The following is a 68,059-nucleotide window of genomic DNA, read 5'->3' as shown; positions in this document are numbered from 1 at the left end:
TCTCTTGCTCTCCTCCCCTTCTGGGTGGTGGCCCCTGTGCAGGTGCCCTTGGAAGGTCTCCAGCTGGGAGAAACACCAACCCCCAGGAACCCCTTGCAAACCTGTCAAAGCGCCACACAAATAAAACTCATTGTGTGCTACTGCCACCCTGTGGTCATATCTTTTACATTAATCAACCTTGAAATCTTTCAAACTCACTATAGGCCAGCACCCCTGATTATTAAGTGAACCAGGTCCTACAGAAACCCTACTGTGTTCCCTGGGGTTTGATTGGAGACATTACCAATTGGGTTACAGAGTCTCGCACCTGATTCTCAGGCTCTTGTCCTCTTCATCATAAGATCCTACTCAATGGTTACATTGCCTATTACTATATATTTTGGCACATGGTTATTACCACAACAGAAATAGATGGGGAAGAAAGGCACAAAACTCCTGGCTCAATCTGGGTCCTTGTTCCTTGTCACATCCCTTTCCTGATTCTCACTATTACTGTTCAACGTCCACAGGCCAGTCACATTGATTTATGAACTGTGTGCTCTTACTACTGTCTAGTCAGTCTTAGTGTTTTGGGGCGCCTGGGTGGCTCAGTAGGTTAAGTGTCTGCCCTTAGCTCAGGTCATGATCTCAGGGTCCTGGGACTGAGCCCTGCATCGGGCCCCCTGCTCCACAGAGAGCCTGCTTCTCCGCCTCCCTCTATCCCTCCCCCGGCTTGTGCTCTCTCTCTCTCTGTCAGAAAAATAAATAAAATCTTAAAAAAAAAATCTTAGTGTTTCACTCCTTCCTAGGTCTGTAACAGTAACAAAATGTTGGGCAAAGATATGTCTAACAAGTTCAAAGTAAAAGAGAGTATGGATGGTGAAACAAATCAGAATTAAATGCAAATAGCTTGTGACCTGATTGTGAGGATAATTTTATGTTTTAAGGGTATGCTGTCATTGCAGACATAACCTCTATAAATCTTAAAACTCGGTATAACTTAGCCTCAAACCATATAACACAAGAACTGGTAGAAAAATCTATGTGTGCATATATGGCAAAATAGAAAGCCATAAAACTGTTAAGGGACTTGTTGGAGAATGTGACCCCCTCTCCCATAATGATATTCCATGTAAAGGATGTAGGATGTAGAGGATGTGCAAATTATAACTGAATTACTGCATATCTGTAGAACTTTACATCCCAGAAACAGAGAATCAGTATTTTATCAGGTTGGCAAGCTAAATACAAGTTTCAGCTTCCCTCTGCTCTCCCAAATCATACAAATATTATTATATATATTCCGTAATTAGAGTGGGTAAAAGTATTGGATTAAAATCATGAGAAATTTCTCTAAGACAGAAATGAAATGAGTTAGGATTAAAGATAAAGTCTCACCCCAGGAAAAATTATTGCAGTAAGTGGGAATAGTTTCAGGGTATCTTACGGAGTCTATATACAGGCCTGCCTCATTTTACTGTGTCACTTCATGTGCTTCACAGATACTGCATTTTTTTACAAATTGAAGGTCTGTGGCAACGCTGCATTGAGGAGGTCTATTGGCACCATTTTCCCAACAGCATTTGCTCACTTCATGTCTGTGTCACATTTTGGTAACTCTCATAATATTTAAAACTTTTTCATTATTATTATATTTGTTATGGTGATATGTGATCAGTGATTATGACTTGCTGAAAGCTCAGATAGTGAGTGGTTAGCATTTTTTAACAATGAAGTATTTTTAATTATGCATTTTTAAAGACATAATACTATTGCACACTTAAGAGATTACAGTATAGTCTTTTTAAAAAGATTTATTTATTTATTTATTTATTTATTTATTTGACAGAGAGAGAGAGAGCGAGAGAGAGCACAAGCAGGGGGAGTGGCAGGCAGAGGGAGAGGGAGAAGCAGGACCCTGGGATCATGACCTGAGCCAAAGGCAGACACTTAACCAACTTAGCCACCCAGGAGCCCAAGAGATTACAGAATAGTCTTAAATATAACTTTCATATGAACTGGGAAACAAAAAATTATTTGGCTCAATTTATTGTGAGATTCACTTCATTACAGTGGTCTGGAACTGAACCCGCAATATCTCTGAAGTGTGCCTATATAGGGTAAAATCAGCATAATACCAGCTATACCAGTAAAATCAGAGTAGTTGCAACTACTACTACTAAAAAATTCTAGAGAGCCAATCCCTACCTTGTGCCAAGAAGCAAGTAGTAAAAAATTCAATAAAGATGAACATAGAAATTAATGAAATGAAAAATTACAACAGAGTTAGTCAATAATACAAAAAGATTATTGTTTGGAAAATGCAAGCATTGCATGCATTATTGCATGGAAAATGCAAGATTATTGTTTGGAAAATGCAAGCATTGCATGCATTATTGCATGGAAAATGCAAGTCAACCATGATCAAGAAAAAAAAGGGGGGAGCACCTGGGTGGCTCAGTCGGTTAAGCATTCCACTCTTGATCTCAGTTCAGGTCTTGATCTCAGGGTAGTGAGTGTAAGCCCCATGTTGGGCTCCATGTTGGGCGTGGAGCCTACAAAAAAAAAAAAAGGAAAAAGAAAAAAGAGAGAGAAAAAAACATTAAGAATGAAAGACAAGATATAGCTGCAGGAATAGAAGAGATGAAAAATTGAGAAATATTAGGTTAAATATTGTGCAAATACATTTAACACTACAACACAAGTTTTTAAAGGAATTATTAATTACCAAAACTGAATCATGAAGAAGTATGAAGATATTTGTGTGGTACCAGATATTTGAATGGAAGAGATGCACCAACCAAAACACTAAGCCTTTTAAAAATCAGTTTTATGCTTTTTTTTTCCTAAAACACATTTTATTAAATTTTTCCAAGTAAATGTGCTAGAAAATTTTGTAAAGAAATACCTTAAAATAATAATTCATAATAAAAATGGTTGAAAAGAAAATTAGTGAGCTAATCTAAAATAATAGCTCTTAGGAAATTACCCAAAATGCATCAAAGAAAGTCAAGGGGATGGAAATTGTGAAAGAGATAAAGAGTTAGGGAGAGAGAGTGAGACCATCTGACATATCTAATCAGATTTTCTGAGGGAGTGACTAGAAAGAACGGGATATTGCAGGTTTGGTTCCCTGGGAAGCTGCCTCTTAGACCAACTTTAGCATTCAGGATGTTTATTAAGGCGTGCCATTGGAGTCAATTTCCATAAAAGGGAGAGTGAGAGGAAGCAGGAATAGAGAGAGGAAGAAGATGAGCTGTGATTCAGGGCCAACAAGAACTACAGATGACGGCACAGGAGCTCTGTTAGCCTTCAGAATTGTTCTGATTTGGGCTGAGACATGTAGGCTTTTATAATCCTATGTTGATCAGTCATTGGATGTGGGCTGCCCTGGAAGGGACATGACCTTGAGGCAATCTCTGAAGGTGCTGACAGCTGAAGGCTACCTGCCCACAGCACTCCTAGCAACTATTACAACAGATTCTTCACCAAAGGGGAGGGAAGAAGGCCTGAACAGCACATCATACCACATAGGAGAAAGACACTAATTAAGAAAACAATGACTGAGGATTCTCTAGAATTGAAGAAAAATATAAATATGGTGATTTAGGAAGCACAAGAAATTTCAAGCAATTTAAAGAAAAAGAATTATACACTTAAACACATTTTGAAAATGAAGATTATAGAGAAAAAAGAGAAAAAATCTTAAATGCAGCCATAAAGAAAACCCAGTTACCTGAAGAGAAATCACAAGCTGACTGCTAATTGACTTCTCATAAGCAAAAATGGAAACCAAAGGATGGGGAAATCATATCTTCAAAATGTTGAGAGAAAATAACTGTACACGCACTAAGCTATCATTCAAGAAATGGGCCAAAATACAAAATTTCCAGATAAGCATAGCAAAGTTTACCACCAACAGACTCCTCACTAAAGGAAATTCTAAAGCAATAGTTTTTAAACTTGTTTGCAAGGACACTGCAATCAACAGGGCAGCTGTGAAACACTACGCCTATGTACCACCCCAGCAATTCTGATTCAATTAGTCTAGCCTATGGCTGTAAGAAGGTACCCCTTCTCCTCCTACCACCAAGGTGGTGTCAGAGGAGGTCAAATGGGGAGGTAAGGACTTTCATCTCCACCCAACATAACAAGCTCCTCTTCTCTGGGTTCAGTGAAGGCCACCTGGGACTCATCCCCCTCCTTGCTGGAATAGTGTCTAAAGGGCCTAGTTGGAAGTTCCTACCTCCAACCAGTAGTAATAAGACCCCTTTTCCTCCCATTCAGGGTGGTTTCAGCAGAGACCTAGTAGGAAACCTGCACTTAAACCCCCACCTGTCAGTAACAAGACTGTGTTTTTCAACTAGTGTAGGGTCAAAGGAGACCTGCTAAAAAAGAAATCGTAAATATTCAGTTTCATAAAAAAAAAAATACCCCGTCTCATAATAGGAATCAACACTGAGATGAAATAGATATTGGAATTAACTGCCAAAGATTTAAAACAGCCATCATAAAATGCTTCAAGAAGCAATTACAAACACACTTGAAACAAATTTAAAAAAAAATAGAAAGTCTCAGCAAAGAAGTAGAAGATATTAATAAGAACCACATGGAAAATTGAGAACTGAAAAAATACCACAACCAAAATGAATAACTCACGAGATGGGCTCAACATCAGAATGTAGATAATAGAGGAAAGAATCAGTGAACTTGAAGACAGAATAGACCTTACCCAATCTGAACAACAGAGGGAAAATAGGCTTAAAAAATTTAACAGAGCCTCAAGGACCTATGGGATTATAACAAAAGATCTAACATTCCTGTCATCATAATCCTGGAGAAAAAGGGGAAAGAGGAAGGGGCTGTAAAAGTACTTAAAGAAATAATGGCTAAAAATGATAAAAATTTAGCAAAAGGCAAAAATCTATAGATTAAAGAATCAGAGCAAAGCCAAAACAGGATAAAGCTAAAGAAATCTGCATCAAGACACATCACAGTCGGCGGTGCCTGGATGGCTCAGTCAGTTAAGTGTCCAACTCTTGGTTTCAGCTCAGGTCATGATCTCAGGGTCGTGAGGTCAAGGCCTGCATTGGGCTCTGGACTGGGCATGGGACCTGCTTGAGATTCTCTCTCTCCCTCTGCCCCTCACCCTCTCTCTCTCTAAAAAAAAAAAAAAAAGACACATCATGGTCAAACTTCTGAAAACTAAAGACAAAGGTAACAATTGTGAAAGCAGAAAAAAAAAAAAAAAAGAGATGACACCTTACCAATTGGGAAACAATTTGAATGATAAAAGATTTCTCATCAGAAACTATGGATGCCATTTTTAAAAAGTGGCACAACATTTTTTAGGTGCTGAAAGAAAAGAACTGTCAAACTAGAACTTTATATCTGCAAAAATTTCCTTCAGGAAAGAAGAAGAAATCAAAACATTTTCAGATGAAGGAAAACTTAGAGAATTCATCACCAGTACAACTACCTTAAAAGAATGGCTAAAGAACTTTTTTACATGTAAATGAAATGATAAAAGAAGGAATCTTGGATTATCTGGAAGGAGGAAGGAACAATGGAAAGAACAAAAGTATGGGTGTATACAAGAAGCTTTACTGCTCCTTTTGAGTTTTCCAAATTTTTCTTGAATAACATTGTCTTATGTGGTTATCAAAATATGGAGAGAACAGGGGCGCCTGGGTGGCTCAGTTGTTAAGTGTCTGCCTTTGGCTCAGGTCATGATCCCAGGGTCCTGGGTTTGAGCCCCGCATCAGGCTCCCTGCTCTGCGGGAAGTCTGCTTCTTCCTCTCCCCCTCTGCCTGCTTGTGTTCCCTCTCTTGCTGTGTCTCTCTCTGTCAAATAAATAAAATCTTTAAAAGAAAAAAAATATGGAGAGAACATATTTAAGACCCTTATATTATAAATGAGGGAATATAAAAGGACTTAAAAGTAGGTAAGTTTTCTGTACTTCACTTGAACTGGTAAAATTTTAACACCGGTAAACTGTGATATTTCTGTATGATATACATAGAATAAGGAACAAATAACCCTTAGGAAGGCAAAAGACAAAAGAAAATAAAGAAACTGGGGCCCTTGGGTGGCTCAGTTGGTTAAGTGTCTGCCTTCGGCTCAGGTCATGATCCCAGGGTCCTGGGATCAAGCCCCATGTTGGGCTCTCTGCTCAGTGGAGATCCTGCTTCTTCCTCTCCCTCTGCCCCTCCCCCCACTCATGCTCTCTCTCTCTCTCTCTCTCTCTCTCTCTCTCTTGCTCACTCTCGCTCTATCTCGAATAAATAAATAAAATCTTAAAAAAACAAAACGAAACAAAACAAAAAAACTAAGTGGTGATTTAAGCCCTAACATATGGATAATTACATTAAATGTAAATGGTCCAAATACAGCAATTAAAAGATGAAGATTGGCAGCTTGGATTTTTTTAATGACCCAATTATATGCTGTCTACAAGAAATTCTCTTCAAATATAACAGTATAGGTAGGTTGAAAATAAAACGGTGGGAAAAGATATGCAAACACTAACCAGAATAAATCAGGGGTGGTTATATTAATATCAGATAAAAGTAGATCTCAGAGCAAGAAATTTATCTGGAACAGAGAATGACATTACATAATGATCAAAGAGTCAATTCACCAACAAGACATAGCAATTCCAAATTTGTATGAACCAATCAACAGAACTACAAGACATGTGAAGCAAAAACTAATAGAACTGAAAGGAGAAATAGTTAAATTCACAAGTAACAGTTGATAAAACAAGTGCCCATAAAGTCAGCAAGAATATAAAAGAACTCAACAACATCATCAAGCAACAGGTTCTAATGATCATTTATAGAACACTCCACCCAACTACAGCAGAATATACATTCTTTTCAAGCACCAACAAATCATTTACTGAGTTTGATCATGCTCTGAGGGTAACAAAACCTCAACAAATATAAAAGAATTGAAATCGTACAGATTATTTCTGACCAAAATGAACTCAAACTAGAAAACAATTACAGAAAGATAACAGTAAAGTCTCCAAACACTTGGAAACTAAACAATACAGTTATAAATAATCCATGGGTCAAAGAGCAAGTTTCAAGGAAGTTAAAAAATACATCAAACTGGGGGCGCCTGGGTGGCTCAGTTGGTTAAGCAACTGCCTTCGGCTCAGGTCATGATCCTGGAGTCCCGGGATCGAGTCCCACATCGGGCTCCCTGCTCGGCGGGGAGTCTGCTTCTCCCTCTGACCCTCCTCCCTCTCATGCTCTCTGTCTCTCATTCTCTCTCTCTCAAATAAATAAATGAAATCTTAAAAAAAAAAAAAAAATACATCAAACTGAACGAAAGTGAAATATTCTGGTAACACACTTTATAATTAGGTAATTAAAAGGGGTAGCTTTTATTAAAAGTTAAAAAAATAAAAAAATCACAATTTATTTCTGAATTTGAATGTTTCCGTAAGAATATTTTGTTAATTCCGATTACTACCGCTGCTCTTTAATGGTTTTTTGGAGTGGTCAATCAGCAGAGGTTAGCAATTTTGTTGAAAGAAAGCAAGAAAAAAAAATTTATGAAATAATTATAGAATTTATAAATTGTTTATCTCTATTGGATTCTTCTGTTCAAACATCACTAGCCTATCAAGAGAACAGTCAAACATAAACAAGAGTAGTAAGATTCCATCAGCTCTGATATTTTGCCAACTTTCAGCTGTATAAAAAACCGCTCTACACATACTTTTTATTTTAATTATAGACGTATATTTGTGAAAATAAGAGGCAAACATATTTAACAAATTGTAACTTGATTTGTATCTTTTAAATATTTAGATACACGGTATGTCTATCTCCCCTTTCTTCTCTTACCCTGGGCCCAGCGGATGTCAGGGGCGGGCCTGTCCTGACCTCCTTAACTCTCAGACCCGCAGCTCCTTTTCCGGAGAAGGAGGATAACACTTCTGAGCTCACGGAATTGGGATGAACGAGACAACTGAGAAAATGTGGCTAATATAAGTTCCCTCACTCTCCTGCGGAGGAATCCGTGTCCAAGGAATGTTTTGGAGTTTTGTTTTGTTTTATTCTTTTTTTCTCTCATTAAGAATTTATTTTTTACTTTTATTTTGGGGGGGATGCAGGGGAGACGAACGTGTTTGAGGCTCATGGTTAAGGAAGAGAAGACACCGAAGAGAGAAGTGTGATGGGGCGGGGTGGGATCGGCTCTGAGGAACTGGCTTTGGTAGTGGTAATGAAGAAGAGGAATCCCCATCCACCCCCGCAGGAAACGCTCCAGTGATTGGAGGTGTGTGTGGCTGCGTGTGTGTCTGTGTGTGAGGAGGGGGCTAGCTCCAACTCCCGCAGACATCACCACGCATGACGAAGCTACTTCCCCTCACGCGGTCCAAGGCGCACACGCGCGATCCACAGCCACGCCCGCACACACTCGACACACACAGGGCGTCCGAGGGTCCAGTTGCCATGGCGAACAGGAGCGCGTGAGCCCAGCCGCCCCTCCCGCCCCCAGCCGAGCCCGGTCAACTCCAGCTCTGATTGGTCGCTGCCTCCTCATTATGCAAATCATTTGCGTAGACTCGGCGGCCGGCTGCCTGACGTCACCAAGCACGGGGGCTGGGGCTCGGGGCTCGGCTCCGGGAGAGCTCGGGCGGGAGCACGGATAGCGCCGCGCGGGGACCTCAACCCAGACCCCAGCGTCCCGCCGCCTCGGCCCGGTCCTGCCCCGCCCCCGGCCCCGCCCCTTTCCAGCCCGCCCCCCCCCCTCTCCGCCCCTCCACCCGGACCCCGCCCCCTGTGCAGCCCCCCCGCCCCCGCAGCCCGGACCCCGCCCCCTCCCCCCTGGCCCTCGCCATCGGTCCAGGGAGGGGACGGCGGGACAGGCGGGACTGGTGGGACCGGCGGGAGGGCGGACCGGGCGGGGATATGGCCGCGGCGCCCGGAGGGTCTGCGCCGCCCGCCGGCCCCGGCCCGCGCCTGGGTTTCAGCACCGCGGACAGCGGCGTCGGCATGAGCGGGCTAAACCCCGGTCCTGCCGTGCCCATGAAGGACCACGACGCCATCAAGCTCTTCGTGGGGCAGATCCCGCGGGGCTTGGACGAGCAGGACCTCAAGCCGCTGTTCGAGGAATTCGGCCGCATCTACGAGCTGACGGTGCTGAAGGACCGGCTCACCGGCCTCCACAAAGGTGCGCGGGGTCAGCCCAGCCCAGCCCAGCCCAGCCCTGCCCCAATCCGATTAGAGTGGGCCCGGCCCAAACCCCAGCCTCAACCGCAGCCCCAACCTTAGCTCTGCCTAGAGTCAGTCCAACACCAGTCCAATACCAGTCCCACTTCAGCCCAGTCTCCTCCCCAGATCACAAAACCCCCAACCCAGAATTTTCTCTCTGACATCCTCCCACTGATCATCACTCTGATCCCCTGACATGTTCTCCACTCTAACCTCTAACTCCCTACCGTTCACCTCTCACATCCCAACAGTCCCGACCTTTCAGTTGGACCTCCCTCCATCGCTCTCATCAGACACCCCAAATCCTGGAATTAGGAAACTTATTTGACCTTTTGGTCTCTAATACCCTCAATCTCCCAAACCCTGGACCCAATCATTTCTGACCTCCTCCCCCAATCTGGTGCCACCCCCCACTCAGGCCTAACCACCCGCACACACATCTTGGACTTGTACCCCTCATTCTGGCCTCCAAGCTCAGTCAACCCCCACAGAGCCTTCCTTTAATGCAGACTGCTAACCACCCCTCCCCAACCCAAAGTCCTCCCTTCTTCAGAATCCAGGCCTGGCTAACTCACCAAATCCAGTTCTCCTCGAGGAGGCCCTCGGCTCCAAATTCCACCCTTACGTGTGACAATAACCCAATCTCTCCAACCCCCTGACAGAATGCCAACACTCTGCCTCTTCTGACTTGAGTCCAGAACCCTGACCTCAGCTGGGAAAATCTGTCACCTTGTGCCCCCTCATTTCAGGTTTCCTGTCAGCTGAACCCACATTTCTTTTATCCTTTAATCTCCCCACTCTGGTGCCTCATCTTTACCCCTCCCCAATCCTCTTTATGGCCTCCTGCTTTCCCTCCTTCACAGGCTGGTCCCGGAGCAGAGCCTGTGAACCAGAGCCTCAGGGTGGGTCAGGTTGAAGAGGCAGAAGAGATTTTCTCCCTGCCCTTGCTAGAGAGACAGGCACCACAATCCTGTCCAGCCACACCCCTTTCTTCCTGTAGAGAGAGGGAGGAGGCTTGTTTACATGCAGAAAAGTCTGTCCAGGCTGGGCTAGAGTAAGAAAGCCAGAGTCACATGTCATACATGGGCTGGGGAAGGAAATTATTTGAGGAGAGACACCTCTACCTCTCCCCACCTTCACCATGCTTCAGTTTCAGGATTTGAGGGGGAAGGGTCACCAACTATTCTCCATGATTTTCCTAGGAGAAAAGTGGTGGGCCCTGGGTAATAGCTAAAGGTACTTTCCTAAGGGCTGAGAGTTGGAATCAGGCTACCACCTCTTTTCAACTGGGAGGCCTTGGAAAGTTCCTAGGCACACTTACACAGGGGCTTCACAGAAATGCCCACAGAAGATCTGGGACCAGCGAGGTAGCAATGTGTCTTTGATACTTTGGGGTAGGGTTACTTTAAAAGGGGCATGAAAGAATAAGACTATACCATCCAGATTCCTTCTAATGCAGTCCAACTGCCTGGCTGTCCATCCATCCATAGCAACTCGCTTTCTTATTTTCTAGACATTTATTTCAGTATGTAAGCACAAGATAATCTTTCTGGGCCATCTGTACAATAAGAGAAGTGTATAAGATACCTTTAATTCTCACTCTTCTCATTCAAATACCACCAGAGTCTCTGAATTGTTCCCTCATCCTTTTTCTCCCTCTCCATTTAGCTCTAATTCTTCCTGTTTTTTATTTTCATGTGTCTCTCCCTCAATCCATGCTTCTCTGTCTTTCCATCCCTCCTTCTTCCACCACCTACCCCAGGTAGTCCACATGGGGCTCCTTTGGGCAGCAGTTGGGCCCCTGAACCTTTCAGACAGGGCCCTGGCCCTGCCCAGTTCTGACGTCAGCTGATATGGCTGAGTGGCAGAAGATGGAGCAGAGATGTAAGCAAAATCAGGTGTTTGGTGATTTATCCCCAAACCAAACTGAAGTTCTCCAAGGCAGGGTTGCCTTGCAAGATAATTGGGGAGGGTCTCCAAGTCAACATCTTCCCCACTTTCTCCACAGCAACAGCGATATCCAAAAGCCAGAGTGACTCATTTTCCTTTTGATGACTGGGAACTGAGGGAGGCAGCCACGGTGCTTTGAAAACAACGTCAGCCTAGGAGTTAGGAGATTCCAAACCCTATTCTGCCACTGACACACTCTCTGGGTTCAGTTTCCCTATTGATACAATAGGAGTTTGTCTCAGGTGTTCTCTAAGGTCCCTTTAATTTAATGAATAACAGATAGCCACCCACCCTAAGGGGGCAGCCACAAAGAAGACATCAGAAAAAATGTTCCATTTGCCTTCCTAGTCTGCTGAGGTCTAAGTAGAAAACTTCATGAAGCTCTCACATCCACTTTCTCTTCCTTCAGTCTTTCTCCTTCCTACACTCAGAAGGCTCTTTTTGAAAACATAGATCTTATCATGTCAGATCCCAGCTTAAAATCCTTTAGTGGCTCTTCATTGCTCTTAGGTAAAAGTTCAAAATCCAGACTGAGGCATACAAAGTTATAGATGACCTGATCCCTGCACACCTCACCGTCCACTCTGCCTCCTTTCACCAATCTCCAATCATACTAGTTTTCCATCCATTTCCCCAAGACATCAAATTCTTGCCTCAGTCTTCATATGTGCTATTCCCTCAGCCTGAAATAATCACCACTCTTCTTGTCACCTGGTTAAGCCCTATTTGCTATCGAGGATTCAATGTGTTCTTTGAAGCATTCCTCAACCTTTGGACTCAAATTACATTCCCCTCATGATTCTTTACATAATCCCCATGGGAGTAGGGAACGTGTCTGTCTTGTTACCACTTCATCCCCAAGCCCGTTATAATGCCCCACTGTAATAAGTAAGTATTCAACAAATATTTTCTGAATGAGTGAGTGCTCAATGACTGTTGGAAAAGAGGAGAACCCTGCCTCAGTGCGTCCTAGCAGGCTACAGTTTCTGAGGCTGAACCTAAAGAAGAGTAGGACTGATCCTTTGGCTCAACCTAGTCTCCTTCTCTGTCCCATAACTACTGGCTCTTTTAGAGAAGTAAGATTTTGGGCACAATAACCCTTTAACAGGCCCTATCTTGAAGTACTGGGAGAGCTGACAGATCAAGCTCCTTGGATAGGATTGGAGGTCCCTGAAAGCTCCTCTCTACAGAAAGTCCTTAAATCAGCCCCATCTTGCAAGCCTCAAATTAACCCATTCCTCAGCTTCAAACTTGGAGGAGGGAGGCATTAAGAAGAAGTTGTGGGGTCCTGGGTTTGGCTCCCAACCCTCTTCCTCTTTTTTGCCTCCTCCCATCTGAAACTGAGTTGGGAAGGAATTGAGGTTGATTCTGGGAGACTCTGTGAGTATGAATCCGAAAAGGAAGGGAGAGGCTGGGGTTAAAGCTGAAGGCAAAGCTGCTTAGGGAGGTTTAACCCCAACCGGACTTACGGCTGGAGTGGGGAGGGAAGATGTGGGATTGTATGAGCATGTGGCTGGATGTGGGTACACATATTCCCTAGGCAAGAAGCCAGGAGCAAATGAGAGGGAGCCAGAGTCTGGGACTCAGACACATGAAGCCCCTCCCTTCAGAGAAGGTGGGAGGCAGAGAAGGCTTCTCAGAGCAGTGCCCTTGTTAAAGGAGAGTGGCCTTGAGTTTGTCACTTAATGGGGTCTTTCCAGGAAGAGTATTTGGGGGTTTCAGGAAACCCCCTGAGCCAGCCTCTTCCTCCCCAGGCTGTGCCTTCCTCACCTACTGCGCCCGGGACTCTGCTCTCAAGGCCCAGAGTGCACTGCACGAGCAGAAGACCCTGCCAGGGGTAAGTCCACCAGGGTTGGGGGGTGGGGATCACCTCAGGCTGGGGACATGCCCTATGTGCATGCCAAAGTAGCATGTAGGGGCTGGGTTGGGACCAGGAACTAGAAGCAGAGTCACCTTTCTAAGAGTTGGCTTACCTGTGCCCTGAACAGCTATAGGTTCTTTGTTATATTTAGTCTTCTGGCTCAAAGAAATGGGCTTAACACTTGGGCCAAGTGTTCCACCGTATCTTTTCAGAGAGGTGTCAGTGTTGTGGGCTATGCTAGAATTTGTCAGCCTTGGCTAAAATCATGGCTTAATGTATCATTTGTCCCTGGTGTGAGAATATATGCAGATACATGGGGTAGAGACTCTGCTGGGCTGGTATCCTATTTTTTCCAGTTCTAGGGTCCTTTATAGCACTTCTCTCTGTCCTCTTCCTGTAATTTTTTTTTTTTTTTTTTTTTTTTTGGTGCCTTGACTCACCAAGATTGCTTTCCCCCAAACACTTGGTTAAAGCTAGGAGGACCTGATTATATGTGTGCAGTTAGGCCATTATATATCAATGGCACCTGGTATGGCCTTAGCTAATGGCTAATCACTGGACAAAAAGCAAAGTGGGACCTATGGACCATGTGACAGGAAGAGAATGGTGACTGTTAGGAACTAGTGTGGGTTCACCAAGAGCAAATCGTACAACAGAGCCTCATTTTCTCTTGTCAAAGGAGTGATGTGTCTACAACAAAAGCACTATTCAAATGCCCTGAGCAGGCCAAGCCTGGGACTATATCCAGTTTTAAACTTCAGACTTAAGAGGATCATTAGCCTATCAGAAAGTGAAAAGGATGGGATAGGGACATAAAATATGTCATGGATGATGGTTTGAAGAAATTGGAGATATTTGGCTGGAGAAGATAGGGTTTAATGGGAGCTTTAATAGGGAGGCATCACAATGTGATGATTAAAAATACTACTTTTTGATTCTCACAAATCTAGATTTGAATCCCAGTTTTGTCATTTAAGTTTTGTGTCTCCAGATACATTACTTAGACTCTTGAGCTTCAATTTCCTCATCTATAAGGAGTGGGTTATACTAAGAGCTCATTGGGCTATCATGAGGATTAACTGAGGCTTAGCAAGTACCTGGCACAGAGTAAGATCTCAATAAATATTACTGTTGGGGTGGGGGCAACCACCTTCAGATTCTGAAGAGGGATTTGGTTTTCCATGGGTGGCTCTAGAGGGCAGGATCAGGATCAGTGGGTATAAAGAACAGACACTCTAATTTCAGCTCAGTATAAAGATATCACTTTTCTGAATTGAAGCTGTCCAGCAATGGCACAAGCTTTGCCTAGAGCTGATCAAGCTGTTAGTAGACCATCAGCTCGTAGGACCAATCCCAGTAATTGAAGCATCTTGAGCCTCACGCTTGAAGACTCAGCGTCAAGTAACACCAATGTATTAACCCTCACCAAGTCTCTGTGTATAGGCTCTGGAGTCAGACAGACCTGGGTGTGGATCCAGGCCCTACCACTCACTAACTCTGTGTATGGCCTATGGCAAGTCTTTACTTCTAAGCCTAAGCATCCTCCTATGTAAAACCGAATTCATAGAATTGTTATAATAATTAAATGAACTAACTTACATAAAGTACTTGGCACAGTTCTTGGTAGAAAACAAGCACTCAATATGGGTTAGCTTGTGGTGGTAGTAGTAGTAATAGTAACAGCAGCATTCGTAGGGGTAGTAGTAGAAGTTATTACTCATCCAGCCATGGGAGTAAATGACTTCTGCTGCTAAAACTGAAAGGCACTGAGACAAACTGTAACATTCCATGTGGGAAACAGCATGGTAAAGGTGCAGAGACAGAAGGAACAAGATGGGTGTGAAATGGGGTTGGGAGTGTGGAGGAGGGCCCGTGTGAGCATGGGCCAGGCCAGAGAGAAGATCCACCAGAGGGCAGTGGTGGAAGAGGAAACTTTGGATGCCAGGCTGTGGGATTTGGACTTCATCCTGATAGCAAATAGAAGCCCTGAAAAAATTAAAATGAACTTTCGAATTAAAAAAAAGGGGGGGGGCGCCTGGGTGGCTCAGTCGGTTGAGTGGCTGCCTTCGGCTCAGGTCATGATCCCAGGGTCCTGAGATCGAGCCCCGCGTCAGGCTCCCTGCTCGGTGGCGAGTCTGCTTCTCCCTCTCCCTCTGCCTGCCTCTCTGCCTACTTGTGCTTTCTCTCTGTCAAATAAATAAATAAAATCTTTTTAAAAAAAAAAAGCAAAACCCTCTTCAACCAGCCACAGGGCTCCACAAAGGGAGGACTGTATGAGGCTGAAGGCACCTGAGATAAGAGTTGTGAAGCTCTAGACCAGTGGAATAATTTCTGAAGGAGAAAAGAGAATAATAACTAGCATTTGTTGATTCCAGACAGTGTTCCTAGTATTTTGCATGTTCAAAGTCATTTATTCCTCTATGAAGAAGGTATTATTGGCCTTCCCATTTTACAGATGAGGAAATTCAGTCAAAGGAAACAAGTGACTTGCCCAAGATTATGTAGCTACTAGTAGGAAGATCTGGGAAGATCCAGGTAGTCTGGCTCCAGAACTTATTCACTTAACCACTACACTATTACCTGTGCCAAGCTGGTGGCAGACAGGGGTCTAAGGTTCTGGAGGGGATCATGACTGGGTACATCTGCCCTCTCCCACCCTTTCATCCGCAGGCTTCCAACATGGCCTGGCTTTGTACTACCAGGATGGCTTTATTCACCCTTTCCAGCTTAACAAAGTGAAAATTAATATTTAATTATTCTCCTAAATGAAAATCAATGGCTCTGTTGGCCAGCCAAGCAATGTCCGTGCCATCAGTCTTTCCTCTGGGCCTGCCAGGGGCAGCAGCAGCTTTAGTCACCTGGCCTCAGGCCCACCAGCATGAAGGGAGGAGGGTGTCCAGCTCCCTGTAGGCACTGGGTCCTGGGCACAGCTGCCATCTGCTGGAGAAGCAGGGAAAGACTTGAATCTGGGCTCCTACTAGAGACAGGCAGGACTGTCACTCTGAGAGCAGGAAAGGTTGAGTCTCCCCCAAGAGAAAGCCTGAACCCCCTAGGGACAATTTCATAGTATCTACTGGGCTGGGACCTCCCTTTGACTTCCCTCCACAAGTACCTGCTAATTTCTGTTACCTATCAAAACTTGGCTCCCTACTCAGGACTTCCTTAAACCTCAATGGTCTGTCCCATCTTCTGTAGCTTCTTCTCCATAAAGCTGAAGCTACTTCTTACAGCCTCATTTTAGGCTCCAGAATCTACCTAAAGAAGGTGGGCCCAACCTTAGCCCAGAGAGTGCCCCCCTACTTGTCTCTCTCCCTGCTCATGACCTCCTTTCCCTTGGGCATTCATCCCTTCAAACACTGTGAAGGAGACAGACGATTCAGTGCATTTGCTTTTGCAGGTTGTGCCCTGCACAAAACAGCTGTGTGGAAAGGGCAAGTGGGAGCTAAAATTCAGCCATGCTCTATTGGCCAAGCCATGAACATTATCACAGGGCTGTGTCAGCCCAAAGGAAGAGGCACATTTTTTTCTAATTCATCCACAGAGTTGGGGGAGTGCCTTTTTGTAACTCACACAAAGGCACTGTATGTGCTAGCAGCTGCCTAGTGAGTAAATCAGAACCTTTGCCCTCAAGGAGCTTTTTCCAGGCCAAAAATAACTCATTGCATCTCAGTGCAGTTTACACCTGGACACATAAAAGAAGCATCAAGAGTAGAGAGAGAGGAGATGCTTTGCAGAGGAAATGCTACCTGAGCCCAATTATGACCGTATTTCATCACATTTGAGGGTCTAGAAAGCTAAAAGACAAGGCAGTTTCTGGAATTCTGGGTACAGTGTGAGAACTGGCAGGAAAGGTGTCCAATGAAGACAGCCAAGGCTCCATGTGAATGGAGAGTATTATGTATTTGGGGCAGCAAGGGAGGCAGGACTCACACGTTTGGACTGCCAGTCTTAGGATCTTGGGCTTTATTGGGAGCCTTGCAATGGGGAACCATGGGTGGATTTTAATCAGGGAAGAGTGAGGGACTGGTTTTAAAAGTTCATTCCAGCTATAGTATGATGGTTGGGTTAGAGAGAAAGGAACACTGGAGGCAGATGATCCTTTAGGACACTGTTGCTTGAGTGCAGCTGAATGATGATGCTGGCCTAGAGCTGGGGATAGGGCAGGAATGGGGAGGAGAGGATAGACTTAAGAGCTATTTAGGATATCCATATACATGCTAGAACTAGTGGGACTTGGCAGTGGATTGGATTAGAAGAGAGGGTGAGGTAGAACAGAGAGCTGAAAATTGTGAAGTTTGCTTTTTCTCTGCCTCTCTCTTCCCTGCATCCATGACACCTCTCTTAGACCCACCAGTAATCCTGATAAGTATTCTTTCCATAAGGGGGGTAAGAGGTTGAGGGCACAAGTGCTAAGTGTAAGGAATAGTTGACATCAAATCAGAATTGTCTGAAGAGGGCAAGGCTGAGCCCAAAGCAGGAATTTTAGGCAAGTCAAGCAGGGAAAAGGGGTAGGGCCTTGCCTTCCCTTCTGCTCACGGGAGCCAAAGTACCAGGGCCTCATACATGTCTGTGCTGCCTCCAAACTGCCCCATTCCACCGCCTGGAATAGGTTCTCTCCTCTTTCTGACATTCTCTCCCTTGATTTCCCTGGCAGGTCTGGGCCCTGAAGCAGACGTGGGCCTGGACGCTACCTGGGAAACTCTCAAGGGAATAGGTACTCAGCCAAGGGCAGGAGCTCACCTGAGGTCCCATGACAAATTCTTGGCCAAGGATGCAATGCCCTCTTTTCCTCAAGGCGGAACTGTGATTACCTCACCCTACTTCCACATCCTTCCCCTGGCTGTGGCAAGAACGAGGCAGGGTAGTGTCGCTTAGGCAGTTCATGCAGCCAGCTCTCTTTCTCCTCCAGTCACACAGAGTATACCTAAATCCCAGGTGTCCTCCCTAACCACTTTCCAGTGGGGACCAAAGAAGAACCACTCTCCCCAACTCTGTCCTCATCCTCTTGGGCTCCTCCCCTGGGACCTTCCCTGCATCTCCAAACTCCCAAACTGCCAACTTCCTCAACACCTAAGCCATAAACCTAGAAGTCAGCCAATATTTCCTTCTCTCCCTCAGTTCCCACATCCAATAGAACTTTAGTCCAGTTAATTCATCCTAAACATCTCTTGAATCTGTCCATTTCCTTCTGCCCTGGTCCAGGTCACCCTCACCACTTACCTGTATCATTGATCTTCCCACCTCTAACCTTTCCCTTTCCAATCTTTTTTTCTGCATAGTGACAGCTCATGGGATCTTTCCCCACTTAATATCCTTCCCTGGATCCCTATTGCCTTTGAAATGTAACAAAGCCAAAATTTCTTGTTGTGGTTTTCACAATCTGCCCCAATCTGGTCATTGGCTACCTTTTAGTTTTACACCCTTCCATTAAAAAGAAACAAACAAACAAACACCACACAACACTGCAGGTTGGATCATGATTCCCTCTTTTACTAATGTGGATACTGAGGCTCAAAGACCTTAGAGAAGTTGCCAGTGATGGAGCCACAATTTAAATCCACATCTATATGACTCAGAAGCAATTTGCTCTACCCTGGCTACCTCCGCGCCAGGTACTTACCAGAATCCTTGCTCCTGCAGACTTGCAGCTCCCTTTCCACCCCCCAGCCATCTGGAGTGTTCAGCCTCCAGCTCTATCACTCCCATTATCTCCACATGGCCCAATGACCCCAGTCCTGCAAGGCCTAGGTCAAACTTTGCCTCCTCTGTGAAGCTTTCCCTGTGTCAACCTCTCCAGTGGAGTCAGCCTCTCCTACAGCACTCTACTTTGCACTCCTCCTAAGGCCCTGGTCACGCTATGCCTCATTGCTTGTGTTTATGTCTTAAGAATGGAGTTGAGCAGCACAATGCAAAAACATGGTCTTCAGCATCAGACAGACCTGGGGACAAATCCCAGCTCAACCACTTACCCATCCTGTGATCTCAGACAAGTGATTTAACCTCCCTCAGCCTCAGCTTTCCCATCTATACTACAGGGACAATGGTATTACCTTGCAGAGCAGTTGGAAGGAATTTAGAGACAATGTATGTAAAGTGTCCCAGAAAGGGCCTGGTGCATAATGGCTCTTAGGAAATGGTGGCATTATCTTCCACTCTATAAGTCATCGAGGACAGGATCTCAAGGGTCATTGCTGTCTCCAATGAAGGGCCCAGCCTGGGGCTCTTCACAGAGTTCAGGAAATGCAGGCAGCATGTCCGAGTGGTGGAAAGCTTAGGTGCCCAGACTCTGAGGCTTGGACTCTGCCAGATCTATGGAACATGTATATACCACCTAATACCCACTCTCCATTCAAGAGTGAGAGAGCGGGGGAGGGGGAAAGGGGCGTCCCCCAGAGCACTGATGAGCTCCATCTCTCCAGAAACCCAGCCGGGGAGGCAGCTGCCATGGAAACCACTGCTGTCACATGTGCTTGTCACTCTAGGTTCCAGGGAGAAATTCTCAGGATCTATTTAAGAACTAATAAAATAATGATGGTCTTGCTCACCCTCACTGCACCCCACCCCAGGCTTCTACCCCTCTCTCCTTCTCCCCTGTCATACTCCTCCCTGCCTTTCCTTCCTGACCCCTTATCCCTTCGTTTCCTTCCCATATCCACCAGTATTTCTCTCTTTTCTTGCCCCTTTCTGAGTCTGTCTCTTTCTCTCATCATTTCTGTCTTCTTGTGTCTCTTCATCTCTACTTGTTTCTCTTCTCTCCATGGCTCTGTCTCTTGGTCTCTCCTCCACAATCACAGGTGGCCATGCCCAGGGACGGTTCCCGTTCCTCCTGGTCCCTGGTCCCCGCCAATCCAGACCTGTCCAGCTCGCCCTGATCTGCTTGGATTGATCTGTCATCCCCTCTAGACTGCAGCCTGAGTCCTGTCGGTGTCTCGGCCCCCACCCAAAACCTGGTACACGGCAGGGGCTCCACCACCAGCGGGTGGGTGTGTCAGAGCGTATAAGATCCTGAGCCCTGGGTGGGAGGGGGATTGTGCTGGTTCAGGCTTGGCCTCTTTTCCTTTCCTTTCCTTTCCTTTCCTTTCCTTCTTTTCCTTTCCTTTTTTTTTTTTTTAATAAGCCCTCCCCACTCCTCCACCCCCAAATTTGATCCAAAGGAAATTGCTCAACTGTGACTGCCAGGGCGTTACCATGGTTACTGGGTAGCACTTGTGGCTATGGTAACAGGAAGCTGCCTGTTGTCTCGGCAACGAGCACATTGGTAGAGGATGGAGTGGCCCTGATTGGTGCAGAAACAGTGCATTTCCTGAAGGGAGGGGGTCAGATCATCACCTTCTCAGGCCAGATGGGCATCAGTACCCCTTCCTCCATGAACGGGAAGGCCGCTGTTCTTTCCTCCCGGCACTCAGCTGTCTGCCCCCAACAATAATTCCTCACATCCTACGCACCCAGCTCTTGGCAGTTTACAAAGATCTTTTGCGTCCCCAATATCTCATGTGATCCCCACAACACCCATGAGAGGAAGGTGAGATGGGGATTCAATCATGAATTCTCTCAGGGTGGTTGGGGGATGGGAATGTGTGGGGGTGTATGTCGAAATCACCTAGGAGCTTTTGCAAATTATACAATCCCCCAACTTGAGAGTCTGGTATGGTTCCCAGGTGATTCTTATCCACCCCTGATCAGGGAACCCATGAATTAGAAGGTGAAATCGGTTGGTGGGGGAGGGGATAAAGGGAAGAGTCAAGCTGTTTTCCAGGTTTCTAGCTTGGATGACTGGAAGGATCAGGTCCGGGCAAAAAGATAAGCTCTGGTGTGGGTGTGTTGAGTGGAAGGTGCCAGTGGGACTTTCTAGTCACGATGTCCAGCAAGTAGCTGGGTACATGGGTCTGAAGCTCAAGAGGGAGGTGTGGGCTGGGGATGCAGAGCTCTGAGTCAGCCCTGTGGGGATGGTAGCTGAGGCTGTGGGTGTGGGCGAGACTATCCAGGAAGAATGGGAACAGCGGGATGAGCAGGGCCAAGGTTAGTGCACTGGAGAATGCCAGCATCCTCAAGGGAAGAGGGGCTCAGGGAGGGAACTGAGGGGGTGAGTGTAGAAACTGTGGCGACACAGAAGCTGGGGAAGGTTTTCCCCCATTTAACAAGCTGACTCTGAGAGAGGGTGGCTTACTTGAAGTCATACAACCATGAAAAGGCAGAGTTGGGCTAGACAGCGCTAAGTCTGATTCCCAGATTGTTTAATCTAAATGACATATAGAATTATATTCTCAGTTTTAGAACAAAACACAAATCTTCAGTATCCATTCCACCCTCCCACCCAACTCCTTACCCAAAGCCTTTAAGGAGGTCCAGGAGCCAGAGGGACAGGCCTCACGTAGTCCCAGGCCAGAGCCCAAAGCAGAATCTCTTTAGCCATCACGGTCCATCCTGGCTTGCCACCAAGCTTCCTATCACCCCACCCTTTGGGTTTCAGCACCTTCTGAATTCCCTAGTTTAAGGAAGAATCTTGGAGAAAATCTATAGTCCATCATGAGAGAGGTGGAGTACAGAGTTCGAAGGGGCCAGGGCTTAGATCCTGATGCATCCAGGGGAAGAGAAGCAGGGTGCCAGGACCAGGCAGTCATGCTGACTGGGTGTGTTGGTCCAATGTCTTTCAGATGAATCGTCCGATCCAAGTGAAGCCGGCTGCCAGTGAGGGCCGAGGAGGTAACTTCCCTATGTGACAAACCTCAGGGTATCACCCATGTAGGGGATGGTGGGCCTACTCCTTGAGTCAGTCCTACCCATGGTTTATTAGTAGAGCTTCCTTGGGTTGGGGGAAAGTGGGTCCCAGAGTTGCTCAGCACCAGAAACAGCTCAGTCTTCCCAGCTCAGACTGAGGAGGGATGGGGTCCCAAGGTCCCTAGACTCAAAAGAAGCAGGAACAGCCTAAGAAGATGCTGGAGATAAAGAAGGGGGCTCTTGTCACCTTGCCCTGGAGAGAGTTCATTCCTGTTTTTTCAAGTGGAACTTCCAGATTTGTTTGAAAAACCAGGCTGGAATTATTCTCTTTTTTCATATTCTTCTGATCAGAGAGGACCCAGTCCACTCTGCACTGGGGCCACTCATTTCTTCACTGCAATTGCCTGTTTACTTGCGGTAAAAGATGAGTCTGGTAAGACAGAATTTGCAGGCCATGTGAAGGAATTTGACTCTATACTGAGGACCATGGCAAGTCTTTGAAGGTTTTTTTTTTAGCAGCACTCTTTCCTGGTGCAGAAAGACCAATGCTTCTTAACAACAGGAGGGGTAGAAAGTCTGTGCTTTTTGACAACCAGCTACATTCCAGCCAGCTTCCATACTGGAAAAGTGATGCTAGCTTCTGGTGTCAGTTCTTTGGTGTCTTTCTCACCCTTGGGTCTTATATCATTCCAGGATATCTGCCTATAGCCCTGATGTCTGCTGACTCTCTCCCTTGGATAAGATTCTCTCCCTGCCTTACCCAAGATCAGTCATGGTGTTGTTAGGTGGAAGAAGCTGCCCACGGATCAGGGAGAGAATGGAACCCTGTTGACAGGCCTTTATTAACTCCTACTAATTCTGCACATCCTCTCAGACTTCATGCTCCCTGTCTGCACTTACAAGGGGCTCTGGTAGCTTCATGGGTCCATTGTGGAGTTCTTCCCTCCATGAAATCCTTCCTTTATCCTTTTAGATTATCTGACCTCTGGTCTCTGATTCTCAATTTGAGGTCAAGATATTATCAGTTCTACTTTGCCTTGAAGAGATATTTCCAAGGAGGTATCTCCTTCCCTTCACATATGTATCCTCCTTTCCAACTTCATTCTTTCCAGACAGGTTTTTTTTTTTTTAAGATTTTATTTATTTATTTGACAGAGAGAGAGAGAGCGAGAGAGGGAACACAAACAAGGGGAGTGTGAGAGGGAGAAGCAGGCTTCCCGCTGAGCAGGGAGCCCGATGCGGGGCTCAATCCCAGGACCCTGGGATCATGACCTGAGCCGAAGGCAGACACTTAATGACTGAGACACCCAGGCGCCCCTCCAGACAGGTTTTTGAGAAGTTCCAGCCTCCATATGGAACCTCTGGTTCACTCGTCCCAAGAATTTCTGCCTTTTGGGAAGCTCTGTTAGGCATCAAGGCCATTGTTGGCCATTGTTGGTCATCTTCTAAGCCTTGTCCACAAACATTAACTACTCCCACAGCTCAGAGGCCAGTTTAGAGTATGTGAGTGAGCCAAGAAGCAGACGGGTTGAGCTGTAGTTTATTCCACCATCCAACCAGCATCTTCTGAGTAAATTATTCCACATTAGGAATAGAGATGTGAGCAAGGCAGGCCTGGCATCTGGCCTCATTGAGCTCTGGAGCTATAAGGGGATAGTAAACAAGGGGTTACTATTCAGTGTGATCAGTGCTTTTCAAGTCCTGGAGGGACTGTGGGCACAATAACAAGGGGGCATCTATCTTAGTCGGGGAGGTCAAGGTGGATTCCCAGAGGTAGTAATATTCAAGCTGAGATCTCAAGGATGAACAAGAACTAGTCAAATAGAGAAAGTAGGGGAGAGGGAGCAAGTTCTTAGGCACAAGGAATAGCATGCACAGAGTTCAGAACATGATGCAACTCGGATCTGGTTCAGGAACTAAGTCCACAGTGCTGGGGGCACTCTTACCGTTTGGAGTCCAATACATCTTGCTGGGGTGAGGGCAGCTCTCCAAAGGATGCTTCTGATGATGCTTCTGCTTGGTCTGGTCCATATGTCCTCATCATCTGGGCCCCATACAGTGGCATCAGCCTAAGTTTTATCATTTTCCTCCCCTTTTTGCACAGAGTTTTCAGTTGTCACGTCACTGCCAAATTCTGTACCTGTGGCAGCCCACCTATACACACCTGTTCAGATTCAGAGCAGCTCAAGAGAGCAGGAAAAGCAAATCTAGTTGAAAAGAGGTCTGCCTGGCAGTACGATTCATAATTCTAGTAGTTATGTGGTGCACAGGTATTTCTTGACAAGTGATGGCTCTTAATGAGTATATACTCCAAAGGCATCCATAAATAATCCTTCTTGCAGATTTAGATGACCAGATCTCTCAATTCTTCCCTGCTCCCACTCAGAGTCACCAAATGTTCCCTGCTACATTTTCAGGAGAGAGGAGGCATATGTAATAAGTCTTGCAAAAACAGTTGGGACTTTACAATTTCTAAGTATTTAAGTACCAACTGATCTGTGTTAGATAATCTTGTTACTAATCAAAATGTGTTCCTTTTCTTCAATGTTTCTTCTAAAGTGAGTTCAGCTTTCTACTGAATTTTAACACAAACTAATGCTTTGGAAACTCAGCTTTTAAAATGGTATTGAATTTTGCTTTTGAAATGTAACATTTAACACCAGTGTAGAACAGCTTGCCCTATTCAAATCTTATCTCTGTGATCCCAAACATTCAATAAACCTTCAGAGTTAATGGTCACACCTGTCCTAATATATTTAAGCCTATATGCTTGCATATGTTTTTATTATTCCTGAAATTAAATCCCTTAGTTTACAGTTGATTAATAATGATTTCTATATCTTTTAAGAATACTGGTATCAATACAGACATAATCCAAACAGTGTCAAGGCAAACAGTATAATCTTCCAAGATTCCACCATTTTCTTCTGGAAGGGATTATTAGACTCCCACCCCACCCCCCCACCCCCCGCCCCACAAAACAGGGATCTCCAACTCAAATGCTACAGGAGCCAGGTAGGTAAATTTAAATGGATGAGACTGTCATGATTTAATTACAATTTACATTTTAATTATATTAACTGTTGGCAACTGATTCCACTTTTAAAAGTTCACCAGCACCGCGAGAACTTAACCTAACTTACCAGTTTTGCTTCTTTGGCCCAAAGACTTCCATTTCTTCCCATCTGCATATAGGAAGAATCTATTGTGCACACATGAGCTTTTTAACGAAAATAGTTACTTTACATTCTCTCCCTTGAATTTTGATGCCAATGCAACAGAGTAGTATTTCTCTTACCTTTAATCAATAGACATGAGGTTTATGGTTGAAATAGCCTATGTTTTAAACACACTGTATGTTGTATTACTTTTAGAAATTATTGGTAACACTTGTACATTCAATGCTTACGATGTAATAATAGTAGCAACACAACAGGATCTGCCTGATAGAAGGTTCTGGGGTCCTCTTCTTCCATGACCATCCTCTGTAACCTTGATGATACTCAGAGTGTTAGTTGTGCGTCCACGTCTTCATGGACTATGTTGTAGCAGCCTTTTCATGATCTCAGCCTGTTCCCATAAATTCTCCATGCTGTTCCTGTACTTTGTACTCTGCCTGTATTTTACATCCTGTGGCATTGAGCGGTATTCTTAAAGGAAAATGCACCCTAATTTTCCAAAACAAAATGATATCATAATTATAGTAAAGGCACATAGTGCCAGAAACATTTCTCCTCAGCATTTGGATTTATTTGAATGTAAACATTAAAATGTCTGCCCCGGATAAAAATTCAAGGGTTGTGTATTTCAAAATGTTAACATCAAATTGTATGAGGTCAGAGCTAGGGATCCCTAAATCCTTCAGACAGTGGTCACTAAATAAGTCTATTTTACTTGCTGTTCAGCATGGAGGCTGTGGTTGGTTTTCCCTAAGTTACATGATCTCTACTATGGAAGCACAAAAAATAAGTTTATTTGTGGGTACCAATCTTATAGGAAAAGTATTTTTTAGTCCTAAGGCAAAATCTTCAAAATCATTGAAACTCCTGTATATTTTTTCCTCTCTTTCAAATTTCATAACATAAAATCAATAAATTCATAAATCATAATAGTGATTGCTCCGCTTGTTCTACTCTCCAACTTTGGCGGTATTTTTTTACCAAGCACATATTTATGTTTCCAGGATGCCTGAGGTACAGATATAGGTTAAGTAATCAACCTATGCACTCTTTCCACATTAGTTTTTTTAAACTTTAAAAATATTCTCTGAAGTGAGGCATCTCTTTTTTAATCTTGAAGTTTGGCTTAACTGAAGAGACCAATTATCTGTTATCACATCAACCCTCCTATCACCGTCCTTTAATTAATTGTTTAGGTAATTTCTAACTGAATTTACATGGTTTTGTTTAAATATCAGATTGGATTTTGAATAATAATAAATATATGTAATTATCGAACTAGGTGAGCCATGGTTTCCAAATTTTTTTTTTTAAGATTTTATTTATTTATTTGACAGAGAGAGACACAGCGAGAGAAGGAACACAAGCAGGGGGAGTGAGAGACGTAGAAGCAGGCTTCCCGCAGAGCAGGGAGCCCAATGCGGGGCTCGATCCCAGGACCCTGGGACCCCAGACGCTTAACAACTGAGCCACCCAGGTGCCCTGGTTTCCAAATTTTATCCAGGATTCTACTTCATTCAGTGTTTAACAACTAAACTTTGAGTTAAAGTTAAATTTTGAGCTAGAATTTTCAGAATTTCATAATCCTGGGGCATATTCTCTGACCTAAATCAGATATGGATCTTAGCTACAACTGTTCTGCTGGTCCGTCAACACTCATATCTGTCTTTGATCCTTATACTTACTTAATTCTAAAAAGTATTCTTCCAGTGAAGACCTGACTGGATAAGTTTCACAGTACTGCTTAAAGACTACTCAAGTTAAGGTTTCACTTCCTGAAATTAATTCTACCTCTGAAGGTAAAGGGAGGTACTTTCCTTCAGCCTGACTCAGAGCAGATCACCCAAAGCTGATTGTTAACACTTTTAGGTGACGGCATCGGCTAATCCTCTGACAAGCCCTTCCGGTACAGGTATGCAGCCTGCAAAGGGAAAATGAAATCTGGAGGCTGAGATTCTTTTTTCTCGGGGGGACCTGGAATCTCAGGCGTGGTCTACCATTCTTCCTTACTTCCTGGTTCTCCTGGATCAGGATGAAGGGAAAATAGAGCCTCTGTTCTTCCTTGGTCTATGTACCTATTTTTCAGCCCTCCTTAAAGTCATTCTTCATTTTTAAAAATTATGTAAGATAGGAATAACATAAATTTTATCACCTGTACCATTTTTAAGTGTACAGTTCAGTAGCGTTAAGTATATTTACATTGTTGAGCAACCTATCTCCAGAATTTCTTCCTCTTACAAAACTCAAAATCTGTACCCATTAAATAATTCCCTTCCCCGCCCCCAGCCCCGGTAACCCTCATTCTGCTCTGTTTTTATGAATTTGACTTCTCTAAATACCTCATATAAGTGAAATCATACAGTGTTTGTCTTTTTGTCACTGGCTGATTTCACTTAGCATGATATCCTCAAGGTTCACCCATGTTGTAGCTTGCGTCAGATTTTCCTGCCTTTTAAAGGCTGAATAATATCCCATTGTATGTATGTACCACATTTTGTTTATCCATTCACTGGTTGAAAGACATTTGGGTTGCACCCACCTTTTAACTGTTGTGGATAATGCTACTGTGAACATGAGTGTACAAATACCTCTTTGAGACTCTGCTTTCAATTCTTTTGGTTATAATACCCAGAACTGGTATTGCTGGATCATATGATAATCCTATTTTTAATTTTGGAGGGAATTGCTATCCTGTTTTCCATAGTGGCTATACATTCCCACCAGCAGTGCACAAAGGTTTCAATTTCTCCATATTCTTTCCAACACTTGCTTTTTCTTCTCCTCCTTCAACTTCTCCTACTCCTCCTTCTACTTCTTCTTCTCCTTCTCTTTCTTCCCCTTCTTTTTCTTCCCCTCCTCTTCCATTTTCTCCTTCTCCTCCTCCTTCTTTTCCTCCTCCTTCTACTTTTTCTTCTCCTTCTTCTTTCTTCTCCTTCTTCTTCTTCCCCTCCTGCTCCATCTCCTTTTCTCCATATTCTCCTCCTCTTCCTCCTTTTCCTTCCTCTCCTTCTCTTCCTTCTTTTTCTCTTTCTTCAACAGTCATCCTAATAGGTGTAAGGTGATATTACATTGTGGTTTTAATTTGTACTTCCTTAATGATTAGTAATGTTGAGCATCTTTGCATATGCTTACTGGCCATTTGTATATCTTCTTTGGATAAATGCTTATTTAAGCCCCTTGCTCACTTTTTAATAGGATTATTTCTGGGGGTTTTTGTTTGTTTGTTTGTTTGAGTCATAGGAGCTCTTTATTCTGGATATTACCCCCTTATCACATATATGATTTGCAAATATTTTCTCCCATTCTGTAGGTTGTCTTTTCACTCTGTGTCCTTCGATGCACAGAAGTTTTAAATTTTTATGTAGTTCAGTTTATCTATTTTTACACAACCGATTTTGTTTGTTGATTTTGTATTCTGCAACTTTGCTGGATTTGTTTATTAGTTCTCACAAGGTTGTTTTTGTTTGTTTGGTTGGTTGGTTGGTTGGGGGGTTTTTTGGAATTTAAGCTCTTCTTGATGCTTATCAGATCAGGCCAGAAGACTCTGTTTGCCCTCACTGAATTTCCCAGGCTTTCTTGGCTCCTTATGCTGGAGTCATTACTAAGAATATCAGGGGAAAGATTATTTGCTCCATATGCTGCCACCAGCAGGATCTCCTGGGTTGGTATTTGGACTGAAAGGTAGATGAGTATTTTTAGGATGTATTTGGTGGTAGGTACCCCAATGCTGAAACCTTGTTCCTACACAGTCCCTACAATAATGACATCCCACCTACAGGAAGGTGAATGAGTATGAGAGGCCTAGAAGCTAGAAACTTGGGGTCCTTAGGAATTCCTCTGAGCCAACTTGAGGCAGAGCCTCCTTTCTTGAACAGCATCTTGGTGCCTTTCCTGAGGAAGAGGGAATGGACTAACTCTGACTCAGCTCTGAATCCCATCATTTGCTGCATTAGAATTCCTGACCTATATGACCAGTTGCACAAGGCAGCTTTATGGAGCTGGGCCTCTGGGGCTCAAACAACTTGGTTTGGGTTCAAAAAAGCATTTGGTAAAAGAGCAAGGAGTATACATTAGTTGACAACAGGAGAATGCAGTTATACCATTCAACTGTGTTTCTATCCAACTATGTCTCAACTCCATACTAATGCTATCTTCCAATTCCTTCCACTCCAGGAAGACTGAGCCTCCTTATTTGATATTTCCATCTTTCTGGGGACCCACCGACCACCCAGGGGATGATTTTATTCAGAAATTTCTGACCCACCTCTTACAGAATCCTCTCTTTACCAAACTGGTAGAGTTTGAACTAGAGGAAATTGAATTACCTGGGCTAAATCCCATCATCATCTCTCTCTGGGGGCACTGATCAGCCCTCAGAACCTTCAGGGCTGTATATTTGGGAGCTACTCTTAGGAGGTCTAGTCTGTACTTCTCTTAGACATGTCTCCTGAGAAACTTATCCCACCATTTCAGGATCATCTGAAACTCATGGTCATTGTGACCTTGATCATCCTGTTGTCAAACATCATCAAGCTCCCTTTAAAGTGGCAAAGAGAATACCAGCATTCAAGGTGATACCTGTGAAACAGGCAGTATAGAGCCCAGCCTCTACCCTAGCCTCATTTCAGTTTCAAATCCTGTATAGCCCAGTAGTCCAGGACCACAGGGTCAGTGACTTCTCATGGAGATTAAAATTCTTGACTTGGCACTGGAAAAGAAGGATCAGAGAATTTCATGGTCTGTGGCATGAGCTTGAACTAACGACCATCAACAGGAAAGACCAACAAGAGGAAGGGCAGATAAAGGATCAGACCACTGTCCACACAATCCTATTTCCTGTCTTGGGGTCTCCATCTCAGTCTTGATATTTCTCTTCCTACCTAGGGCTACCTGGATGCTGGTCCCTGTGGCATGGATATCTTACCTAGGTGCCATCACCATCTTGCAGACCCTATCCAATGACACAGCTGCACTATAAATTAGGGTATTATGAAGCCCTCTTTAAGCCTTGGGACTCTGGAGGCCACAGGATCTTCTCTAGCCCCTCCTGGGCCTCTGACAGACACATGGGCATGCTTTAGTGTCATAGCTCAGAACAATGACACAGTCTTCTGACGTTTGATTCCTTGACCAAATGGGGCCTGTCTTCCAATGTCAAGGCAAAGCCACTAGCAGACTGATCAAGCAATTTTTTCTTTATCTTCTTGGTTTCCTGAAGAGGGTGATCTAAGATCCCTCTTCCTATACCATGTGGAACTCTATTCACTATCTTTTAGGTCAGTGGTTTTTAAAGGACTTTCCTTGCAACCCCCTTTAGGGGATACTAGGAGAAGATGAAGCAAAAGGAACTTCAGCCCCACCCCCACTCCCCACCTTTCTGGTTTCAGTCAGAGCAGTTCTACTCGTCTCTCATTTTTGAGCTTCATCCTAATATTTTTGTTAGAACAGCAGATTCCACAGCTTTTTAAAACAGTTGGGAAACCTGTGATCTGTTCCAAAAGCACTCTTCTGTGGCTAACGCTCCCAGAAGTGAAGCACACTCACCGATTATACTCTCGCCACATCAGGTTGGCACTTCCTCTAGGATTCCAGCCACAAGTACATTACACATCCCTTCCCCCTTGGGATCACTGGGCAGTAATCCTCTGGAGAGGGGGCAGGATTCTGCTGAAACATATTCTGCCTGTCCCATTTAACCACAGCCCCCATCCTCCACACAGACACAGCATTGACAGACACTTTAGGGTCCCTAAGCAGCCTAAGCTGAACCCCACACCATCCAGGTAAAATATGGACATACACATAACCCTACTGGAAAGTCCCTCCACTGCTAACTCCAGGCAGTCTATTCTTTCTTCTCTTTGACACCCAGGCTTCAGTCTATGACCCTCACCAGCCTTGTCTCCCTTGCACTCAGGATCCAAGGATCCCCACTGGCCTAGCCAAACTTGTCAAGGAGTAAAGGAGTTTGGGATGGGTTTTCTTGGGCTCCAGGATCTGAAGGTGAAACCTGAAGCCAGATTCTCACCCGCTCCTTATCTCCCCACTTAATGTTGCCTGCGTGAAGCCACATCCTATTTCAGAGATTTATGTTGGTGCAGAAAGGAACAGGGCTTTGACAGCAGGCCCTGTGACCTGAGCCCTCTACCCTGGGTTCCTGGATGGTGCTCCTGAGGCCTGACTTGCTAGATGTGCAGCTAAGCCCTGGTTTACAGCCCCAACTCTCTAGCTTTCTCCAAGGAACACATTCCCAGAGGAAGAGGGAACACAGGGAGGGATCAGACTTGTTCTCAGGTGGCCATCCAAGTCTACAGGCAGAACTTGTCCTTCTGTAGTGTGGACACCTGGGGAAGGATCAGGGCAGGAGCACAAGGGAAGGCAGAAAGGAGGCAGTAGGCCTGTGAGGGCCGTGGAAGCTCAGTGAGGAAATGAGGTGGTGGAGGTGGGAGTTAAGGAAAGGGGTCAAGGGCTTAGCAAGTGTAGGGAGGAAAATGCTAATGTTGGAGGCTCAGGAATCCAAGCTTCCTGCCCTCTTTAGGCCTTTGGGAGGGGCACCCAAGTTGAGTTTGGTGCTAGGCTTAGAGATTCATCATTCCAGTGCTCAACATGTGGGAATGAGGCAGTACGATGAGACAACTGTTTTCTGTGCTGTTTTTTGGCCCAGAGCCCTCCTTGATTTGAGCAGGAAGGGGCATTGATGTCACTGCCATTAACCTGACTAGCAAGGGTGTGCTTCTTTTCTCCTAATCCAATCTGAATACAAAGGTCTTCTCTGAGAACCCCCTCCCTGAATAGGGCTAAAATGGTCCACAATTGCCTTTCCCAAACTTTCAGAACAGAAAGCTCAAACATAAAAGATGCATACAGGACTGTACCCAACCAAAGGTATCACCCGAATCACTTTCCACAAGAGCAGCAATCAGTCTTTCTTGTTTTTCCCTAGGACCCAGGTTTTCATGGTGTATCTGGGTTGAGTTCTTTTCCTCCAGATCTGTCTGTAGATCATCCTGCTCCTCAAAGAAACCCAACCTTGTAGTCCCAGGGCCTTCTCACTCCCTATACCTCTTCCCAGAGCTGGACTGGGGCGAGCTACCTTCTTAAGCTCCTCTGGCTACTCTGGGGAGTCCAAGAGGACTTAGGGTCTCCAGATCACTCCTGGATTTGTCCCCAGAGGACCGAAAGCTGTTTGTGGGGATGCTGGGGAAGCAGCAGGGTGAGGAGGACGTCAGGCGCCTGTTCCAGCCCTTTGGCCATATCGAGGAGTGCACCGTCTTGCGGAGCCCTGATGGCACCAGTAAAGGTGACTTGAGCTGACCCTGGGATTTCCTGCCTCATTCTGGGCCTCATGACCCTTTGGCCCCTGTGGCCTGAGCCACCCAATCCTTCTATTCTGCCCCAGGCTGTGCCTTTGTGAAGTTCGGGAGTCAGGGGGAAGCTCAGGCAGCTATCCAGAGTCTGCATGGCAGCCGGACCATGGCGGTGAGGGCGGGCACCCGGGGCCCAGGGTGAGGCCAGTGGGGTGGGGACGGGCTTCTCCTCCCCATGTGCGATCGGTGCCCCAGCAAAGGGCCTGATGGGCAAAGCGCTTGGCCTAGGGCCAGGGCTGGGGTCTGGACTGGTCACGGCGGCCTCCCCTGCCCTACTCAGGGCGCCTCATCCAGCCTCGTGGTCAAGCTGGCGGACACGGACCGGGAGCGCGCGCTGCGGCGGATGCAGCAGATGGCCGGCCAGCTGGGCGCCTTCCACCCGGCACCGCTGCCGCTGGGGGCGTGCGGAGCCTACACCACCGCGGTAGGTGCCCGGCCCCAGGGGACAGGGACGCGCGGGCCCGAGGTCGGGAGCCGGGACAGCTGCCCGCCTCTGGGTCCTACATACCCGCCCTTCTTCCCTCCCAAAGATCCTGCAGCACCAGGCGGCCCTGCTGGCCGCGGCACAGGGCCCGGGCCTAGGCCCGGTGGCCGCAGTGGCGGCCCAGATGCAGCACGTGGCGGCCTTCAGCCTGGTAGCCGCGCCGCTATTGCCCGCCGCAGGTACTGCGCTCTGGGGCGGGGCGGCGGCTGGGACCCCGCGGGGCAGGGCTGCGGCCTGACTCTCCGACCTCCTCCGCCCCCAGCAGCCAGCTCCCCGCCGGGCGGCGGCCCCGGCTCGCTTCCGGGTCTGCCAGCGCCCATCGGGGTCAATGGATTCGGCCCCCTGACGCCCCAGACCAACGGGCAACCGGGCTCTGACACTCTCTACAATAACGGGCTCTCCCCTTACCCAGGTGGGCCCTCCGCTCCGCCCAAATCTCCCCGAAATGGAGTGGGGAGCGGGGGGGGGGGGCGGGGAGGAGGCGGCCACGGCCTTGGGAAGGGACTCCTCTTTCCCTGCTGCCTCTCACAACATCGCTCCACCTCCCTGCCCGCCCGCCTTCACCGTGGGCCTCGCGCCCCTCTCTCCCCAGCCCAGAGCCCTGGCGTGGCTGACCCCCTGCAGCAGGCCTACGCTGGGATGCACCACTACGCAGGTTTCACTTGGCGCTACGCGGCCTGGGGGGTTTGAAGGGCCCCAGAAAGGAATAGGGAGATTTGCGGGGGGGCGGGGGGGGGCGGGGGTTAGGCTCTCTTCTGAGGAGTCGACCCTCCTATCCCCCGACCCCTGGGCCCAGAACGACCTCTCTAAGGGGTGAGGGTTACTTGGACTGGGCCGAATTGGTCAAAGGTGGCCAGGCAGATGGGGCAATGCTTGGGGGATGGCTTCTGGGGGTCACTGCGCACTCCTACCTCTGTCTCCAGCAGCCTACCCGTCGGCCTATGCCCCAGTGAGCACAGCTTTTCCCCAGCAGTCTTCAGCTCTGCCCCAGCAGCAAAGAGAAGGTGAGGGACAGGGGGCTGGAGATGAGGGCCTGGTGGGGCTGGACTCAGGGTCCCTCCCCTGAGCCAGCCTGCTGCTGTTCCTGCAGGCCCCGAAGGCTGTAACCTCTTCATCTATCACCTGCCTCAGGAGTTTGGTGATGCAGAACTCATACAGACATTCCTGCCCTTTGGAGCTGTTGTCTCTGCCAAAGTCTTTGTGGACCGAGCCACCAACCAGAGCAAATGTTTCGGTGAGCTGAGCCCCGTCCATGGACCCCTCCCACTCCTAACTTTGAGATTCACTGCAGACCCTAAGCTTGTCTATCCATAAGTCAATGGCTCCCAGAAACTGAGTGTATGGCACAAAGCAGGCGCACAAACCAGTGACTTGGCTAAGCCCAGCCCAGGAACAAGTCTATTTCAGGTTCACCTGGGAAAGTCAGGTGTCTGGAAGATGCTCAGCCAGGTCAGGCTTAAGAGTCTAGAAGGACAGGAAGATGGATCGGAGGCCAGAGATCCCCTCCAACCCCCAGCTGCAGTTTAGAGGACCAGAATGGGAGCTGTAGAGGGAGAGAATCAACCCCTGCCAGGGAAAAACAGGCAACCCCCCCAAGCAGCACACTCCCCACCCCCAACACACACTTTCAGAATTGCCTCCTGTCCTTCCAAGAAACTTAGGCCATCTGCCTACGTAAGTATGGGTGTGTGTTTGTGTGTGTGTGTGCACGTGCAAACAATGGAGGTTGGAGGGGCGTATGTTTGGCACTGGCCTGAGGGGACAGGGACAGAGGGGGCTGGTCAGAGAGAACGGAGGCCCTGCCAGGCAGAATTCCCAGCTGATCTCTCTGTCCACACCCCCTAGGGTTTGTTAGCTTTGACAATCCAACCAGTGCCCAGACAGCTATTCAGGCCATGAATGGCTTTCAAATTGGCATGAAGAGGCTCAAGGTCCAGCTAAAGAGGCCCAAGGATGCCAATCGGCCTTACTGATCTTCTCTCACTGACCAGCCACAGAAAGGTAAGTCCATGGTGGATCCCAGGCAGATGGGGCCTGAGTGACGGAGGCCCTGTCAGCTTTGATGTCCCTTTTGAAATGTTAGGAGCACCCACCTCTGAAAAAGTCTGGGAGAGAAGAGCCAGAAGTTAAGGAGGAATCCCCAGTTGGAGACTTTGTGTTTCTCCTTCGGTCCTAGGATAGGGATAAATTTGACAACGTCCTGCCCCCACAGTCTGGGAGAGACAGTTACGGCAAGATCTAACCAGTTAGTTCTCCTTCTGAGATGGCCTCAGGGGGCCGTGGGGGTAGAGAACCCGCGTGTGGGGAAGGGCAGGGGGGTGGAGAATGAGGCTAGAAAACTTGGGAAGGCTTGTGAGTTTGGACTTTATCCTGAAGATGGTAGGGAACCATTGGGGAGTTGAGGCAAAGAGGGGAGAAGACGCAGGGGCTGGGCCGATGGCAGAGAACCTGGAGATGAGGAGACAAGCAAATAAGCTAAAGAAGCAGGATCTGCAGGTTCCTGGTGGGTGATGGGGAGAGAGATGACAAGCTCCCTTAAGTTTCTGGCAGGGCCAGCTGCCTGCACCTTCTAGAGATTTGCTGTCTCCGGAGGTCCACGTGGTCCGGCCTCACTGGTGCTACCCCAGGGAGCCCTTTGGGGAGGGTGTGGGGTCGGGGTCATCTTCCCAAGAGGCCCCAAGGTCACTTCAGTGGATCAGGCTGCTGCCTTGCCCCTGCTCCTCAGGAAGAGGTCAAGCCACTCACCTGCTATGTCACTGCTGGGGCAGGCCGCTCTTCTTGTCTTGCCCTCCAGGATGAGTTTTGCCTTTAATTTTCTCTTTCCTCTCTCCTTATCAACAAATACCCAACAACAGAAACTGAAGAGTGAGAAGAAAGGAAAGGAAAAGCACAGAAATGCTTGAGCAGCCCTTCCTGAACGAGCAGCCACAGAGGGAGGTGGAGCGGACCCAAGGCCGGCGCCACATTAGGGATTGTTTTCATCAAGTGTGTTGTCCTGTGCCTGTGGCTTAGATCACAGGCCGGCAAGGCAGCTGGGGCTGGCTGAGGATTGACTGTCTAGGGGAACCAGCAGAGGGCCTTGGGGGTGCCAAGGGCTTCTCCACAAGGGAAGCCCAGATTTACTTCTTTCAAAATCATATCATTCCTTAGAGTTTAGGGACCAAAGGACTATTGCTTTTTTAAGAATATAAATATATCTATATAAATTAAAAGAAAGAAACAGAAAAACAAAAGAAAAAAACCACAAGAGAAACAAAAAGACAGTCTAGAGTCTCATACAAGCTGCCTTTAAATATCCCTAGGAGACAGGGTGAAGGAGACCCGTAAAAGCCCCAGCCTAGGCAGAGGGAGGCTGTGGAAAGAGTGTTCTGTGTCTCATTCCCTCTTAAATTGCCACCCCCCTCCGCCTTTTTAAAATAATTAAGGACTCAAGGTCTAGGCTCCCATGCAGGCAACAAAGAGAGTTATGGAAGCAGGGAACCCACAATCCCCAAACTCAGAGAAGATCCCTGAAGCCAGGAGGAGCTCTGGCCTGCCCTGGCCTTTGCTGTCCTGAGGGGCTCACTAGCCAGTGGGAGTGTCCTTGACAGTCTTTCCCGTGGAAACACTGCTTCCCCAGACAGGAAGAAAGAGGGAGTTTTAACCACCCCAGCCTTTCCCTTCCCAACCTGGATAGACAGAGGCCCTACCTTTGGCTGAGCCGAGACACCTCCTGTTTCCCCTCACCTTGAGCCGGCCCCAGTGTCCCCTTGCTCCAGGCCACCTTCTGTCTCCAAGTCTGTGTTTGCCCACCTGTAAAGTAGATTCAGGATATACGTAGAGGGCTGTGACAACAGACTTGGAAGGTTTGCTATTGTATATACTGCCATTGAGAAGGGGATCATTTCCAATATGTAGAAGCTTCAGAATTTAGAGGTCCCTCTTTACCCAAGACCTGGGAGGGAAGTAGATGTTTTGCCAAAATACTTCTTCATTCCTTTAAAAAGTACATCTTTCCTATGCAAGAGTGTCTCACATGTGCTTATCCAAGGTGCTTCTAGATGGTGAGCAGTGTTCCGCTTAGAAGTGGTGTGTGCTCTGTCTGTCTTTGTCTATCTGTTGTATTCAGTGGGTGCCATATAAAGCTGATCAATGGTGGTGCTTCCTGCCTGCTTCTGTGAGATGGGCAAAAGATTCAGCTTAGAACACCATGAGGTCAGCCTGTCCTGGGCCTGCAGGGCCTTGCACATATTTTTCCCAGGAGGTGAATTTGCCCTCCACCTCGCGGACATGGATCAAAGTAGTATGGGGCCCCAGCTGTGTGGTGAGCGGTCTGATCCCCAGATGTCGCTGAGGCTGGAGGCCTCTGATCTGCGATCACATCAGACAGTAAAGGAAAGGATGTGGGGGAGGGGGCTGGAGGGTTCCTCCTTCATAACAGTTTCTAAGAAAACTTGTTCCCACCTGTTCCTCTGTCTTTGACTCATTTTTGGAGGGAATGGGATGAAAAGTAGATACGGTAATGGCCTTACCAGGTAAGGTGTAATGCGTATCAACAAATTACTTCCAACCGAGAGAGGAAACAGTGTTGAGGGCATCATTGCAGCGGCACAACGCTGACACATAGACTCATCACCCTGGACACAGGTGGACATGTGGAGCACCTGCGCCTTCAAACAGATATTCCCATGGTTGCAGAGAGGCCCTTCACTGCTAGGTGCTAAGCACTGAGCTAGAAACTAGGGCTCCGGCACGTTATACATGCTCAGAGTTAGCGGGAAGGACAGACCAATTCAGGAGTTATGACGGAAGGCCACACAGGGTCTACGATCACAAGCAGAAGAGTATCTCATTCAGACTCGATTGGGAACGGAGGTCAGAGAAAGATTTTGGTAAAGGAGCTGAAGGAGAGAAGGGTCTTCAAGGATGCACTGGGACTTTGAACAAAGCTGTCTGGACAGCTGCACCATTTTGATAAGTTATCTTTATTACCAAGAAGTAATAATGATTACCATGTATTCAGTGCCAATTATGTGGGAGACAGTGGGCACGAAGACATCTCTACCCTGAACCTTGACTCATTACCAAGTCATTTCAAGACACTTGAACCAAAATGGCACTTAAAGTATTTTGCTTCATGGTTAGGGACTGACAGACTGTGTCAATGCTGCAGAGGGTGGCGGGGTCTAGATCAGGCATTGGCAAACTGTGGTCTGTGGGCAGATCTGGCCTGCAACCTGTTTTTGTATGGCCTACAAACTAAGAATGGTTTTACATTTTTTAAAGGGTTGTGAAAATAAAACAAAGAAACAATGAGTATGAGATAGAGACCATATGTGCCCCCACAAAACTAAAATATTTATCTGGTCCTTTAGACAAAAATTTGCTGACCCCAATAAGACCATGCAAGACTTGTACAATATCCAATGAGTTTGAACAACATTGTGTTTGTGTCTCTGTTGTGTGTGCATGTATCAGTCTGGACTCTCAGTTGCAAGTATCAAAACCCCAACTCAAACATGTTTAATCCAATAGGAAATTAATTGGCTTACACAATTGATAAACCAAAGGATGGGTCAAAAAGCAAAACAAAACAACAAAAAACCAAAGGATGGGTCTGCCCTCGTGCATGGCGGGATCTAGGGGTTCAGTTGATGATGTCTCCCATTTCTTGGCTCTGCATCCTTCTATATGTCGGCCTCACTAGTTCTAGCTCTAAAGTCCTATGGAGGACTTTGGCCACAATGGACATGTGCCTATGTCTAGGGTGGAAGAGTAGGCCACCATAATTGACAACTTCACCAGGATTGTGTGGAGGGGAGAAATGGGTCCCCAAAGGAAGGGATGGTGGGTAAATAAGCAATATGCATCCACTGTATTCCACCCCTTTATTGCCCAGCAGCTACCTATATTTTTCTTGACAAACATACATTTCAAAAATGTGCTTGCCCAACAGTGAAATGATCCTAGGCGCAACAAAAATGGGAGACAAAATGGAATCCTGTCCAATTGCTTTACTGAACTCTCAGTCCAGGGTCCTTTTGTGATGTGCAATTCTTCATCAGGTCTGGATGTAACTTATGATTCTACAATCTATGGCTAAAAGATCAATTTAGCTACCCCTGCATAACCAATATGAAATGGGAGGGGGAAATAGGATAAGTATTTTTTTAAAAGAAAGAAACCTTCCATTTGGAATAGGGGAGAAGAAAAAACAATGGTCACTAACCTATAGCATATAGTACATCTTTCTGGGTTGTGGAATGAGTTTCTTGGTTAACAAAACTGATTGCTCTTAGTCCTTTCCACTGGGAAGCATCTCCTATTATCCATTGTCCTTTATGGAAATCCCTCAGAGGATGCTCCTTCTGGAACTGAAGGATTCCTCTTCCCTTTGGACATGGTTTTGGACCGCACCTTAAAGACTGCCTTAGAGATTATGCGTTCCCAGAGCCATGTATACCAGGGGTGAGGATTCTCTGGTGATACAATTCCTTTCAAACCAATTGCTTTTATTCCTGGGCCCTCTGTGAGCTAGGAACCATCTTCAAGAATCTTGCTGAGTCCTTGTCCTTGAACCTGGATCAGGCCCTTGTGGTTTCTGTTTCTTAGCAATAGGTCACACTTTGCCCGTTCCCCTCCCCCTCAGCTTCATGGCTTCCACAATGGTCTGTCTATGGTGATAAGTCAATCTTAATCTGCTCAGTGCCCCCCCCCCCCAAAAAAACCTATTATCTATTCAACACTTGGCCGGCTCATGCTCCAGTAGCCCTGACCAGATAGTCAAAATCCCTGGGTGGTACTTGCTCCTACATCTCAGCCCCAAGGAGATGCTTAGGATAGGAGTGAGACAGCCACACAAGCACTCCTTTTGGCCAACCTGCAGCTTGCTCTGTTCCCCGCCCCCTGGCCATGGTCCATTATTACACTGAGGCCACATCACCAAAGCAGTTCTAAGAGGAGTCTGTCCATGGACATCGAATTTGCGGGCCCTCTGAGAACTGGTATCACTTGGGGACTGCGAGCAGGCTCTTCAACCTTTGTCAGGGCGTCTGGAATTTCTTTCTCCCTGGATGCAGCCTGGGTGTCTTAGATATAGGAAGAAAAGACCTCTAGTCTGAGATAGGATGGATGACCTCTGACATCGGAAGCAGCTCTGGATCTGGTATGTATTCTGACCAGATCTGCAGTCTTGCCTCTGCCTCAGTGGAGCATAACATGCATGGAATACCCTCCCAAAGGAGGTGCTAAGAACATGGAGATCACAGGATCTCCTTGGATAATTTCCAGCTTCAGTTGTGATCTTTGGACATCCACTGTTTTGACCGCACCTGCCTGCCTCGCGACACGGCCAAATCCAGCAGGGACTCAGAGGCTGCTTTTGGCCTCCGGGCCTCCCCTCATGGCCCGTACGTGTATACAATGATGTCACACAACCTTATGTTTTTGGGAGAACCAGTGAAGGAAGAAACCTCATAGGCTCAGGGAGTTCAGAGCCAATGCAGTCTAAGTGGCTGCCTTTCCAGGCTGAGCCATGTGGGGTCCACAAAGAGGTGACCAAATCTGTGCCAAGCGCAAACTCGGAAAGGGCAGAGAGCCACCCTTTCTCTCCCTAGTCCCAGTTTTACACACTGCTATCCGTGTTCTCCACCCTCCAGCAGCCTGGGTTGATCAGAGCCTTTGACTGCCCGGCTATCTGTAGAGGAGACTTTGAACTTCCAGGCTCTGGCCTCCTGCCTTCGAGATGCCTAAGAGCAGAGACCCAGAAATCAGAGCAGGCTGCAAGCCTGGGTCTGACTTTTCCCAAGGGAAGTATTAGGTGCCCAGGAGAAAATGCAGGGAAGCACGAAGACAGCCTGTGAAATGAGCCTCAGCTTCCCCTATGGAGTAGGCTAGAAATGGCCCGATCTCCATCACCCCCACCCACCCAACCCCCAACCTTGGCCCTGGACTCCTGATAGGAAGCCAGCAGTCTCGGCTAGATTCTCTGCATTTGGGCAGGAAATCTGCTGTGTCCACAGGACCTTCTAGCTATCTCACTGTTGGGACTTAACGTTGGGACGGGGGCTTTGATTGTGGCTCTATGTCTTAACAAAAGTACTCTAGAAACAGACTCTGAGACAAGGGTTACAGTGCTCACACTATTTGGGGAGATGGAAGGATGATGAGAGGGGAAGAGAGACATGAGTCAGGAAAGATGTGAAGCAATGCAAGACAAGGTATTACTGTGTTGGCGACGTCTTCACATGAGCCATAAGGAGAGAAGAGGTCACATGACAGTGTTGTTTGCTAAGGACATGGTGTTTGCAAGGAGAAACCACCTTGGAACAGTTCACCAAGAGGAGAATTGGGAGGGAGTTTATCCATCTGTTCCTCCCCTCACTTCCTGTTTCCCACCGACCAAGGTGCATCCCCCAGAGAGCTACCTCCACCGTACTTCCGAGTTGCATCATTTGCTCCCAGGTGGCTGCTTCGGAAGTCAGATCCCATGACCTGCCATGTGGCATTTCTACCACAGATGTGGAAGGGCAGGGGCTATTTGGCATAGGTGGGGATTTAAGTTTAAGAAGGCACATGAGGTTTGTGACCAATATATCCTACATTTTCCCACAGGATTCAAAGCCAATATCCCCAGGCACACAGAATCCCCAGCACTGTCTGAATTCTAAGTGAAATAAATATTTATTTTTTTGGGGAAAAAAAAAGATGCATTCAGGTGTGGCGTGGAGGATCAGACTTTTTCTTTGGAATTTCTCAGGCCGTAAGCTCCAGTATCTCCTGTTGGATGTCCCATGTCTCTGCTTTTGTTTTCACTCACTTAAACTTGAGGAAGAAGATCTGGCTTTTATAATCTATAAGACGTGTGATGACCCTTGGCAGTCTAGCTTGCTGGCCACAGGCAGAAAGGGCAACTCTGAACAAAGCTGGGTATAATTCTGGTTCTGCCAGCATGGAAGCAAGCGGAACTGCAGGACCTTAATGAAAATCTTAAGAGGCCAGCACACTTCAACATCCAGACATTTTTCCAGTTTGTTCCCAAGATCTCCATCTAGGATGGATGCATGACCCAAATCTAAAGATAAGACAGAGGATCATTTAACCAGCTAATTTGATATCACATAACAGGGATTTCCAACTTCCCAGCCAAGGACTGTCAGATCCCCACTGCCCCCATTTCACTTCGGTTCCACCATTCTAGAGTCTGCACACCCCATTCCATTTTTGTATTAGAACTGGTTGGGTGACAGGTGATAGAACCCAACACAAACCAGCTTAAGCAAGAAGGAACTGAGAGGTGTAGTGGTATTACTGATTTAGGCGGGGCTGAATTCAAGGGCTCAATTAAATGTCATCAGCTAACCCTCACTCCATCTCTCAGGGCTCTGCTTCTCTTTGTGCCGTGGTCCCATTCTCTTTCCTGTCACAGACACACTTTCTCCATGGGGCAGAGAGAGCTGGATGCCAGCAGCTTCAATCTCATATGCTCCTAGCACCATGGCCTTAAAAGCAAGAGAGCTTTGAAGAGAAAACTGTCTCTACTAAGGTCACAAACTCATGCCTAAACTAATCACTTTGAGCAGGGTGATGGGTCATGTATCCATCTCTGTGGGGTGAAAAGGGGAGGGGGCATTGTGACTCTCAGCCCCATTGAGGACTTATGGAGTGTAAAGACATGTCCTGCAGGGTCTGTAAGAATGTGTGATTTGACCTGGCTGGAGTTTAGGATGCAGATGAAGGAGTAGTGAGAGTCAGGTGGGAGCCAGGTCCATAGAAAGGGTATCAGATTTATCATGGGGACAGGAAGGAGCCACTGAAGGGCTTTAATAGAGGAGTGACATGATCAGATTTGTGTTTTAAAAAGATTCCGCTGGACAGCCAAGTGGAGAATAGACCAGAGGAGTAGATACTGGGATTGAGGGTCTAGTTAGGAGGATAGTGCAATGGTTCTGGTGAGGAAGAATAGGACTATAAAAGAGAGATTGATTTAAGATGTATTCAGAGGTAAAATGTAAGATGTTTAAGATAAAATTGGTTTTGTTTAAATGAAGGTGGGAGAACTCTAAGATGCTTCTCTCTCAGGGTTCAGGCCGAACAAGTCGTAGATGCTATTTACGAATCTAGGAACATGGAAGAGATGCAGACTGACAAGAAGATGTGTTTGTCTATGAGACGTACAAATGGAGTTGTCTAAAAGGCAACTTATCCAAAAGGCAACTTGGAGTTCAAGAAGGAAAAGAGGGAGGTAGACATTTGGGAGTCCTAGTCACCTGCAGTCAGGGTGCCACACAGGATGATTTAAACAGAAAAGCCATTTGTTGAAAGGGCACTGGGTGGGTCATAGTATTGCCAAGCAGGGCATGCAAGCTTGGGAAATGAGTGGGAACAATGGGAGGCCAGTCTACCAGAGCAAAAGCCAAAGTCATATGTCATAACCAGACAGTGAGAATACTGTGGATTTCATCATGAGTGGGTGCTTGATATTACCACCACCAGTACCCATACCACTATAGCCCCCATGCATGGGAGAGAGCTGACCTTGCTGTGTCCACTGCCAGGATGAATTCTCCACGGTTCTATTTCTCTGAATCATTTACCCCAGAATCTAAACTTCTGGGGGCTACTTTGCTAGGCCTAGGTCACATGCCTCTGTCTTAGCTGCCAACCTTTTCAATGTCTGTCATGGAATGTAGGCTCTGCTTATCTCCAAGACTTGTAAGAAGAAGGGGAATCAGATTCTGAGAAGCCCCAAATTACCAAGATCCGCTTCGGGTCGGTGCTGTGGAGGTCACTAGGAAGAGTGAGGAGATGAGAAATTGGTGTGGACTAAACTGTTTTCTCATTTTGGGGGAAGATTTTTATTTTTAAGTAATCTCTACACCCAATGTGGGGCTTGAACTCACAACCCCAAGATCAAGAGGCGCATGCTCTACTGCCTGAGCCAGCCAGGTGCCCTGTTTTCTTATTTAAATAGTGAACGACACAAAAGGAGTCCATGAAAGATGCTGAGGAGTGTAGTGAGTGTAGGAAAAACTGGAATTGTGTAGCCCATAGGAGCTAACAGAGAAAAGTGGTACAGGGTCAGGGTGATCAACAAAGCTAAATGACATCAAGTGGTCAAATAAGTTAAGCCTGAACATTTCCAATGGATTTTTCAGTTCAGAAGCCATTTGCAACTTCAGTGAAAGTATTTTCAGTAGAGATTTTGGGAAGAGGTCACTAGATTTAAGCACTAGATTTAAAGAGTGCATGGGAGGTGAGGAAGTGGAGATGGAGAGTCACACTACTCCCTAGAAGCTTGTTGAAGGCAAGAAAATGTGCAACAGTCAGTAGCGTGTGGGATTCAAAGTGGATTTTTTTTTTTTTTTTAGGTTGGGCCATTTGATCAAGTTTATGTGCTGAGATCAAAAAGTAGGGGGAAATGAAAAGTTGAATATCCATGAAGGAGAGGCATAAGTGAAGGAGCAAAGTTCCTGAAGAGACAAAAGGGAATGAAATACACATCACAGTGAGAGGATTAACCTTGGATTTGAAGGGAGACCTCTCTTCTCGAGAAAGAAAGGGTGGGAGAGATTCAGATGCTTGGAGGGGACTAGAAACTAAGACAGTTTCTTCCCACTTGCCTTCATTTTCTCTGTGAAGCAGAATGGGGGATGGTGGCAGAAGCTGCCATGTATAAGGATTGCTGAGTACAGTATGGGCCCAACTGAAGAGACTGAATTTGCAGTAGCTCTGCACTGGGTACAAGTTAAGTTAGCTTAAAAGATTTATTCTAGATAAATGTGACTCAGAGACCCCAAGGTCAGAGGGCCTCACAAAGGGCCTGGGAAGCTTTTATTTTATTATTTTATTATTTTTTATTAAATATTGTATTTATTTATTAGAGAGAGAGAAAGCCTGACTGAGCCACCCAAGTGCCCCTCTGGGAATCTTTTAGGAACCAGAGACCAATCCCGCCATTTCTGGTCTCTGCCTCTAGATGGTTCATTCTCTCCCTGCAGGTAGTCTTTCTCCATCTCTCATTCCTCATAGTAGCTGGGAGGTAGATGCACCATAGCTCCTGGGTTTTTTTCTCTTCTGTTCAGGAAACCAGTTCAGTCCCAGAATCATATTCTCTCATCCCTAATCCAAAATTCCCAGGAGAGAACATTTACTTAGCACAGCTTGGATTAGGAATCCACTCACAGTTCAAAAAACTGCAGCCACAGTGCCAGGGGTCACACAAAACAAACATGGCCCTGGGGCCCACAGATCTGGAGGGCGAGTATAGAAAATATAATTTCCAAAGAATAGGGTTTATGGGGTGGACTAGCTCAAACAGTGTCCATTCACAAGCGCAGTTCTGCAGGATTGGGTGATTTCCCTTATCCTGGTTTAGGATGGGAGAGGAAAGGAGGTAAATGGCTGAAATGACCCAAGATTGCGATTTTAAGGGCAAGCATATTAACAAAAATGTGATAAAAGTAACTGACCATAGGATCTGGACTGGATAGGAAAAGAAGTGAAGCCAGGAAGATAATGATAAACCATGAGGCAGTCAAGATTCATGGGATTCATAATGAGTAGAAGAGCTGGTGGCATGAGATGGGAGGCGGTGAAGAGGGGAAATCCTGGAAGGTTGTGAAATACTGGATTTCGACATTTTACTCATGGGGACAGACTCCCTTTGCTTACCCAAAGTGCTTGTGTTCAAACACTGCCAGGCATGTATGGCTTTTAAAAGCTGTTATGGGGCCCTTGCTAGGGAATTGTTTTAGGGAACAGAGTCAACTCCTTCCCCAACTACTCTGAACTTCTACACTCTGAGACTAAGGCCGTAAGTCCTGTTATTTTATATCACTCGCTTTTTTCAATTATGAGCAATGGGTGTAACAAACTGATACTAAGACAGTGTTGTGGTCCAGGCTGAGAGCAAGGTGAAAAGACTGGGGCAGGGGGCATCAAAAGGAGGGAATCAGAAAGGAGATGCTGAGGATATCCAAATGTAAAAACCATCACCAGGAAAATCCTGACTGCAAGGCTGCTCAGGAGGGATAGATATGACATGCCTATATTACTCAGGGCAAAGCCTTTCTTGAGCGTGCTGTATCCAGCTAACAAGAGGGAGCGAGGAAAGAGAGTAGATCTAAGATAAGCCTTTCCCCATTAGTGCTGATGGAAAAGAGGGGCATATGGGAGCCCTGACACCGAATTCTAAGGATGAAAGGAGATCTGGCCATGTCTGAGATTAATAATCATAATAGCCACAATTATAGCTTCCATTTATGGACTACTTTCTAGTCGCAGATTCTTATATGTATTATGTTGAACCGTATGATATTGCAGGTATTTGACTCTTTATAGCCTACAAAACGGCAATTTCATAAGGTTCAAGCTATTATTTTATTTCACCCTCACCACAACAACCCCATTAAAAGGTATTATTGCCCCCACTTTACAGATGACAAAACTAAGACTCAGAAAGTGAAAGTCCCATGCTTTGAGGCTGAAGTAAGTGCTGAAACCAAGCTCTGAACCCAGATTGTTTGAATAGAAAGAGTGCTTTCCGGCACGCCACAGCTACCAGGGGAGCAAGACCCCGAGGTCTTTGACTCCCCCATTGCAAACCAGAGATTTTTGGAGTCCGCGGGGTCTCAGGAAGCCCCTCTCAATCTCTACCTGTGGCCCGTCCTCCAACGTGGAAAGGCAGCGGGGACGGTCTTCCCTGCTCATTCCTCCCAACCACACGGGGCGCCAAGTGCCGACAGTCTTTTTCAGAAGGCTCTCCGAGCACCCCCAGAGCCCCTCGTTTTTCCACTCACCCGCCCCAACCCACGGCGCAGGCGCCACCTTCCTCCGCTCCGCACCCCTCCCAACCAGCGCGCACCGCGCAAGCGTCGGAAGCCTGGCGTACCGGGCGGTGGCGCGCCCAGAAACAGGCCGCATGGCGATTGGTCAGAAGCCGGTCACGTGACTACGGTGTTGCCGCGCGAGCGTGCGCAGAGTGGCTCTGCGCGCCCGTGACGGAACGACGAGGCGTGGGGGAGCGCGACCTCGCCCGCCCGGCCCGGCCCCCGCCCCTTGGCCTGCCGCTCCGCCCCCGCGGGGCGTCCCGGGCCGCTCGTCCCCTCAGCGGCGGCCGCACGCGGCCCGGGGTCGCCGTGAGTACTCGCGAGGGCGGCCTGTGGGGCGGCCGCCACGGGAACGGGGCGGGGCGGCCGGGCCACGGGAAGGGTGCGGGGCCCGCCCCGCCTCGGCTGGGGTGGATGAAGTGAGGGGCTCGGACCGGGTGGCTCTGAGGGGCGCTCCTAGGTTTGACAGGCTTCGCTCAAGGCCGGGCGGCTGGCAACACCGATCGGGCACAGAGCTTCTTCCCCGGGAGGCAGGTGTTGGGTGTCTTTGGGGTCTCCGGAGGAAACCGGAGAAGAGCTATGACTGCTCCCCCCCAGGGAGGCCTCAGGGCCTGCCCTGGAAGCGCGGATGGCAGCCAGTGTTTTGGGGGCTAACTTCGTCCTCTCCCTCCACCGGGTGTACCGGAGATAGCGCCAGCCTTTGAGAATCTCCCCTCCGTGGGTTCTCCCCCGCACTCTTTGTTCAGTGGCTTAGTCTTTCTGAGAAAGGAGCACTCGGTGTAGAGCGGAATAACCCCCTTTCCCGGGACTACAAAGCTGGGAGTCAAACCCAGAGTTAAACGTTGGGATCGGAGGCTTTTTTGGCTAGATGAAAAGTTGTCAGACCGAGAAGTGCCGGTGGACCTAGGGAAGGACTTTTGTGGTCCGGACTTGAGGCTTATTTACATCTGGCCTGTTCCCATACAAATTCGTAAAGCCTTCTGTCTTAGCTGCCATCATCAGACTTAACACTGAGGTGAACACCCTTGTTTGGGTACTCTTCACACAGTGTATACTTGGCCCAGCTTCTCTTGAAAGGTTCCCTCCTTCGCCTCATTTAGATAAATCAGATAGGTCTTTCTTGCTTAATTCATTAAACAACTCCTTTAATTGGTTATAACCACATTACAAGAAAATTGGATGTAATTAGGACCTGTCAAATGTTGCTTAAGTCCCAATTCCACTATACTGATGCTAAGCAACTTGCTTGGCCTTCCTACACCTGGGTGTTCTATGTATAACGTGAAAGCACTGAGATGATCTTTTAGGCTTACTCCTCTTTCAGATGTCTGTGATTCTGTGAATTTCATGACCCACCACTTCTCTTTTCCCACTCTTTAAACCCATTCTCTACCTCCAGGGGAATGGGCATTGAGAGTAGAAGATGGGAGTCCCTTTCACTGAAACAGCCTGGTTTGGGAAGGATGGTAGTCTCTGAATTGTTTCTTCCCTGGACAAGAAAAATTCCCTCTGAACTGCCTTTTTCTCCTTGTGGTAACAGCAGAAACCAAGCAGCAACAGCCCTTGGAGAGAGGCTAAGTTTTTCTTGACTTCTACGGTGACAAAGACCTTGAGAAAGTTGGTACTTCTGGCCTACGCTGCCAACGTCTTACCACCCAGCCCGAGAGCCCAAGCTGGACATTAGTGCCTCCCTCTTTATTCCTCTGTGATCATCCAGATCAGCACCTGACTGTTCATTTTCAAATCTCACAAACCCAGCTCAGCCCTCAGATCTTCATAATTTTGGTTCTCAGCTGCTCTTTAAGGTGAATGGAGTCTTGCTTTTTAAAATCATTTTTGTATGATTTTGTCCATGTGTAGACACATTTAGGTTCTTCTGTGTATCTCCCTTTTGGTTTAGGTGTCTAGCAGACAGTTCATTCATTCATCTATTCATTCAGTAAGTATGAGTTGAGGTACTGACAACAGACAGTAAAGAGTCAAAGCCTCTGCCACCACAAAGCTTATATTCTGCTGGAAGATAAATAAAACAAACATTTTGTATGTCAGAGCATGGTGCTGTGGAAAACTGTAAAGCAGGTAAGGGGGATAGAAAGTGCTAGTGTGAGTGTGTTGAGGTTTTGCTGTTTTATAGAGGATGGTCAAGATGACCTTTGAGCAGAAATCTGAAAGTAAGGAGCACGCCATATGGATATCTGAAAAGCATTCCAAGAAGAGGCAACAGCAGGGACAAAGGCTTTGTGGTGGGAGTATACTTGGTATGTTTGAAGAACAGCAAGTAGGCAGTTGTGGAGTTTCAGGGATAATTTTCCTGTTCACACTTAGAGTTGACTTTTTAGGGCCCCTGAAAAAGTGAAGGAGTAGCCTATGATTTTTTTTTAACTTGTTAGGGAATTTTCCAACTATACACAAGAGTATGAGAAACTCTCATGAACCCATCACTCAGATTGATCATTGATATTTGCCATATTTATTTCATTCCCCCCACCCCCCTTTGGGGTGGAGTAGTATTTACAAGTAAATCTCAGATATCAGGCCATTTCATCTCTAAGAACTTCAATTGCAGTTTCCCTTTGCATATTGTTTTTGATGAGTCAGGCACTGCTATCAGCTCGAGGACAGCTATGGTGTTTGCCTTGGCATTGTGCCATATGTCCCCATCCTGGGTCAGTTACCAGGCTTAAGTTGGTTATCTGGAGAATAGACCACAGGTCCTTGGAGCACACGAGGATTTAGAACAGTGGTTCTCAAATTTTATCATGCATCAGCATAACTTGGAGGGCTTATTAAAACACAGATTACTGGACCCCCATCTCTGGAGTTTCTAATTCAGTAGGTCTTAGTAGGGGTCTGATAATTTACATTTTAAATAAGTTCCCAGGTGATGCTGATGTTGAGATCCATAGACCCCACTCTGATCTATAAACCTAAGGTTCAGTAGAACCATATTAGAGACCAAGAACACTTCTGTTTAGGTTGGAGTGGGTGAGACAGATATGTGCAGAGCCAGGAAGGCCTAGATAGTTGTTCTTAATTTTGTGAAATGGCTAGGGGTTAGTGTTTTTCTGACTATTTATTGGGATCATTATTGCATTTTTATTTGGGGAGTAGGTTCCGAGATTAGTCCAGGGTATTATTTTGGCCATGACAGCTCAGACCATGTATACCAGGGGATGTTCAGTGTTGTTGAGGACTTTTTAAGTTAGCTATGATTGTCATATAAAGGCTTCAAGTGATACTGATATTTAGTAAGACATGATGATTCAATTTGAGTAAATAACTAGGAGTAAAGATTCCCAAAAGAATCTGATTCTGTTGAGGGTTGGTACTGTGAAGAATGTTCCTAAATGAACTGACTAGACAAAGTAGCATATCATCTGGTCCTGCTACCATCACTTTTGCCTTCAGGGGTTGATACAGCATTATGATCTAAAGCAGGGACTTGCTCTAATCCAACTCCTGAGCTCAAATGGAACAGTAGTGTCTTATGTTTGTATAGTGCTTTCACAGTTCATTATCTTTAAAGAACTATGTGTACAAGTGTGTGTACATGCATGCAAGTATGTCTCTATGTGCAAGTGTCTGTAATATGTCTAATAAAAGTGTATCCATAAACGTGTGCTTGTGTAAATACCATCTAGCTGTTAAGTGGTGATGAAACCAATTGTTGTCTACTTTCCACAGGACAGTGACTTGTTACCACCACCACAGCAGAGCCTGACATCCCCACCAGATCTCCAGTCAGCCCCTGACCTCACCCCTTCCCTTGTCTCCCTCTGTGGCCTCCTAAATGCCCATCCCGTTGGCCTGTGTTCAGCTGGTGGTATGGAGGGGTGCTGCCTAGCACTGACCTGGGAGTGTGTGTGACCCACTGACCCAATGGTGAGAACTGACTACCCATCTCTCCAACTGATCATCCAGGGGATAGATGGGACAAAGTGCAAACCTCACCTTTTCCTGGTATTTTCCCTTCCACCCTTTTGAAAGGTAGAGTTGGTTATCTGAAGTTAAAGGAAGAAGGAGCATGGAGACTGTATTACTTGGGTGTGTACAGGTAGATTTTTTTGGGAAGGAAGGAGAGAGTTAAATAAGGGACAGAAAGGGAGTGATAAGAGAGCTTAGCTATGTGTGTAGCTGCTTTGCAGTAATGATCCTAGAAGAGGCCAGCCTGCACTAGGATCTAGATATGCCTAGGAATCAACATTGATGTTGAAGTCTGCATCCCTCCCCCACTGGCCGCCAGAGCCTCAATCATCATACCTACACTCAAGAAGGCCAAAATTCCCTATCTTCCATCTCTCAGAAGTCAGAGGTAGGCCATGGATATGACCAGATCCAGGAAGAGACAGGTGTTCCCAAATGGTGAGATGAAGGGAGTAAAGGGAATAGGGCCTCAGTTATTCTGTCCCAAGGAGCCTCCCGTTCTTTGTGGGAATCTGTTTCCTATCACCCCACTCCATTCCATGGGATGATAGGGATCCAACAAAGGTTGTATCCTTATTTCTCATCACTAGGACATCAAAGGCCAGTTCTGGAATGATGATGATTCGGAGGGAGATAATGAATCAGAGGAATTTCTCTATGGAGTTCAGGTGAGATTACAGCCCCTAAAACCCATATTGGATAGTCTAAATGTGTGCTTCTCTGAATACAACAAGTAGTGAGAGATTATTCTGGAGCAGAGATAAGGTGAGGATACAATACAGTGTTGGTGTGGTCTGAGCATTGTCTTACAAGAGCTGATCTCATATCCTTGCTCTTGCCTGGGACTCATACCTTTCTCAGAGTAAACTACATTCTTTGTATGTGGAAGCTACCCATGTGTTCTTGGTTGGAAATAATTAGTTTTTGACTCTTCCTTCACTAGTTAGTGGGTGTCATTTCATTCATTATTGTCAAATTTTTAAAAGATTACCCTGCCAGTGATTGCTTCGTACTATCACTACCCAGGGCACAATCCTGAGGAGGAATGTTGGACTCTTCAGACAGAACCATCTGAGTTAAATTCTGTGCTCTTCAGCCTGTCCTGAGTTCTCATGGAAGGGATACCTAAGTATCCCTGGTCAGGGTCAGAGGCAAAGCTGCAGACTTCAGGCTGTGTACTTCTTGAGCAAGGCCTGCATTTGGTCCACTGAAAGTTCATAGAGTGGAGATGGTGGGAGACTTGTGTGCCAATGGTGGGTGGCTAGGGTCACCATCAAGAGCCCCTTCACAGAAGCTGCCTTTTGCTTATATGTACTACTGCCGTTTGATTTTCTTGTTCCTGGTGTTTGTTCATGTTCTTTTTATTTTGCATCTCTCTTTCCCCTCCCCGCAAACCTCCCCACTGTTTTCGCTGCTGACTCAGGGGAGCTGTGCAGCTGACCTGTATCGACACCCACAGCTTGATGCAGACATTGAAGCCGTGAAGGAGATCTACAGTGAGAACTCTGTATCCATCAGGTGGGACTCCACTTCAGGAGCAAGCCACTTCTTTCTGAGCTGTGGAAGGCTGGAGGTTTTTTCTTCTTATGGCATGATAGGGGGTCTGTGGACCTGGATAAATTAGGAGCTTAGTGATAGTGGGAGTTGCTCAGAATACTTAAGCTTAGCTGAGAGCAGTGATGAAAGAAGTATAGCCACTTTTCTTAGAAGTTTCCTCTCATCCTAGAATCCCTCTAAGCTGATAGTTTGACCTTCGAGGTCAGAAGGGCTTCTGGCCTGGAGGAAGTCCTGATCGTGTAAGTGGCTTGAGGCTGTAGCTAAGTCTAGATACAGAGCTACCTTCCACTCTTCCCTCTCCCATGGCCCCAGGCTCAGTTTTCCCTCCACCTCAGTCTCTGTTCCCTTCTTTCTCCCTTAATGAGTCTCCCCTGTATCTCTGTAGAGAATATGGAACTATCGATGACGTGGACATTGACCTCCACATCAACATCAGCTTCCTCGATGTAAGTGGTGCTAGTACCTGCCAACAACATGTCTAGCTGGACTTGTGGATTTTGTCATGTAGGCCAGGAGTCTTGTTCCTGAGTGCTGTATTTGGAGCACATATTCTTCATCCCTGTCTTTCCTAGACCATCAGCAGACAGTGGTGTGTACTGTCGTGTGCATGTGTGTGTCATATAGGGAAAACTTCCAAGTCCATTCCTCTCCGTTGCTAAACTGGAACCTGTTTCCCTTACTCTTTTAGGAGGAAGTCGCTACAGCCTGGAAAGTCCTCCGAACAGAACCTATTGTGTTGAGGCTGCGATTTTCTCTCTCCCAGTACCTCGATGGACCAGGTAAAGGCAGTGACTTTGGGCATGTAGGTGCTTCAGTTGTGGTCTAATCCAAAGTCCTAAGTTAACTGCGCCAGAGAAAAGCTAGGAATAATTTGGGTATAATTTGCAGGCCATTGGTAGGGGCTTTTCATTCATTTCCTCTCACCTGCTAGCCATCCCCTGAAGGCCTTCTTGGTTAATGAAATGGTTTTCTCTGGTCCCCAGATATTATTTATTCTTTCTGTTCCCCTCGACCTCCTCATAGAAGCTGAAGTGATTTGGAATTGGTCAGAAACCTCCCAGAATCCGCCCTCTGCCTCAGATGCTTGCTTCTCCATCACTATTGGTTAGAGTACTCTTAGAATCTGAGGAAGCTCTTTCACTGAACCGGGGCTTTGGACTCCCAGGAAAATAGAGACATGCACATACTAGGAGCTTTTTCTTCTCTTTGCAGAACCATCAATTGAGGTTTTCCAGCCATCGAATAAGGAAGGGTTTGGGCTGGGTCTTCAGTTGAAAAAGTAAGAACTTTGATCTTTCTGGTTATGGACATATGAGGGGAAGAGATGGACATATGGATGGACAGGCAGACCTTTGGGTGGAATGTTTCCTCCCAAAAATATCTTTCTGAGATGTGCCCAAGAAAGACTAAATAAATTGGGAAAACCAAATTTATGGTTAGGTGGGAGACCCTCTGGTTCTGGGGTGTCTGGCCTTGAGACTTCCTGGAGGTGAGGTGGGGCTTATTAGTACTTACCATTTAAGGATAGGTACAACCCTAGAATTAGGGTCATGCTCTTCGTATTTTCTCTGATTTTCTCAGAGTGGGGCTTTAGGAGCTCAGACAGTTTTAGTTTATGGAATGTGTTGAGCGTCTTGCTAATATTTGGTGTACAAAGAGAAATAAGTGAATTATATAGATTCTACCCTCAGTGAATATAGAGTCCAGTGGATACATGTTCTAATACAAGTGAACATGTAAGGTTTAAAAAGACTATAGAGAGGGACACCTGGGTGGCTCAGTTGGTGAAGCGTCTGCCTTCGGCTCAGGTCATGATCCCAGGGTCCTGGGATCGAGTCCCGCATCGGGCTCCTTGCTCAGTGGGGAGTCTGGTTCTCCCTCTGCCTGCCGCTCCCCCTGCTTGTGCTCTCTCTCTGTCAAATAAATAAAAATTAAAAAAAAAAAACCTTAAAAAAAAGAGAATATAGAGGAAGGGGTGACTCAGTCTGGTGGTGGGTGGAGGGCTATGAGTGAATGAATGAAAGGGAGATGATTCATGTTTTCAAGGATGGATAAGAGTTGCCCATGCAGACAGACTCTGAGAGTGAATAACATTTGCAAGGACACAGTCAGGTGAAGCAGCCTGTGTGTAGGAAGCTCAAGTAGTTAAATATTGCTAGTAAAATACAGGGGGAGAGTGGTAGGAACTGAAGCCAGAGAAGTAGGAAGGGGTCCAAATCAGAGAGGATCTTGGGCTTTTATCTTGTAGGCAGCGGGAGCATTGAAGGGTTTTAAGCAAAGAAAGGACGTGGTCAGACTTCGTTTTAGAGAAATGATTCTGGTAGTGCTGTGTAAACTAGGTAGGAGGGGGTGAGACAAGAGACCAGAACTAGTTTAGTAGGAGGCATTTGTAGAAGTCCAGACATGAGATGATGAGGGCCTGAGCCAAAGTGTTAATGTGGGTGAGAATAGAGATGAAAGATGGACTAGAGAGATTTGTGGAGTATAAAATCAGTAAGACTTGAAGACTGATTTGGATATGTTGTATGTGGTCATAAAAACCAAGGAATAGTGGAAAATTACGCTTAGGTTTCCAGCCTAGGTGGGTAAATTATAAAACAGCAAATTAAATAGGGATGTAAGAAGAAGAGCAGGTTTATGGGATAAGGATAGATAATTAGTTCCATTTTAAACATGTTGTTTAAAGATAACCTTGGGGGGGGTGTTGCCTGGGTGGCTCAGTCAGTTAAGTGTCCAATCTTGGCACAGGTCTTGATCTCAGGGTGGTGAGTTTAAGCCCCACATTGGGCTCCATGCTGGGGATGGAGCCTACTTAAAAAACAAAAACAAAAACAAAAAAACCTTGGGATATTCAGGTGGAGGCACTCAGTACATAGTTAGATATGTCACAGAAGTTAGGGTTGAAAATATATTCACTGAATGGGTGGAGATTACAACCAGTGTAGAGTATGAGATTGCTAAGGGAAAACATGATAAAAAGAAAATAGGATCAAGGGCAAAACACCCTTTGACATTCAGACAAAATACCCAAGAAAAGCAGCAGGGTGGGCAGAAAAAGAACACTGAAGGTAGGTCAAAGAAGTTAAGAATAGGAAGCGAATGGTGTCACAGAAGGCAAGGGGGAGAGTTTCTACAAGGAGGGCAAAATGCCAGAAAGGATAAAGGATAAGTAAGAGGAGAACTTAAGAGTTTTTGTTGGATTTAGCATCAAGGTAAGAGCAACCATAGTGGAGTGGTGAAGGTAGAAACTGGACTACAGTGAGTGGTTAGCAATGAAGTAGAAACAGTAAGTGTGGACTGAGATACTTGGATGAGGATAGGAGGGGAAGAAGGAGATGTAACTAGACTGAGGTGCAGAAACCGAAACTTTTTGGAAGGCAGCTATGCTCACCACTATACCACCAATGCAGATGAAACCGAAACTTTTTGTAGACTTTGGGAAAGGAACTGACAGGAAAGGGGGATGATTGATGGATCAAGGTCCCTAAAGAGACAAGAAGGGGCTGAGATCTAGAGAACAAATAGGGGAATTAATAGAAGGGTCACCTTGTCTCCAGAGAATGGAGGAATCAAGGTAGAGTGGAAATGGAAATAGATTTTGTAGTAGGGTTGGAAAATTAAGGGAGCTGGTAACTGATGGCTTCGATTTTCTCTGTTAAGAAGGAAGAGGCTATCAGCTGTAGGTGAAGTTAAAAGCTTAGAGAAGGCGGTAAGGATTTAGAATAATAGCTTAGAGTAATGCCAGAGAGGACTGATCAAAGACAAGTGAAAGAATTGACAGGACTAGCTGAGGGCCCAGCTAAAGTTGGAAGCCATAAGTTTGGGGATATAATTTTTTGCCTAGCAGTGTCAGTACCCCTCATGTCCCTACTCCTTCACTATTTACAAAGTAGAGGGTGGTACTCAATTCCATCCCACTACTTCTGTTCCACTGTCAGTATAGTCATTCTTGGCAGTATATTCCCAGGTTCATGGCCATTGAAGGCTCACCTTTGAGATCTTCCATTAAAGGCAAATCATCTCAGAATTGTTCTGGTCCATTAGACCAGGTAATGGGAGTGGATATTTACCCCTAAGGTAAAGAGGTACTTTAGGACAGTACATTTCCATGTGCTAAGGTCATTATCAGGGGGTCTTCAGACACACTTCCCCACCACAACTAGCTTTACAGCCCCTGGGTCTGAATTTTAGGTTAATTGCTTTTCATAGTTCTATTCCTTGACCTATTCCCCTGCCTGAGTTTTTGTAAGCCTGTTCTTTGATTCCTTAGGATCCTGGGTATGTTCACTTCCCAACAATGGAAACATCTCAGCAACGATTTCTTGAAGACCCAGCAGGAAAAGAGGCACAGTTGGTTCAAGGCAAGTGGTACCATCAAGAAGTTCCGAGCTGGCCTCAGCATCTTCTCACCCATCCCCAAGTAAGTGCTCCCCTAGGAGCAGATCATCTCTAATGACCGTGGTCTTGTCTGAGCTTCCACCCCACTTTCTTGATTACCTAAAGTTATCTATTTTGCCCTCTCCCAAGGTCCTCTAAATTCTGCACCTTTAACTATTAACACCACCCACACAGTCCTGTCCCCTTGGTGTCTTTATCCTTGTACTTCTGACACCAGTATTCATACCTTGTCCTTTATGTAAAACACAATACCTAGCTCATGGTATGTATTTGAAGAATTGTATGCTAATTTTTTCCATCTTTTCTTTCTTTGAACGTCATCTATTACTCCCTCTCCTAAGAAGGCAGAATCTGAGAATAGTCATCAACTCCTTGTTCTCATGAGAGGGTGTACTGATTTATTATCTAGGTTTTAGAAATAAATATTGTCTCGTTCTCTGTCCCCAGGCCTACATTTTGTCCCCCTGGGGCCTCTGACTTGCCCAAAGGCTAATATAAACCCAGATTTGTAGCTTCCCAGGCACTGTTATTGACAGACAGACATTAGGCTCTTCGGGTTGCAACTGCTTCTTGCTTAGTACAGTATTTAGCACGTAATCATATGTATATAAACACCACACACACACACACAGTAAATGAAACGTCCTGTCCAAGGGATCATTCCATACCTGGCCTAGATGCCATAGAGATTGACTGAGACTTTGCCTCTGCCTGTTCTCCATGTTCCAATCTGAAGAACACACAAATAATGACATAAGAATCAATTCAGGTTTGTGATCTACTTGTTTTAAAAGTGTTTAAGATCCAATGGAACTTTCCTCAGGTAGTAGTTCTTTGGCTTAAGTCACTTCACCCATCCTGGCCTAGGACACACTTACCTCCAGTGTTTTTTTTTTTTTTTAATTAAAGGTTTTTATTTATTTATTTGACAGAGAGAGACACAGCGAGAGAGGGAACACCAGCAGGGGGAGTGGGAGAGGGAGAAGCAGGCTTCCCGTGGAGCAGGGAGCCCGATATGGGGCTCGATCCCAGGACCCTGGGATCATGACCTGAGCCGAAGGCAGACGCTTAACGACTGAGCCACCCAGGCGCCCCTCTCCAGTGTTCTTCTAGGGCTCATTCTGAATCCGCAGTTTCATCACTTCTCTTTGCTCTCTCTCCAGATCTCCCAGTTTCCCTATCATACAGGACTCCATGCTGAAAGGCAAACTGGGTGTACCAGAGCTTCGAGTTGGGCGCCTCATGAACCGTTCCATCTCCTGCACCATGAAGAACCCCAAAGTGGAGGTGTTTGGCTACCCTCCCAGTCCCCAGGCAGGTCTCCTGTGCCCCCAGCACGTGGGCCTCCCTCCCCCAGCACGGACCTCTCCTTTGGTACATGGGCTGGGGAGGGTTTGACTTGGGTGTCAGGAGGGTGGGAATGGAAATGTGGGAGTATAGCTTCTCAACATGAGGTGGGAGTATGGTTTTTCAGGCATCCTAAATCAAACTTGGACATGTACCATGAATGGGTAGAATGGAGCACATTTTTTAATAGCTGAAAACATAACTGTCTGGCAAGCTTCTCTGATAGTAGGCCATGAAGCAGGGAGTCTGAGCTTGGGCATCCCAAGATGTCATGTGTGATTTTATTAGGTTGTGGTTAGGACTTGGTCATCAGCTGCTGTATTAACCTATCCACCTACCTTGAAGAAGGTAGGAACCTTTGGCAAAAATGTCTAAAGGTCTTCTCTCCAGGTTTGGGATTATTTAGGCTAATTGGAGGTAGGGCATAGCTATTTCTGGAGAATCCTAGGTGATGAGTGTGAGGTCTTTCTAGGCACCAGCTTCATAGGAGGCTCATGATGTCTCTCTTTCTACTCTCATCAGGTCAGTGGTCACTGCAAGAACATCCCCACTCTGGAATATGGATTCCTTGTCCAGGTAATTGAGTTCAAAGCTTCATTCCTAAGCCTTTCCCCTGTTACCTGACTCATCTGATCCCCTAACATCTCCCAGCTCCTCAGTCAGTTAACAGATATTTCCTGAGTTGCTCTGCTCTTAGAACTGTACTAAGCATTGTGTGGATAGGAGAAAAGAAGGCATAGTTTCCATCCTCAAGAAGCTTATGGCATTATTGGGAAGATGCTAACAGATCATGTCTGATCAAGTGCCAAATGATGCATGACAAATTTTAAGTGCATTGGTGTCAAGATATGAGAGGGATTGACACTGATTTCCTTATGATCCTCAACATCCTCACTCAAGTGGTCTTCAGTTTTCCCTATACCGCTTTCACTGCTCAGCTACTACTGGGTTATTTCTTTTTCATATCTCTTTATTCCCTGGACATGCTTTCTTTGATTTTTGCATCTCTATTATCTTTGTTCCCATCATTCCCTCCACTGGCCTTCCTCCCCATATCTGCCTTTTGCAGTCAAGGCTCAATGCTACATGTATCATAAAATTCTTCTCCATTACTCCAATCATACTAGGTGGGAGTGATCTCTTCTCTCATTGAACTCTTAAGATGCTTGTTGTTGTTGTTTTTTTTTTTTTTTAATTTTTTTATTGTTATGTTAATCCCCATACATTACATCATTAAGATGCTTGTTGTTTTGTATGGCACCTGTGTGTCACATACCATATACTTTGAGTTGTAATTAATTTGTATACATGCCACATCTCCCTTGTTGGTGTTGAGGGTTTGAGAAGACAATCTTTTATGTTATTGCATAATCAAGGAGACCATTCACCAAACCGGGTACATAGTGGGCATTCAGTACATCTGAGTGAATAAAAGCCCTTGCATGTCCCTTTACCAGCCCAAAAATATGTGAAATGGGAACAACTTGATTCATACAAAACCTGGTACCTGATAGAAAGAGTCATGGTAAGACAGAGTGTGGTTTGGGGCGCCTGAGTGGCTCAGTTGTTGGGCGTCTGCCTTCAGCTCAGGTCATGATCCCAGGGTCCTGGGATCGAGCCCCGCATCGGGCTCCCTGCTCTGCGGGAGGCCTGCTTCTCCCTTTCACACTCCCCCTGCTTGTGTTCCCTCTCTCGCTGTGTCTCTCTGTCACATAAATAAATAAAATCTTAAAAAAAAAAAAAAAAAGACAGAGTGTGGTTTTATTTTGTTATTGTTTTTTTTTAGGTTTTGTTTTTGTTTTTAAGTAAGCTCTACACCCAGTGTGGGGCTTGAGCTCATGACTCCGAGATTGAAAGTTGTGTGGTCCACTGACTGAGCCAGCCAGGTGCCCCTAGACAGAGCGTTTTAAAAAATTCTTTAGTAATGAGCACTGGCTGTTATATGCAACTGATAAATCACTAAATTCTACCCCTGAAACTAATAAAACACTATATGTTAACTTAAAACAAATTTTTTTTAGGGTATTGCCAAATGGCTCTGGATTTGTGCTCTCTTCCCAACAGAATTGTATCTATGCTTTTGACCAGTGGACAGGCTGATTGTTCTGGGTAGTTGAAATGGCTTCTCAGGCCTCCTACCATGTAATCATGGACTGAATATTCACCTATCTCAGAGGGACGATCTGTAATTACCACAACTAAGGTTAATAGTTTGGGTAGTACCTGTTAATGTTTATAAAATACTACCATGAAGGGGCACCTGGGTGGCTCAGCCATTAAGCGTCTGCCTTTGGCTCAGGTCATGATCCCAGGGTCCTGGGATCAAGCCCCGCATCAGGCTCCCTGCTCCACGGGAAGCCTGCTTCTCCCTCTCCCACTCCCCCTGCTTGTATTCCCTCTTTCACTGTCTCTCTGTCAGATAAATAAAATCTTTAAAGAAAAAATACTTTCATGAAATTATCTCATTAATTTCCATTCCTCTGTGGGGTTAATAATACCCACTTTATAAATGAAGAAACAAGGCTCAGGTTAACTGATTTGCCCAAAGTTATATATGTTATTAAGTGGTAGAGGGGGGTAGGATTTTAACTCAGGTCTTCTGCCATGGCTGTTCCTGTGTTTACTGTAATATATAGTTGCAGCTCTAGAGTTGGGCCATCAGTTTAACTAAGCGCAGGGCCCAGGAATAGATTCTGCCTTAGGCACAGGGCTGGGAGTAGGGAGAGTAGCTGGAAAGAAGCTTAAATAATTTCCCTTACCTGTGCCTGTACTTCCAAAGGACTTGATACAATCTCTTCTCTCCTCAGATCATGAAGTATGCAGAACAGAGGATTCCAACGTTGAATGAGTACTGTGTGGTGTGTGATGAGCAGCATGTCTTCCAGAATGGGTCCATGCTCAAGGTATATGCCCTAATTTGTGACCCTCTTCCCTTGGACCCTTAGCCAAGGCGCCTTCACTCCTCATCTCGCCTTTCTTCCTTTCTTCCTAGGTCTATGGTAAAGGTAGAATTCTGTCCATACTCCCTGAGACTCTAGAAATAATTGTTTTTCTCAGAAAACAAATCTCAGCAGTCCTGTTTGGAAAGATGAGGATATATGAACATTTTTGAAGTTATAACCCCCACCCAATATTTAAAAATAGGGATCAGGTATTGATCAAGATGATTGCATATGATGGTGTTCTCAAGGACTCCCAAGTCTAGGTAGGTGGACAGACACTGCACTATAAGTATGGAGAGGAGACACGAGCAGTGTTGTGGAAACTCACAACAGAGAACCTCTAACTACCTAGGGAAGTCATGGAAGGCTTCATAGAGAAGATAGCATTATCTCTCAAACTTATACATAAGGCGTTTTAATTAAGACTAATTTATAGTTTTCTTATGATGTAGAGGGCCCCAAATTCCTACCTCATTTTAGAGTTGTCTGAGGTCAGATTTGTCCTCTCTATAACACCTTCTTACTGCACACCCTGTGCCACTACTGTCTGTTTAATATGTCCATCCAGCCAGCCGTCTGTACTCGTGAGCTGTGTGTTTTCTCCTTTTACACTCTGGGAGTCATGTCCGGAGCTGCAGAGGAGGTCGCCACTGGAGCAGAGGTATGGGAGAGGGAAAAGCTGCTGGGGAACTGGCATCAAGAAAGGCCAGGCAACCTAGCAATTTCACTCCTTGCAATTTAACCTCCAGAAGTGCTTACATGTGTAAGGATGTTCAAGATACTCTTGTTTGTAATAGTGAAAAAAAAAACATGGATACAATTCCATCTCTGGGGTTCTGTTAAAGATACCATGGCATGTCCTTACAGTGGAAATACTATACAGCTATTACTTATGGGTAGAACATTATATATAAAAAAGATAATGCAACAGTAAGTGTAGTGTAGTTTTTTTTTCAGTTGCCTATTTAATAAAATAACTAGTTCCATAGGAAGAATAATCTGAAAGGATAGACATCAGACTTAACAGTAGTACCTGTGATGTGTGAGATTTGTTTGGGGGTGGGGGATGATTTTTATCTTTTCTTTAGTCACTTTTTAATTCAATGTTACTTGAATTTTTATAAACAGCCTGTATTTTCTAATGAAACCATAAGCATATTTGCTTTTAAAAAAGAACAGCAGAGAGAAGTGCTGAGAGCCTCCAAAAGGTGGACCTATGCTGGATACTATGTGACTCCCAGCTCTGGGAGATCCTTTAGCTTCTGCCCTCTTTCTCTCTTTTCTCCTAAGGTGGTGGATCTGTTGGTGGCCATGTGTAGGGCAGCTTTGGAGTCCCCTAGAAAGAGCATCATCTTTGAGCCTTATCCGTCTGTGGTGGACCCCACTGATCCCAAGACTCTGGCCTTTAACCCCAAGGTATCGTTGCTTGGGAAGAAAGTCAGGGCTAAGGAATAGAAATGGTAAGAGATAGTGGGAGTCTGTGGGCTGTCGTTCTAGTATATATAATAGCTTGGAATGCGGGACAGAAGGAATGGAACACTTGGTTGTTGGGAACTCTTAAACCCCAAGCTTTAGCTGTTTTAACTGAGTTTGTTAGAAGGAGGAGAGAAGAATTAACATTATTGGGTTTTACTAGTGAAGAATATCGACTTTGGAACCAGACAGACCTGGATTCCATTTGAGGTTGGTTCTACTCTTCCGTGGCTGAATGGTGTAAGAAAAGTTGCTTAACCTTTCTGAACCTTGATTTCCTTATCTGTAAAAAGGGGATAATACCTATCTTGCAGGTTGTTATAAAAATGAGAGATAATATATGTAAAGTACTGTATTAGGGTTCTCCGGAGAAATAGAACCAATAGGAGATATATATAGAAAAAGACTTATTAGAAGGAAGTGGCTCGTGCAGTTACGAAGGCTGAGAAGTCCCAGGATCTGCAGTTGGCAAGCTGGAGACCCAGGAGAGCCAGTGGTGTAAATTCCAATCCAAAAGCTGGCAGTCTTGAGATCCAAAAAGAGCAGATTTTTCAATTCCAGTCCAAAGGTAGGAAAAGACCAGTGAGTGTCCTAGCTTCAGCAGTCAGGCAGGGAGAGTTCCCTCTTCCTTGGCCTTTTTGTTCTCCTCAGACTTTCAACTGATTGTGTGAGGCCCATCCAAATGAGGGCAGGCAATCTGCTTTACTTAGTCTGCTGATTCCAAGGTTAATCTCATCTAGAAACACCCTCACAGACACACCAAGAGTAATGCATGACAAAATGTTCAGGCACTCCATGACCCAGTCAGATCAACTTGATTAACCACTGACAAAATTAACCATCACAAGGGGCGCCTGGGTGGCTCAGTCGTTAAGTGTCTGCCTTTGGCTCAGGTCATGATCCCAGGGTCCTGGGATCGAGCCCCAAGTTGGGCTCCCTGCTCAGCGGGAAGCCTGCTTCTCCCTCTCCCTGCTTGTGTTCCCTCTCTGTCAAATAAATAAAATCTTAAAAAAAAAAATTAACCATCACAAGTACCCAGCAGAGTGCCTCACTATTACCCTTCTTGCTATATATCAGGCACTATATAGGTTCTTTACATATGTTATTTAGTCCTCAGAACATCTCTGAGAGTGTAGTGGGAATTTTTATCTTCATTAACATACAGGGATACGAGGTTCTAAGAGGTTAAGTAACTTCCCCTATTACTTCTAGCTGGTAAAAGAGAACTAGCAGGTGATTCCAGAACTGTCTGACATTCAATCTGTGTTCTTTCCATGATAATGCTATTTCCCTGGGGCCTAGACTTCTTTTGTACATCTGGCCCTCCCTTTTCATTACATCTTACTCTCCTCTACTTTTCTTCATCTGGGTCTTCTCTTCCTATTGATTCCCCACAGAAGAAGAATTATGAGCGACTTCAGAAAGCTCTGGATAGTGTGATGTCCATCCGGGAGATGACCCAGGTATTCTGCCCTCTGCCTGTCCTGCTTAAGTGCCCTGTTGTGCTTGGAATCCATGGGAATGGAGTGAAGATTTAGAAATGCTACTCAGATTCCTCACTGTATTTTCTTTAGTCTTCCCTCTTCAGCCTTCCCAATCCTTGTTCTCTGTTATTCCTCTTTCTCACTCCTGATGTTTCTCTCAACCTTTACCTTTGCTGCCAATTCCTTCACAAGTTGTTCATATTTAATGTTTTCCCCATAATTCTTAGGGAATTAGAGAAGTGAGGGAAAGACTTTTGCCCAGGGTTGGGAGGGTGAGGAGGGGGCTTGGACTTAAGGAACTAGCCCCAGGGGCCTACATCTTCTGTCCTTCTAGGGGTGGGGCAGCCACATGGAGCAGTGACCATCCTTTGACTCAAGGCTGCCCCTCACCAGACTTCCCCACCCCTCGTCTGCAATCTCTGCATGAATAGACATTCATTTGTACTCACATTTACAGGTGGGCCTCTTCTCAGCAAATCCTATATATCACAGTTCAGATTAACACATAAGATATACCTAGGAGGGATGATTTGTCAGAAGGACTCTGCTTTATGTAAAGTTTTACCACAGGATTCCTTAGCCTGATCTTTTTGGGACATTGATTTTATTTATTTTTGATTTAAAGTCAACTTTTTAGGGTTGTAGGAATTGCATAAAATGAGGGAGACCCACCTGCATGTTGTTTTGTAAGCATTTTCAGTCATTTTCATATTTATTTATGAGTTTTCTCAATCTGACTGGGCTCCTTGAGGGTGGGAACCCCATCTCCGCTTGCCTCTCTGTGGCCTTTGGTGCCTACCTTGCCCTGGGCCCTGATAGTCAGTCTGTTGTAAGTGGGAGGGCCCCACCTCTCCTGGGAGGTAACTTTATGGCCTCTGTCTTACAGGGCTCATATCTAGAAATCAAGAAGCAGATGGACAAGCTGGATCCCTTGGCCCATCCTCTCTTACAGTGGTAAGTAGTATGGATAGAATGGTTCATCCTTCGGGGATTGGAAGGGAGGTGTGGGGGTGTATATTAGACATGGAACCTACACCTTCTTTTAGAGGCAGTTTTAGCATCATCCCTGAGGTTAGAGATGTTCTGGCTGCTTTTTCTTGGGGTTTTATTGATACACTTGCCCTGAAAAGAACTCAGAGCCTACTAAGAACTCACAAATTCTGACATCATGTTTCGGGTTCTCTTTAGGTGTTGTTTCCCAATAGGTTTTTAAGTATCCTCTGTATGTAAGCATTAGTACTGTTACAGCTCAGTTTTCTGTGCATCCAGAGAAGTCTGTCTCCCTCTTCTACTCCCTTTCCCCGTCTCAAGGCCTTCCCTGTTGTTGTACACTGTCCAGAGCCTTGAGGCAGTATTATTATTCCTTTCTAACAAAGATCCTGAACATTTCTACTGCCCTCCGCCTCCTGCCCTCCTTCCCTGATCTTGATTTCTGTTGTTTTCCTGACATAGCTTTCCCCTCTTTTCCTAGTCAGCTTTTGACATCAGTACTTTCTCAATGCAGCATGCTCCCACATAGCATGAGGAGTGATCAGGCATAGACTATCCAGGATGGCATCACAAGTAAATGGGTGAAGCCCAAAGAACCAAACTGTATCCGCTACATGAGATAACATTGCCTTGCTGAGCCCTCACTGTTTTATGCCTTTGTTCTCTCCTGTGCTCTGAGTTCAGCCTACACACAGCCCAATCTGTCCTTGAATCCTCAGGAAGATTGTTGTAGTTTCTTCTGTTTCTTTCTCCAGCCCAAACAGTAACTTTCTTTCCATTCCTCCGCATCCTCGGGAGCCCTGAAGGCTTCCTCTGAGCTCAGATGGGATGGCTCTTGAGCCCCAGTTGTATGTCTCTAAATCCCAAGTACAAGTTGTCACCCTGCTAATACAGATCCCTGCTTTCTGATTTTTTTTTTTTTTTGTAGCTGATCTTATGTACTCTTCCTTTTGTATTATCCTTTTCTCTTCCTAGATGTAGCAGTCTCCCTTTCATCCCTGTCTTTCATCCATTGTTTACCCAGTAACTAGCTGGTCTCTGGTCGGTAGCTTCCCTTTTACATTTTTCTACACGAGCATTACCACCCCAGGAGTACCCAGATAGTGATTTGAACATTTCGCACAAGGCAGACAGCCCTGGAATCCTTGCTTGTTCTCCCAGGGGTTCAGCAAGGCTGCTGCTTTGTTCTGGATGGTCTGGCCAAACATTCATTCTTTCCATTCCTTTTTTTTCTGTTTTATGCTAGGATCATCTCTAGCAACAGGTCACACATTGTCAAACTACCTCTCAGCAGGGTAAGTGACTATTCTTCTAAACTCTTTAAATTTCTGGTGAGGGGCAGGGAGGGGCTCCAAACCAGCTAACCACATTGGTCCTAGACTTGTTTCATTGGCTCTGTCCATCAACAATAGTCTTTGGACCTAAGCATAATCTCTTTATTTGGGGTCAGTGCAAGCCTGATTTGCTCCCTGTTCCCAACCCTTCCCTCCCTGATCTCCATTTCTGCTCTGTTTTCCTGACCCGACCCCCACCCTGGGCAGCAGCTGAAGTTCATGCACACCTCACACCAGTTCCTCCTGCTGAGCAGCCCTCCTGCCAAGGAGGCTCGGTTCCGGACCGCCAAGAAGCTCTATGGCAGCACCTTTGCCTTCCAGTGAGGAGGGTGGGGACTGGGGGTGGGGGTGGGGAGGACAACAAATAATTTAGGGGGATGGGAAGGCAACTTCACTTGAGGTATATGAGTGTGTGTTACCTATGTCCACTAACTGATCAGTCAAATATTTATTATTATTATGGTAGGTGCTGTAGAAGGTAAAAAGATACATATGATATGGTCTTTACTCTCAAGCTACTTATGTTGTAGTTGAAGAAAAATGACATTTACATATAAAAAGATGTGGTTGAAGGAATAGATCAGAGGAGATAGATCTGAAAGCTACTTGGAAGGAAATCAGTGATTTATGCTGAACTGTGGGAGGGGAGAGAAAGTGAGAGAGAGATTAAGAAGGGCGTAGTGGTGCCCTTTTCTTAAAATAGATGTCAAATCAGGACTAGCAGCCGTATTTGGGATCAGTGATAATTTGTTGAGTGTGAGGTGCATCTACTTAACTTGAAATATCAGGAAAATAGACAAAATGCTGAACCAGCATTTGGGGATTCAGGATGGGACTACCTGAAGCACAGAAAAAAGGATGGGACTGGAAATTAAGATGGAGGGTTAGCCTCACGCACATATCTTGCATGCCCGTGACTGTATCCATGTGCATGTCCATCACTAGGTGTATTTGTGTCTATCATCATGTCCTGTGTGGGTGAGGATGGGTGGGAGTGGCAGTCTTAGAAGTGCTTCTGGGAACCTCATACTGTGAGGACACATGTCTTCTACCCTGCCTTACAGTGGGTCCCACATTGAGAACTGGCATTCGATCCTGCGCAATGGGCTGGTCAATGCATCCTACACCAAATTGCAGGTGAGGCTGTGCCCCTTTCCCTTTCTCTCCACCCCCCCTCCCTGCCCCACTCAGTTTTGGGGAAGGCTGCTCTAGAGTACTCAGCTGTTTTTGCCTGAGCATCCTCAAATCTAGCCTGTTGTGGGGCTTCCCTAGGAAAGAGGTTGAAATTGTTTGTATAGAATGAATGTGGCTGTTGTATCATTGACCCCAGGCTGTATTTTTTGGTGGTTTCGGGAATGGGATTGTAGTAATAGGCAGGAATATGAATTGCTAACTGCAGCCACTGTGATGAATTAACCTGTTAGACAAAGCTTTTTAATTTATGTGACTGTTCATTCAGTCAATTCAGAGAATTGATATGAAAGACTTGTTTCTTTGCCCTGTGAGCCTCCAAGGAATGCGTATTGTCCCTCCTCTTGGCTACCTGTTCTATAGTTCCTTTTTTGGAATCTGCATATGTGCCAAGGCCTGGACACAGGAGTATGGATTCTGAGGGACTGACTCAGTGGCTCTGCCACTCCTCACTTTCAAAGACATCAATATCTAGTAGGACAAAGGGGTTAATCTGCACCCACTTTTCAGCCAATCAGCTTTTCAAGAGTAGGTTCCTAGTGTTATCTGAATGAGTGAGAAGGTAATTGGAGGGACAGAGGGCTGGATAAGCCTTGTGGCTGCCTAATATACAGCCATGGGAGGGCCCAGGCTCATATTGCTCATCCTGGTGTTTCCCTGCAAGCTGCATGGAGCAGCCTATGGCAAAGGCATCTACCTGAGCCCCATCTCCAGTATTTCCTTTGGATACTCAGGTAAGAAATACTCTGGCCACCTTGACTGTATTTACGTCGCATTCATTTTGTAAATACATAATCTATGCTGTCTCCTCCTCGTTCATCATGGATACTTGGTCTTTGTCAG

General features: G+C 45.9%; 2 protein-coding genes across 11 annotated transcripts in view; both read left to right on the top strand.

Annotated features, from left to right (window-relative positions):
• Positions 1-8,850: 8,850 nt before the first annotated feature.
• On the top strand, positions 8,851-39,248 carry CELF6 (CUGBP Elav-like family member 6). 2 transcript variants are annotated; one of them, XM_032417324.1, is made up of 13 exons: positions 8,851-9,168; positions 12,914-12,996; positions 21,675-21,723; positions 32,089-32,217; positions 32,317-32,396; positions 32,565-32,708; positions 32,815-32,947; positions 33,034-33,180; positions 33,361-33,423; positions 33,692-33,772; positions 33,859-34,002; positions 34,614-34,769; positions 35,624-39,248. In XM_032417324.1, exons 1-12 carry the CDS (start codon positions 8,907-8,909, stop codon positions 34,739-34,741), a joined length of 1,443 nt encoding a protein of 480 aa, XP_032273215.1. In that variant the 5' UTR covers positions 8,851-8,906; the 3' UTR covers positions 34,742-34,769; positions 35,624-39,248. The 2 variants fall into 2 exon arrangements, with proteins under 2 accessions (XP_032273215.1, XP_032273214.1); XM_032417323.1 differs by having other exon boundaries at positions 33,031-33,180.
• A 7,550-nt stretch (positions 39,249-46,798) lies between these two features.
• PARP6 (poly(ADP-ribose) polymerase family member 6) overlaps positions 46,799-68,059 on the top strand; it is a 61,336-nt gene continuing 40,075 nt past the window's right edge. Inside the window, exons 1-20 of one of the 9 annotated variants that reach the window (XM_032417023.1) lie at positions 46,799-46,885; positions 48,117-48,381; positions 50,261-50,458; positions 51,091-51,168; positions 51,924-52,018; positions 52,443-52,503; positions 52,746-52,836; positions 53,270-53,336; positions 56,328-56,477; positions 57,619-57,829; positions 58,325-58,378; positions 60,610-60,705; positions 61,313-61,405; positions 62,035-62,160; positions 63,615-63,680; positions 64,588-64,655; positions 65,938-65,986; positions 66,233-66,345; positions 67,090-67,162; positions 67,881-67,950. In XM_032417023.1, coding sequence (XP_032272914.1) covers positions 50,456-50,458; positions 51,091-51,168; positions 51,924-52,018; positions 52,443-52,503; positions 52,746-52,836; positions 53,270-53,336; positions 56,328-56,477; positions 57,619-57,829; positions 58,325-58,378; positions 60,610-60,705; positions 61,313-61,405; positions 62,035-62,160; positions 63,615-63,680; positions 64,588-64,655; positions 65,938-65,986; positions 66,233-66,345; positions 67,090-67,162; positions 67,881-67,950 — 1,564 coding nt within the window. In that variant the 5' untranslated portion in view covers positions 46,799-46,885; positions 48,117-48,381; positions 50,261-50,455. Of the gene's footprint in view, positions 46,886-48,116; positions 48,382-50,260; positions 50,459-51,090; positions 51,169-51,923; positions 52,019-52,442; positions 52,504-52,745; positions 52,837-53,269; positions 53,337-56,327; positions 56,478-57,618; positions 57,830-58,324; positions 58,379-60,609; positions 60,706-61,312; positions 61,406-62,034; positions 62,161-63,614; positions 63,681-64,587; positions 64,656-65,937; positions 65,987-66,232; positions 66,346-67,089; positions 67,163-67,880; positions 67,951-68,059 lie in introns of those variants that run through there. The other 8 variants (XM_032417024.1, XM_032417025.1, XM_032417026.1 and 5 more) reach the window with 8 other exon arrangements.

The sequence above is a fragment of the Phoca vitulina genome, unplaced genomic scaffold (assembly GCF_004348235.1).
Source record: "Phoca vitulina isolate PV1807 unplaced genomic scaffold, GSC_HSeal_1.0 scaffold20, whole genome shotgun sequence".
In the NCBI taxonomy this organism is placed as follows: Eukaryota; Metazoa; Chordata; class Mammalia; order Carnivora; family Phocidae; genus Phoca; species Phoca vitulina.
This window is presented reverse-complemented; position numbering and strand designations above follow the sequence as displayed.

Excerpts from the sequence above, each read along its gene's own strand:
- CELF6 (XM_032417323.1), top strand. The coding sequence starts at position 8,907 with ATGGCCGCGGCGCCCGGAGGGTCTGCGCCGCCCGCCGGCCCCGGCCCG. Across the intron at positions 33,773-33,858 it reads GCCCCAGCAGCAAAGAGAAG|GCCCCGAAGGCTGTAACCTC; the intron begins GTGAGGGACAGG and ends CTGTTCCTGCAG. Across the intron at positions 34,003-34,613 it reads CAACCAGAGCAAATGTTTCG|GGTTTGTTAGCTTTGACAAT; the intron begins GTGAGCTGAGCC and ends CACACCCCCTAG.